Below are 71,809 nucleotides of genomic sequence, written 5' to 3' on the forward strand. Positions count from 1 at the left end.
ATTACTGGCAATGAGCGTTCACAGCCTGGTCTGAAAGAGTGTGCACGCGCAGACCACAAGCAGCAGTTTGGCTGGGGAGGGGGGAAGTTCAACACCTCACCTTACTTCCTCTTCTTTCAGCCTGCGTGCCGCCTGCTTTGACTGTTTAATTTGCAAGTCCAGTCTGTGTAAGAAGTCTTTGGCTGACAGCTCCTCTTGCTGGGGCTGGGGGGGTTTGGAGTCCGCAGGGGGCGGGGAAGGGGGAGGCGAGGGTCCCTCAATATCCTGCGTCACCACACAAGGCGTGTCCGCCTCCTGGCACGCTGCCTCACCCTCCCCATCGGGAGACTCCAGAGACAGTCCATTAAATATGGAGCGCTTCTCCGACACCACGGGGATGTTGAGGCTGTTCCTCAGAAAAATGCAGTCATTGCTGAACAGCTTATTGGCTCTCTTGATTTGCTCCATCTGGCAAAGCAGGGTGACAGAGAACATGACAGGGTTAAAACAGCATCATTTCTATGACTAACCCACCACCTTCCATGTCCACCGCTATAAATAAAGTTTCTTTTATTTTCTCCTCATGACAGTTGGGCTTTATACCTGTTTGATTCTTTGCAAGTGAACAAAGTGAAAGAGAAATGGTCTCAACAGCATTAAAACCATCTTGGGACAAAACCTCATTGAAGCTCACTGAATCTATAGTGAGTTTTATTGTCCATCTTATTATCGCTTCATTTTCTGTCCCTGCTTTATGTCATTCCACCTTTTAATGTGAACTACTTCGTGCATGTGATTTCTTAGTTGTAAAGCACTTTGAGCTGCATTTGTGTGCATGAAAGGTGCTATACAAGTAAAATTCATTATTATTATGATGATCATTATTAGGTTTGTTAGCTGCTGTTTGAGCATGCTACATTCATTGAATGGAAAAACTTCTGCAATTCTGTCTTTAGCTTCTTATCAAACATTAAAGCAGTGTTTAACATCTTTAAAATGTGTACAGACTGCATGTTATTGCTGCGTTCAGGGTGGAATCTCCAACAAATCAGCAGTGAATGACTGACGGCAGGTCAATATGCAATATGTGTTAAAAAAGTAGAGTTAAGCAGAATGTAGAGCATTTCCATTTTGGTTGATTTGATTGATTTTATTAATATGTTCAGGGTTGACAGGGAAAGATTTCTGTTGATGGGCCCCTACTGAATAAAGCAGAATAGATATGGGCGCAAATTAATGTGCATGCAATCAAATTTCAGAGGACCAATTAACACACAGTGGACGTTGGACTTTTGGGGCTAAGAGGAACTGAGGCCTGAGTGGCAGTTGCCACTTTGCCAGGTTGGTAATCCAGCCTTGGCTGTACAAAGTACACATGCAAACTTGACAAACCTTTCACTTTCAATCAGCTGGACCTTGTTTTGACTTTGAATGTTGGAAGTGAAACACAGAAGTAGTCTTAATGTGTTGGATCAAACCCCCCTTCACTATGCCTGTAAGATGCTTCAGCAACACGTTTGAAAAAATCTGGTTAATGCAGCGCCAAAATAATACTGCGTGCTCAAAGGCTCTTCATAAGATATGTCTGAGTACAAGTTTATTTTGCTCCATGAATTGACATTAAAGGGGACAGACCCTTAAAGATGAATCAAGTTAAGTTAACGTGATGTCCACGTTACAGAGAAAACAGGCGTGATCCTCTTATCTGTCAGTGAGGACTGATCAAATGAATTCACACTGATTTCAATGATCCATCAGATCTTGTCCTCAAGGTGAACATCAGAGCACAAACTAACGTTGTGTGGCAACCTTACCGTAACGCCGTATTTGAGAGCAATCCCTTGCAGGGTGTCACTGTCTGTAACCCGATGCTCTATGAATTTCTCCCCCAGAGAGGCCGTCACGCTAGCTGTGCTTCCATACGAGCGGATCTTGGTCCGGGCCAGGCTCTGGGACAGTTCGCTCTCTGACTCGGAACCGGACCTGGACCGAGGGAAGATGGGTTGGCCGAATCGTCCTCCTCCATCCCGCATCGGCAAGACGGGCGAAAACTCCGCCATCTTCTCTTGAATAAATAAAGAGCCCGATTGTCTCTGTTTGTTTTAAAGCTCCAGATGTCTCGCTGCAATACAGTAAATCGCTGATTTAGGCGGCAGGGAGATTCCCATCCCCGGTCATATTCAGCATGTCAAACCAAGGCATAAGCGACATGTTTCGGGACCACTACCTCACGGCTGGCTTCTGTCATAGATCCGTTACGTTGACGTAAAGACGTACATAACGTCTAAACGTCCAACCGGAACACTACTAATGCCATTTCCGGTTACACTTTCAAAATAATTCATAATAACATAAAACAATACGATAATTACGAACATAACTGGAAAAGTTTTAAAAGAACCAAATGGCTATGAAGTGCTAGTATTTTGAATATGCTGGACGAAACTGAAATGTAAATCTTACCTTATCATCGTGTTGTCATGATAAAAGTTCAGTTGCTAATTTCCGGTAACTTCCTGGTAATGTTAGCTGGCTAGCTAAACGTGCTAAATTATATTAGCTATGTTAGCTAGTTTTAAATCTCTCCAATCAACCAACTTCCCCGATTCTGTGGTTGTCGACAAACTTGTGTGTTTCTAATCACAAGGTAATGCAAATTTAAGAATCTACACATTCACTGCCGTAGGTGTGACTAATCCAAACATATCGTCCGAAAACTGACCCTACACCATCTGTCATTTCAGAAAAGTGAGACATTCAGTGCACTGTGAAGATATGACAAAGTGCTTTTCATATGCACAGCAAGTATACAAAGAGATTTGCTGTTGTAGTCACCTTTGTATTTAGTGACACCTATTTAATTAGTCATTAGAAATTCAGTTAATTGCTAAATTCTATATTAATAATATGCACCACTAAATCACAATATTCACTGAAATGGGACCTGAAGGCAACATCTCCATTATTACCCAGTGTTTAAGCTCCATCTTCCAGATAAGATGTATATGTGTGTGTGTGTGCGTGTGTGTGTTAAATTTTCTTTTAAAGGCCTCAGTGTTTCAATATATATTGTTCTTTTACTACATAAAATTGTGCCTAATAAAGTGAGCACAAATTATTTATCACTAACGATTGAAAAGGAGTTTTGCCTTATAGTTATGCCAGTTATCCCTTTAGCCAGATACAGTAGCTACTTTCTGTTAATTACATTGACCTCATAAAAAAGCAGTCCTTCATTAGATGACTGCAATGAATGGTCCTTAGATCCAAGATTGAGCTTGCTAATAGTTAGGCTGACTCACTTTTGCTGTGTGACCCATAATGAAGAAAGACTGGAGAGATCCTTTCACACTGGGTGGAAACATTTAGCAGGTCTCTGTAACCACTAATCACTACATGAGACATCTGGAGCCAGTGCTGTAAACGCAGGATAACTTTGGTTCGTGTCTGTGAGAGGAACCTGGTTAACAGTCTCATGACCAACCATACATAAAAATAGCGTGTTTTTGATTGTCACCACATGGTAAAAGCCATAAAAAAGTATCAGGGATTTCCTAAGCTGGACTATCAGTGTCATAAAGTCAAATGAGGGGCTGACTGTTTGTTCACTAAGCAGAGTTTTTCCATGTATTCCCTATAATCATATTGACATCAGTCACACAAACAAAACAGTTACCTTTTATTTTTAGAATAGAAAGGAAAAAGGAAATGGAGGCCAGTAAAAAGACTCAGATACTCATTTTTATTATGTGTTATGTGAATGTCAGAGTTTCAGTACATTGATGTTTTCATTGTGTGACACTGGCAATGGCAAACATACAATAAAATCCATCTTGTCTTTTTTTTCTAAATAGTGTGATGAAAACCTGAGGATTATGACTATCAGATGTCATCCTACAGCCTGGGAAAGGTCAGTTAATCAAAAAAGAAAATGAACAACAAGATAAATCCTGCTTAAATAAACAATTTACATGACAGCCAATATGGGAACTCAGACAGCACTCCTCTCATTGTTCATTCATTGCTGGATTGTGGCTGGTGGAAATTTGCACTGCCTCCTATCCCTGTTGTCTGTGCACTCAGTATGGTCCATGATTATTCAGAACCCAGAATTGCACTGAGTACCCTGAGGTTGTTTTCTCCTTTTTGAATCTGTTACGATAATAATAACGTTAATGTGATTACTTACTCATAGAAACACAGTTCTGGCAGTGGGAAGCAATGGTTGTGCATACTATATCATTAACATACTATATGTCATTTAATGTACTGTTGGTGAAAGGTAATATGTAACTTAATGGGGACACAAAGGCTGCAGATGCTACTCTGGGATGGACATGATGTACCTCCATGAAATGTAACTCGCTGAGGAACAAATACTGGGAGGCAACAAGTGGATTCATGATCTCTGAATGATTAATTTATTCAATTAGTCTCTCTTGGTTATAGATGATGCTGCAGTAATCTCACTGTCTGGCATTTTCTAATGGAAATCAGGTCATTAAACTTATGAGTACAAAGCGAGACCAGGAGGACGGAGCTCAATTCATTAATTAAACATGATGTTCTCAATGTGAGCTGACACTTTTTTAGATTGAACTGCAAATCAGTTCATCATTCATGTTGGCTTGTCCAGTGCATGTGTGTCTGCTTATGTTAAGAAGATGAGAAGCGAAAAAAAAAAACACTGCCCCCCCCCCCCCCAGTGAGCTCCTGGGATCGACATGTGGGTCAGACCAACAAGAGGAGATTGCACTAGCAGACTGACCTACAGTAGGAATCGGATTACTTCACGTGCATCGCTCCACCCTCTCTTTCTATTATAAAACAAACAAAGGGCACAAAGAGGGAGGACAAGCAACAACACTGTGAGTCATCTAACAACGTTACCATGACAACAATCTCCCGAGCCACTTCCTGGTCCAACTGCACCCACAGGTTGTGGGAGAGAAGATTGCAGTCAGTGCAGCATCACCCTTCTGATCAGTTTGTTGGTCTGGAGGAGGCATTGAGCCATATCTGATAAAGCCTGTAGTACTTCAGGTTTTATGGTATGGTGAGAATTAAAGTTCATTTCAGCCTGTGATTGTTGAAGGAAGATAAACTAGGTTGGCCAATCAATCAGGTATAGTGATTGACAGTTGTCATATCTTGACTGTTGAACTGCTGTCTGCGGGATACAAGAAATGATGCATTTACGTGAACCTTATGAGGTTATCTATTAGCACCCTGTCATAGAAAACATGAGCAACTGAGACACATAGGATCTCTTTCAAAAAGATCCTCTTTAAGGTATCAATCAGTATTTTACTGACCCCTACTGGACATTCTTTGCTATTGCAAATGTGCAAAGCCCCTAATATTTTAAACCACTAGATGGAGCCACTTAATCACCAATCAATCCTGCAACTGTTTGAGACAGAAATGTGCCTTTCTTTGCTTTGGAAAACAAGATTCCATCAGTAATCATAGTGTCTTTAATCTGGATTCTGAGCAGCACAGTGCTACAGGGATGCACTCCTTCATACACTGGAAAGTAAAGGTTTTTCAAGTTGTACACTTTTTATTACAATCAAGCCCATGGAGAAGATTTCAAGAGCCAGCCGTCGTTTCACAGCGCTGCTAATAATTATTTTTCCACTCTGAACAGAGATTGCACTGGCACTTTCACATGGTAGAATGGCTTTGACGTTATGAGGCTGGGATAACTCACTATTTTTAACCCAAAAGGAAGGAAAATTAATACTTGAGTCGCTGCCCTGAAATAGAGATGGCTGTTATTTCTGTTAAAGCTGACACTGAGGACAGGATGCGCCTTTTATACAATAGCGCTATTCAAGGCTCATCATACATCTTCCCTGAAGTGGAATTTGAAAGAAGTAAGTATATCTCCACCATCACTTCTTGTATAAACAGTGATCTGTGGGCTTATGCAGAGAATTAGACCAAAGATAGACTTAGTCAAACAAATAGGTTCAGGCAAAGAAAGTTCAAACACACGCTCACAGATGTTGTTCACTTCTTCTCAAGGTTCAGTGTTTCAGGGTGATTACATAACCCTGTCAGGTATGAGACAGTGCTGGAGGACACCGTCATTGCTCTTTTGGCCCTGAGAACATGTCTGCTCCCACCTTGAGGGGCCTCAGCCATGTGAAGACAGCAGCACAGTGAGTTCAGCAGAACACCGCTGAGGATTTTTGCTTCTTCCTCACTTCAAATGAGGGTGTTAGATTGCTTTCCTCTGAAATGAGCACATCACCAGCGGTGTAGTACTACGTTCAGCGAGTGACTGACTCATACCTTTTTGCTGGGCTGCTTGTGAATGCGGCACAGTACGAGCCGCCTTCCCATTCTCTCCTCTCTCTCTCTCGTAATCCGTCAGCCTTTGTTTACCAAGCGCATGAGGTCATGATAGAGAGGGACTGCCGAGAGCTTTGTTCAGGGCCCGGCAGGCCTGACTCACTGCAGCGTTTGCTCTGGTGGGGAATCAACTGCGAGTGAGCGCACCTGTTTAAGAACAAAGCCCCCGTGTGAAAGCTCGCAGAGGGAGAGGAGAGGGAGGGGAAGGGCTGATGGCAGAGGGGTGAAACACTGATATGTAGCCATGGTAACGTCAAGTGTTGCATGTTGGCACAAACATTTCTTGGAGAAGACACAGAAGAGTTCAACATCTGCTGTTTGATGTTGTGCATAACTAGTCTCAGCTTTGCATTAGCCTGTACAGTTAGCGTGCACATCAGGTTTGAGGTGGCCCATGGATGTCTCCTTTAAGGCTTTGTCTTCATGGGTTACCAAAACTTCCTCTTTTTACTTGAAATTAAATGTAACAGCCCCCTATTTATAACTCTGAATATCAGCCTCGAATAAAGACGTGGACTAGAGGCTGTTATAGTCTATTTTTTCTGCATGCGGGGGAGAAGTGCTTAGCCTATTAATAATCATGCCGTAGTCTGAGGCAACAGTCGTACTGTACTTACATAAGCACACAACTGTATACTCGACTGTCAGATTCTGATTCTACGTTTGAGTTTTTCCTTTGAAATGATGCCTTTTGGGCTAATTAACAGACGTGACATAAACCTGCTGTTCTCATTCTATTCTCACAGAGTGGAAACACTTGAATCATTCACTCACACACACACACACACACACACACACACACACAACCCCCCTCCCGGCCACAGTTCACTGCCAGCAGTGCAGAGTTTTCTCTGACAGCAGCTCACCGCAGCGCTCTGGCACAGGAAACCCAGCGAGGGATGGAGTCATATACATTACATCATCTCTCAGGCATGTGCAAACAATCTGAAAACCTGGATCTGATTAAAGGGTGCACACACGCGCCACCTATGGTAGCTCCCAAATCCAAAAGGGCCCATTTATCTGCCACTAAAAATGCTTTTTGAACTTGAGACATGACCACAACCACCTTTAAATCGCCACTTCAGTAGAAGCTCACAGCTGTAGGTTAGTTAGCTAGGTTAGTTTTCTGAGAGGCTGCTCACTGCAGAGCCTCCCGTAGTCTAGTCCTCTAGGGTCCAGCTGCACCCCCAACCATACCTAACCCTAACCGTATGGTCCAGAGAGGTGAAGCTGGACCACTCAGTGGGCTCTGCAGTGAGCACTACTCGAAGTGTTTTTACCTAATGCCATGAAGGTTTGTGAATTCATGCTATGCAGGAGGTGCAGCCTGCTGATTTTGGTGATCCTCCGACTTTTCTTCTATCGCTATCATTTGTTCATGACCCAAGTCCAGCACAACTCATGGCATCCCTGTCAGCCCAGCTGTACTTTATATTTAGTGCCAATTAGATGTTAGCATACAAACATGCTATACCAAGATAGAAAACATTACACCTGCAAAACAGTGTGTTTGTCATTGTTTGCATGCAGATGTTAGCATTTAGCTGGGCTGCATTCTGAACACCAGTCTTGCTTTAAACTCTTTTCCTCTGAGGGAGATAATTCTGATTTTTTTTGTTTTGCAGACATGCAAAGTGAAAATCTTTTGTAATGAGACACAAAGGGCCAGATTTGCTCAGGCTTTTGAGCTTGATTTTCAGGTGCAGATGTGTCACTTACTGCGCAAACATAGCCTAAGGTGCACCTCTTTCTCACATGCATGTGCAGTTCGAAGAGAACAGCAGACGGATGGTGTGGTTTGCGTTCATCACACTTGAATTTGAACTTCACCATCAATGAACTGCAAAATCACTCCAGACTGCAGCGAAACTATTCTTCATTTTGATGACGTGTTAAAATGTGTGTGTGTTTGGCTGCTCAGTAGTAACATACACCACCTCCACCTGCTCCCTCATTTTAAGAATTAATTTAAAAAGAAGGACAAAATGCAAAGAATAGTACATGGAGAGAGTATGTAAAAACATTTATTGTTGAGGATGTTTTATATTCAGCAGTGCGTTTTGTGGTCGTATAATAGTACATATTCCTTATGTGGAGTATACACCTGGGTTTTGATTTAAGGTACAAAAAAAAAAAATCTCAGCAATGACTTGTGTAGATTTACGCGGCACCCCCATGAAAGAGCGCGTTGGAGTACGTGTGTGCACTTTCAATTTGAGATGGCATCTTACAATTAAAATACATACTTGTGAATTATGAATCACAGAATATTCCCAACAAGCCCAAGCAAAGAAGCAGCTTTCCCGCTTCAGCTGACTGTCCACCAATAAAGCAAAGCAGAGGTTCAAGGAGAAATACCAGCAGATATGATCGTGGCAGAAGTACACAGATATAAAAACGCCAAAGTACTGAACTCAGCCACCCAGCTCTTATCCGAGGAACGTGAGGCTGTTAAGATGAAAGAGCATTTTTGGTCGACAGAAACATGATGTTCACAAGTGACGACTTCATGCCAGTATATTGTTCCTATTACACATAAACAGTATTTACAAGTTTCAAGTAACTCCTGATTTAGTCCTGTTGCACCCATCTCAAGCAGGCTGGTGTACCTATGGAAGTCCAGTTTGAGGCACACGTAGGATTTTGTCAGCTGTTACATAATGAACGACATGCTACCGCCGAGATGCTGCTGAGGGCCGAGTGGAAGCGTGTGAGGGAATGAAGAAAAGTTTTCTAGCAGGGATATGTAGTTCATAGAAACATTTCATGACCAGTCTCAACCTGAGAAGTTTCACACAAACTGTTTACCAGCTCTTCCTCGCGTCTCACTGAACGACTCGCTGAACATTTTGCAATTAACGGCCCAAAAAATGCATTTAAAAAAAAAGCAATGGCATGAGCTAGAAAGGTCTAGATCATTGCTGTTTCGCAGAAGGAAGCTGACAAACAATAACCATTATGTTCATATTGATACTTGAAGCTCTGCATTTGTTAGTCTTTGGCATGGTTAAGCATCAGAGAAACCCAGCATGTTCAGCCCAATTTTACTTCACTTGTGAGAGCAGATCAAAGCCTCTTCTGTCCTGACTGGGGTTCATATCCTGTTCCTTTTACAGTACAATCCCACTTTCACTTGAAACCAAGTTGTAATTTCCTTTTCAGGGATATAAGTGATAAGAATAAGATGAGATTTTGAACAGTAAGAAAACAAGATCTTTAGTTGCCATAAAACAGTAAAGTAACATAAAACATTATGCACTGATGCTTACAGTATTACATTTATATAAAGGGCGTGAGCCAGCATCTGCGCTTAGGCTGACAACAGCATGAGGTCAACACACACTTAACCGTCACACACACCAGCCAGACAGTCCCACTGGCTTTACAAGGCAACTCCAATAAACAACATCTGTAAACCACCATGCAGATGGAATGTAAAACAACGTTAGAACCAAGAGTTAGCTGGTTACAACATGGTGACTATCAGCTATCTTACAGTCAGACAAGTATACATGCCAGGGTTATATCCATTCTGTATGCTATCTCCATCTTTTTCTTTCTAATGACAAATTCTGCTGCTTCAATACAGGAATTCCTCTGGAAGCTTAGACCTCAACTGCAAACTATCACGGTAGAGGATACAGGTGTTTCTCAATGTTAGTTATCGTTTTTACAAAGCTGTTGTTCTTGTTTCTGTTACTTGGTAATGTTCAGTTTTATTTCACAGGATTATAGCATAGTAAAAAAGGGAAAAAAAGCAAGTAAAAAGTCTGGACAGATCATTTAAAGGCTCAAAAAAAACAAAAAGAGGAGCAGCTGAAATGAAACGACTAAAAACTAATCAGATTTACAGCTTCAACAACGACATAATAATAAACATGAGTATCCACATGTGTATGGGAGAGGGCAATTCCAGTTACTTCCCTTCTTCTCAGATGTATGTTCTGGTTGAGCGCGCCTTGCCCCACAGTTTGGCACAAGACTAAAGTTTCCACACAGTGAGATGACACCAGGGCATTGGCTGAAATTATTCCACATGGTGAGATGAAACAACAGGATTGGCTGGGAGTCGCGTCGGGCTCCGTCCCTACAGGTCCCCTTCCACTCGCTTCTTGCGGACTAAAGGAAAAAGACCCAAAAGCATGAATTTTCCCCCCCAAAATCGACTGAACGACAAAGAAAAGAATACAATAACTGTAAACATGCGACGCCACCTTCGGCCTGCACAGGCTTGCGGTTAGTTTATCATGAAAACACAGAGTGAGTCATCTTCATGAGCTGTGTGGTCAAAGTTTAAAACCGTTTCCACAGCATGTGTCAGCGTGTGCAGAAAACAAGACGTGAGATGTCGTCACTCTCAAAGCCGTACAGTCACACCGTGTCAGTCCCCACACTGTTAATGCAGTGAGCGCTCCATTCAAACACTCCAATCAGTGCACTGACACGCTTATAGCCACACCCATGCGTCACACCTGCGCTACCGGGACTCTGACAGGACGAGGAGCTAAAAGACAGGAGAGGTCGTCACTGTGGACTGACGTACTGTGACGTGATTCACTCAGACACGAACCAGACAGAAGGTAACGCGATGGGCAACAACGCTGCCAGCGTTAGCGAGTTTTAACAAATCTCGATGTTGGTGTGTGTGTGTGTGTGTGTGTGTGTGTGTGTGTGTGCGCATATCATACCCAGGTCGTTGTTCTTGGTGATGGCTGCAGCAGCTCTGGAACGAGGTCCTTGATGGGCGAAGTGATAGCCGAACTTCACTATGCTGTTGTTCTCTTCCAACATTTTAGCTATCTCCATCTCTACAGTAGTACCCAGCTGCTGCCTCTGAAACACACACACACACACACACACACAGAAATATGCAGAGGTCAAGATCTAACCATCCCAGTCACTGTGCTTTCACTCTGGTTTGTAGCATAAAAGACTCCGACTTGGACCACAGATAGATGGTTTAGCTTCTTTTCCACTAGTGGGAACTTTCAGTTGCTCTTCTATGTTTTATTCAGGCAGTGGTTTGTGTTGGTTGGCAGTTTCTTCAGCTGCTCGCTGCACAGCACAAACATTTTCTACTACTTCAGGCTGTGTGAAACCACTTTATTTACAAGAGTGCAAAGGCTTCCTCAGCTACATGTTCCCTGTAATCAACTCCAGTGGCCTGAATGATGACAGGATTAAAAAAGTAGGGATACACGATAAATATCAGCTAATAATTATGATTGTGAATTATTCCGATAAAGAAATAATAGCTGGTAAACAGAGCCGATAACACAAAGCCAAATTGCTTTCATTAATTTAATAAGGGCAGCTGAACTTCTTTTTAAAATACAAAAATGTGAAATTATTGGTGATCTTATCAGTATCGGCCATGAGAAGCAGGTAATTATCCGTTATCGGTACTGGAGATAGACAAAGATAGATGACAAAGCACCCGGTACCTGGTTGTCTATCTTGATCTCTGTGAGTGTGTCATTGTCTCGCAGCGCCTCAACCAAAGCCTGCACCCCGGCCCCGGTGATGAAGTTGGACTCCAAGTTCAAACTTCGCAACGTCTTGTTCTCCCGCAACATGTCGCTGAACGCCTGGGAAACGAAGCAAAGATGTGACAACGTGAAGATGCAAGGTGCGAACAAAGCTGCTAAAAAGCCCACAAGCCACTCCCTCTCACCACAGCAACTGGGTCGTTACTCCGTGTCGCTGCCATGCTGAACTTCTTGACGCTGGTGTTCTTCTCCATGGCTTTGGCGAGGTCTTTCAGCGTGGGAATTGGAATGTTCTGGCAAAGCAAAAAAGAGACACCACCGTTGGTCCGCAGATAAACGACACATACGCGCACTACGCTCCATACACACTTATGTTTCTGTGTACCTTAATGTTGTTGAGGTTGACCTCTGTTAAGGAGCCGTCGTTGCTTTTTATCCTCTGCAGAGTTTCTTCTACGTTAGTCGGATTTGGAGGCTCATCAAACACGGGGTTCATCTTCTCCCCTTTGATCACATCTAGAAAAGACACACAGGCAGAAGTCAAGATGTTGATCCTTCTGGGACCCCTGAAAGAACAAACTCAATTCTGTGATCCGACTTACTGTTGTAACCCTCTTTACTTGCAGTCCCATCATATGTCTGACTACTGGTGACCAGCGTGTGAACACCCAGGATCGCTGCAAACGAAAGCAAACCGCAGACTCAGCGGCTGAACCGGTATGAATGCATGTGTTCTCTACCGAGATCGGGCTCAGGCAGACTCGACGTTACTCACAACCACAACGCAGAAACCCTCATACTGAGCAATGTTTTTACAGCCCTTCAGGTTCCTCAAAAGGTGTTTATTCGCTCTTACCTGCTAGATCACACAGTTCTGTATCTGTGGCGCTGGACAGGGCTTCCTCTAATTCTGGATCCAGAGTTGTGACCTCCTCCTGGCACGTTTCTATTGGTTTCTGCTTAGGAACATATACTTTACCTATTGGGACAGAAGGAAAGGACAGTGAGGAAAGGTGGAGGAGGAGATGAATCAGCCCTCATAAAAACAGGCAGGCATGACTTCAACACCAACACAGACAGAAGAAACAGGTACACGCAAGCCGGGTGAGGGTTTTATGAGACGTTACACAACCTCCAATTTCTATAAAAAATGCCCGACTGTTAACTGTTAATGTGGCTCATTATTCTCCTACAGCCATTCCTGTCCTCTTTCCTTGTGTCTCACTCTTAAGACTGCATGACTGCCAAGTGCTCTGTGTGTGTATGTGCCTACAATCAAATGGACACATTCCCAGATTAAAAAAGAAACAACAAAAAAAACGTTTAATTAATATGCACAAATAGTTTTGGAATTAACACCGACTTTTTGTCTTGGATATAAGACAGCACATTTCGCAGCAGGACCTTGAAATGGGCTCTGGAGCTGAAATCTCTCTTTGTCACTGGGCACAGTGTCTTACTTGGCTTGTTTACTTAAATCCATTAAATGTTTCCCGGTGCAAAGGCCACAGAACAAGTTGAAGACATTCAATTCCACTTTTAATGTATTTGTTTTCTGTTAGTTAGTGTTGCACAATCCTAATTACATTGATTGTAAATGAATGTTTTTAACGCTATAAATTGAAATTCTTGTAATCTTGTAATAACAGTAAAGTTTCTGACAAGGGGGTGAAGTCTGAACAATAGAAATGTGCTGCTTCGATAAGTGTGGGCCTCCTGCTATTTTACACCACATTCTCCAACCATCGGTGGTTCAGACAAGCTGAACTCATTCCAGCCGTGACTGTCTGACAACTACAGTATTTCCATGGTAACCGATGTAAAGGAAGAAACGGAAAAAGCAAAGGAAGTCATGGAACAATGACGGGAGTCTAATCTAAACTGCACTGCTGGGGCAACAAGCACTTGCACTGGACAGGGAGACCATCCAGTGGGTGCCACTCGCTGCCTTGCCTTTCTGCATGCCTGTCGCCTTAAACAAAAACACCCCAAAAGCAGACCCTCCCCCTTCCCCTCCTTCTAACTCAGACAAGCCAGTCAAAATTGTTCAAACTGGTCCCTAGTCGGGGGGTTCTGGCACTTCCTGAAAGCCAGTAAACAGTAAATACAGTCATGGGGCAGCATCCTGTGCCAGTCCCTCTGGAGCGACATTTAGCCCCTCAGAAGCAAAAAGAAGGCAGCGCCAAAGTCCTGTCATCTGTATGATCCCACAAGGAGCATATATCATGGACTAAATGAGGAAAACACATTAGGGTACAACACTGTGCAAATGCTGAAGGAGAACAGGCATGCCAATAACGCAGCATCCACCTATGACAGGAGTATCAGACGCAGAAAATGCTTAGTTTCAAGGGCTTAAACTTGACACTCACGCTCTAAAGAGAAGACTGTGGATTCCATCGTATTGATATAAAAATGGCCCATTTTTTCCAGTCAAGGCAACAGATTTTGTCACTCATGACGTGTCATTCATCACCATTTAATTCAAGATTCAAGATTTCTTTATTGTCATTGAGCGTGACATGTCAATGAAATTTGCATTGCAACCCCCATGTTAGAAACAAGATAATAAGAAAGATAAGAAAGATTCTAAAATAAAATTAAGATACTAGAATAAAATAAACCAACATGCAATAAAAATATTCGTAAATGCAATGAAAAATATACCAGAATGAAAATATAATATGCTAAACAATAAACAATAAAATATACCAGAGAAATGTACCAACAGCAGCTGAAATATACTAAAATGTATATAAACAATTTAGATGCATCGTTGTGCATGCTGATAGCAGTCGAGCTGAGTTTTTTCATTTCATTTTTAACAAACAGTATCTGAGTCTAAAAGCATAATAAGCTGATGATTACTCGACAAAGTAATGTCGAGGTCTGGAAATGCTGCGATATCTTTACACCCCGTTCAGATGAGGCAAGAAATACGAGCGTCCAGACAATCAAGACAAAACCGTGTTAATGATTTTTGCACAGGATGACTGTTCACACACAACAGCAGCAGGTGAGTCTGTAAACTGTCGTTGATGTTGACGAGTAACTGTTGGTTTTTGTTGACTCTCACAAACAAGCTTGGCTAACCTGTGGGTTTATGCACCGCATGACCACATCACAGCAAGGACTTGTTGAGGTAATGATAGAAATTATGCCAAAACAATGATGCAATAAGCAAGAAAAAACGTGTAAACTGAACTGATCATTACATCTGGAGCAGTAAAATCGCAGCGCACCTTTATTGCCTCTGCTGCACCAGTTGCCTGTTAAACATGGCTGCTTAATGGCATTCAACAGTGACAGCAATTCACAAGTATGAATGAATAAGATCAGTGTGTGACACAGATCTGGCGTGGGTTACGCGTGTTCATCGGTGCAACAGCCACACCCTCCACTGTAACCTCAGCAAACAAGATGTTTGTCACACTTAAATGGAAGCAAATGCTCCAATTAGTTTAACGCCACATATTCCTTCGCTCTGAAATGCGACCTCTAAGACAACTGTGCCCACTTTAAGCCTCAGCTGACACCCTCTGAACATGCAGGCAGCAATGTGCGCCTCTCAAAATACAATCATAGCACATGTCTGCCTTTTCAGCAGGGAATCAACTTCGACCACCTTCTAGCCACAACGTCTTGATGTTACTAATATGGAGAAACCGTGAAGGAAATCTAGGTAGAACAGAAGGAATGAATAACAGAAAAAGATGGATTATAGAAAAGTAATAAGAAGGACTGACCAATATAGTAACATTTAGGTGGTTAAAAGGCTGCAGTGGTATTTGAGCAGGTTGTTTTCCTCTGAAATCACTTGTGTTATTGAGAGGAGACACACACACACACACACACACACACACACACACACACACACACACACACACACACACACCCATGACCACATTATCTATCAGCGGGGGGTGAGTATAACAAGGGGAAGAGAATCAGCTGCATTCCACAGAACCACCATGGTGATTTGAGTTTTCCATGTTGTCATAGGGCGTGCACACACTCATGCATGCACGTACGCGCGCACGCACACACACACACACACACACACACACACACACAGGGAGCATAATTTCTAACAGGCCAGGGTTGGGTCAGAGGAAAGTTGTCAGCTCCATATTTTCTCTGCAGTGAGGGAACAGCATCCAGATCTCTGGAGTTCCCAACAAAAGGAATTCCTCTGGATAAGAGTTCATACCCAGTAATGTTTCTACTCTACACACTTTTCTATTTTTTTTTTTCCTGTCACGCTGTCACATGAAGCATCTCCCTCTTCGCTCTTCCAGAAAGTGATTATGATAACCACAAGCATGTGGTTCTGTTTGAGCAGAACTGGTTTCTCCCGAGAAGATCAGGTTATTTCAGTTTTCACAGCGACACTGATCCCATCTGGATCAGCAGTGGGTGTTAATTTCATCTTCAAGTGAGAGGTTTCCACAGAAAACTACGGTGTTGTGGCATGAATCTTCTGACATTTTTATTCCCCTCTGGACGACAGACTCCACACAGCCTGTTGTAATGATGATGCATCCCACATTTAATGCCTCAGTGTCTTTTCACTCCTTCAATGCCAATACTACTGGCACAGCCGCTAAAAAAGCCTGATTATATAACTGTGAGTATCACATACAACCACATTCGACTGCTGTAAAATTAAAGATTATTTTTGTGGCATTAAGACTTTTTTTTGTACAGTTACAACATGAGGCAAACACAAACAGCCGGACCCACAGAACGCATCTTCAAACTTGGTCACTGAGATATTTGTTGATTGACATTTCGATCAATGACCAAGGCCAAACAAAAGAATCAATCGCTTCCATTCAAATAAGGTTTTAGCCAGATTTGCAAAGTGTTGTCTGAGAAAACCCTCGGCCTGGGCCTCAGTCTTAAGCACATCGAGGCAAGCTTTACAACAGTGGTTCCCAAAGTGGGTCCACGTCATCGTTCCTGTATTTGCTGTGGGTGTTAATAACGTTTCACTGCATTCAATTATGAGCAAGATTTACATTCACTACCAAAATGGCCGCATTAAAAACTTAATATGCGGTTATGCTGCAGCTATTGGCATGACAACAAGCTGTTGTTGGTAGTCATAGTAACACAGCACGCTTTCCATCTCAGGAGTTTTTCCGGAGCTCAGCAGGCAGAAAAATAGTGAACAGACCTCAAAGAAACGCTGATACATCCAATGCAGCACACTGATCGACATGCAGCCTTTCACTGTGCAAACAGTATTGACCGCTCCGTGTTTCAAATGCTGATACGGCCCCCAACACAGCCTGAGACGACTGAAACCGAGCCCACCGACAAAACCAAAATCAGACACAATACTCCTCGGCTGACGGCTAAACACAGAGGTTTCGGCTGCTTGTGGGAGGCGGATATGCATCAATTGTCCAATAGCGCATTCACTGTGGTATCGCATGTTCCCAACATCACATATGAGTGATGTGGCTCGCTCATCTCTGGTACACATGAAAACAAGACAAGAAACCAGCTGTCGGTGGAATCAGACCTGCGGGCTGAGCCCTGTCTCCCCACACTGACAGCAGGCTCACATGTCCCATTAAAATCCCCAAAACCGTGCTTTGGTTTGTCTGTCTGTCCTTGTTCAACTGAAATAAAAGCTCATTTTAAGTTAGACAATAATGAAAGAAATAGATATTAGCGTGTTCATTGTTTATGCTAAGATAAATATTCATCTGTAAATCTGCAGAGCGCCTGTTGGCTTTTATTCCACTCTTATTCTCGCGTCGCCCTGACAAAAGACTTCCTTTGAAGCGGTCTGAAAAACTTTGGGAGCGGCTGCTTTAGAAACTGAACTGATAAAAAAAAACGATAAATCCACCAACTAACATCAATAAACAAATAGATTCAAGACATTTAATCCAAACCTTGCCTCCCGCTTTGACACTCCCATCCTCCTATCCCCTGGTACAAACACACCTCCCCCTCACTGCTGCATGTTGCATAAGAGCAGACATGCATTAATAATACCTGCAGAGACAGCTGAACGGTAATTACTGCTGTCGGTCTGAACTGCAGACACACCTCTGTTCTTCATCCCCCAAGAAATGCTACTGTTACTGATGAGGCATGGCACGCTATACATGTAACACAATGACATCCATACTGGAATTTGTGTCGCTGTGACAGTACTTGAACCTTAATAGTACTACTACTACTAACCCTAACCCCAGTAAACCCAGGCTATCATCCATTCACTTTCTCTGTTTTGATTCTAAGTCGTGACATGTTTACAGAACAGTTCATATTCATTTTGGAAAGACTCTCTGCTTGGTGAACACTTGCAAACACACACACCTTTTTTCTCCCCAGTGAAGGGCACTACATCCTCTCTGTCCTTGTACTCCATGGCTTCCTTCTCCAGGTATTTGAGGAGGCTGTCCCTGTTGAAAGATCCCGTTGCTTTTTTAGTTGTTTGGTCTTTCTGACGCAAGCCCGCTGGGAGAAGAGCATTCTGAGGAGAGGAGACAGGGAGACACATCAGACCTATCAGCTGATGAAGACTTCAGCACGCTCACTATAGACTCGGATAAAGGGTAAATGCTGAACTATGTTTTTAAACTGTATCTGTAAGGCTGTCATACAGCGAAAAACACAGGTAGAATAGATGTCCGTCTCTCTTTGAAGGCACATGACATCAGTATCACATCTATCTTATCGAAGCAGGCTGTTCTGCTCTGAACTTTTACTCTGAATAATTACTCAGAATTGTGTACTAGGCAGAGACAGATTGCCTGTCTACTACAATTGCCGGCGTGTTCCCAAACTAGTTTAACTTGATGCATGTCAACCAAGACATCAAAGCTTAAAAGACCGAACATTAAAATGCTAGCTACTGCGCACCTGGAGCAGGTGAACGAGCACATGTCGACAGTTTGTCCAGCCTGTGCACCAAATGCAACGCTTCTTTTTGTGAACACACCAAACTCAACTTTATTTAATGACATGAGATCCAGAAATTAATATTTGGCTCACTGCCGCTGCCTGTTTCCTGTGAGCCTTTCCTGTGGGCCACCATGTAGGGTGATTGGTCTCACTCGGTTTGAATGGAATTTGAATAAAATGCCCAGGCGCCTGGGGGGGGGGGGGGGGGGGGGTACACACAAATAAACACACAAACACTTGGCAGCCTGCGGACAGAGTCACTGCAGCTTAGACTTCCCCCTTAAATTATTTCCCCAACCACGGAGGCTGGGGACTGGGAGGTGCGGTTGAAGCGTACAAAGGAAAAATCCACCCTTGGATTTGAATTTGTGACATTCAATGCATTGAAGGAAGTTCAGCTGTGATGACGTGGTATGACATATTTTTTTGGTGGATTCCCTTTCCCTTAATCTTCCTAAACCGTGTCCACTTTCTACAAATCACTAAATTAAACACTGAACTTATTGGTGGCAGGTTAAAAAAGGTGTACTTTTTCTGAAAAGTGTCTAAGATAGTAGTTCTGTCCCTTATTTGATAGAATTAAACATGGCTGCAAAGTTTTTCTGAGCTTTCGTGGGCACATGCGATACAGAAAGTGTCTTATCTTTAAATTGGCCACTTTTCCAATAAATCCCTTTGTCACAGGAACTCCCTCCCACTAAAGAGCCCTGGAGCTCCTCCAACCCTCACTGAGTCCTGACCTCAGGGTCCATCTCCTCGAGGGCTGTCTCCAGCTGTTTGAGTTCCTCCGCCGACAGTTTGTTGAGGATTTCATCTTCGTCGAGATCCTTGTACTTGTCCAGGTCCTTCTTGTACGACAGCGCCATGGTGCCGGCTATAGCTTGCTAAGCAACACTGAACAGCAGACCACAGCCACACTGTTTCTTCTCGGGCTCACTGCTCCAGACCAGGGGGGGGGGCTACCTGAGGACAAACAAGGGCACAAACGCACACAAATAAACATTCACCATGATTGGGCAAAAAAGTTGTTTTTATTTAGCCGACTGAAACAACATAATGTAATTAAATCTAAACTGAGATTCGACATTATCTCATCCCTGTGAAACAATAGTTGATCACAGCTGGCTGGATAATGAGGCCTTGCACTGAAGCATCACACACACACACACACACGCACACACACACAGCTGGAACAAAGGAAGAACTTTCTCAGGCTCAGACAAATCATCTGACCGCTCCCTTGAGGATCACCAACAGCTCTTTGTGAATGCAATGCTTTGTGTTGTTTCTAATGGATATAAAAATGCATGGACACTATTTTCCTTCTAGCGACTAAAAGGCTGACAAAAAAACAAACTGCATCAGCGGCAGGAAACACTGGAACTCCTGAGTAGATGCAGAAGAAAATATCACCACAGTGGCGATTAACTGAAGCTCAGATAAGTGAATGAGTTAGGGAGTGAGTGTGTATCCTGTCAAACTAAATGAAGAGGCCTCAGCCTTCAGTTCCCGCTCCCACGCCACAGTCCGAACGCAAATGACCTCCTGATTTCCAGATTCCCTGCAGGACTCCACAGATGGTCTCAGTCCTAATCACTCACATATACACTCCACTGTACACACACTTGAAATCTACTTTTTTCTGAGTGGCTGTCTTGCGCTATTCTCAAAACGTGTGCATGAAGGACAAAGCTGTGTGTTTTTGTGTAAATACAGAGAAGGCACAAGCACTTACTTTCACGAATATCTATTCAGTCTCACTGATTCGTGTCAGTTGTGAAATACGGCACCATCTCTAAAGTCGGTGACAGCAGGGAAGAAATACTCTGTGCTTTAACTCAATGGTTCAGGATTCTTTAAACATTCAGTGCCTTTTCCCCGGAGCTGCCTGAGTGATTTCTCCAGTTCAGAAGAATTCCCCGAACTCTGTGACAGTGTGTCCCTCACACTGTTCAGTTCTGTCGCTCCACAATTCAGGATCTGTCCTGCACTAATTCTTTCCCTGACCTCCTCCATTAGACCACTACAACAACACACATTTATTTCTGAAATGGTTATGGGAGTCATCGCAGGGGCATTTGCGAGCCTGCGTGCCAGCAGATGAAGCTGGGCTCAAATGTCAGCGCTGACGACTTTAATCAAAGCGTGTGACTATTATGATCTGCAATAATAATGTCAATCTAATGTTCCACTGAGCAGCACTGCCATCAGATCCTGCAGAACAAGAGTCAGCACAGTAAAGTCCAGTTTACTGCTACTGCAGGATATTATCACAGCGAACTGGGAGGAGGGAGATCAGCCATTCAAGCTGCTATGAAGCTAAGCCACTGGTGCTAGACAAGTAAGATGGTGAAACAATACAAACGGGCATTAAAAATCCTGAAAATTACAAGAAGGTGAAATATATTTGTGAGGAATCATGAACACAGCATTAAACTAAAGAACCAACATACATCCACATAAGTTTTAACGTCCACAGCAGCTATCCTCCACGCTGTGATCATGGAACAGAGCCAGGGCCTGTTTCATGAGAAAGGGGAATTTTGTTCATCTTTCATAATCAACACTACGATGTCCAGGGACATGAAAAACATACAGTGGTTTTACTGTGATTACGACTGCAGTCCCCCTTTACAGCTTGCCAGGTTTCCAGAACCTAGAAACACATTTGAAAATGAAGATTGATGTATTCTGGCACAAATATTCACATCTAGGCCTAACTTCTATTTCTTTCACACCAGAAGAATCTGTGCTAGCCTGTGAGGGGACATATAAAGATTGGTCTTGCCTCATATGAAGTTTGATTTATGGCTTTCTTGGTCCTAATTTTGGTTAAATTGCCCACACTAATTCTAGGATGTGAAGGAGGCAACGATGAGATGACATCTCTGGACAGGATCTGGAAAAAGCTGAGACCCCAGCCTGGGATAAGCGTTAAGTCACACATGTGTGTGCACACACACACACACACACACACACACACAAAGACACACACATATAATGCTCTTATGACAAGATCAGCTGAAAATAACACCATTTACCAATCTGCCCTTCTTTCTCAAAAACACATATATATATTTCATATATATAATTCAGCACACTTAAAACGACAGCCACTGTATCCAGTGAAGTCCAGTATATTTGAGTGAACAGGCAGGAGAGTAATGGAGCATGCAGACAGGGATAATGATGGCAATGGGTGGGCTCAGGCCGAGGCAGAGACACTGAGAGGATCCATTAGGCCAATCTGATTGATTCCTTTCTCCTTCTCCTCTCTGCTAATCCTTCAAGACAACAACAGATGGCTCTGAGCCAATAATACTGCAAACCTGTCTGCACTCTACGCTCACCTTACACTTTCCTACGCTGACCCGTGCACTCAGGCTACAGTTGGGCACATAAACATATTACTGAGGACTGCACAAGGACGAAGCCACAAATATCACGGTTTAAGGTCACCTGACTGGGCTAAATGTTCAGTGCTTACTTTATTGCAGTCTGAAAGTACAAGTGACAAATATCTCTCTGATTTAAGCAAGGCTATAAGATGTTTGATCACATTTATCAGCCTGAATAAAAAAGAAAATAATAATAATTTACTGCATGTGTGCATAAAAGACCAGAAAATAGCAAATGCATTCTTCTGAGAGTGCATAACCTCAAAAATTTAATAATAACTACTCTGGTTGCCTGACTAGATATTTTACAAGTAAGTCACAAGAATAATGTAAAATGAGGTCACACTCGCTTGGGTCAAGAACAGCTTTTTATCTTTCATGGGCAGAATACTGACAAACTTATTTTAGCCATTAAGTCATAGAAAAGGGGAAGTGAGAAGTAAGATATCAGTTTCTACCTTTGTCTTTACTGTCTCGGATAATGCTTACCCATGTTTTTAAGCAAAATGCTTGAACATGTTTCAGGTCAAATAGGTAAGGCTTCTCAAAAAGCTATGCAGTTAGATAAAACTGCAAAAAAAACTACTGACTATTTGGGTCATTAAGCATGTGATATGATATCAGACACCTTCCCAGGTATCTCTGGCTTACATTATATAACTCGTAGCAGCTAAAAAAACAAGCTAAGTTTATCTCCATGAAAGCACAACTCATATCCAGCTTGCCTGTGCCATTTCAGATCTCGGACGCAGAAAGTGGAGGAATAATAACTTGCAGCACAGACATGAACAGGAAGCCCTGATGGTTATTACATTATTATAGAGCACCACCCACAAAAAGACTATAGTTAGAATGACCCAGCTCTGCTACCCCATGGGATGAAAGTCTGCACTTCCTCCTCCCACCTACTCTCCTCCACTTTTATTCTCTACCCTTGTGTCTCTCCACCCTGTTGTTACTCAGTTCTCTTTTATCCTTTTTTGTGTTCAGCCTCCCAAAGTGCCAGTAAGTGTCAGAAATGATAGAAAACAGATGGAGGGAGAGAGAGATAGCAACTGAGGGTTTGATCATGCCGTCACTAAGATATGTTCACTATAATATATAAACAAGTTAAAAAAATGGTGTCAGGAGAACGTGTTTAAATGTGTTTAAATAGTTGTGGTACACATGTTTGACTGTGTATCAGCACATGCCAAACAGGCTTTTTGTTTTTTTTTTAATAAAACCATCATCATATTTTCCCATTTAACAGCCAATAAAACTACGTGTCAGAAGAAAAAAACATGTATGTTGTCCGTTCAATCAGATTTTCTGTGCCTCCATTTTCTTGTAAACACCTGGCAAGGGTCAGTCAGGAGGCGGGGTGTGTCTCTAACAAACACGCATGATTTGTGTACCATACTCCCCTGTTTTAGCTGCACACCCCAGACACACACACTCCATTATTATATAATGAGAACTGATTTCAAGGAGTGCCCTTCCTTCCAGCTCAGCAAAGACTTACAAGGGCTACAGCCTGTGTAACACTGGGTCGAGAAAGGCTGCCACTTTCACGCTTTTGTAAAAAGCAAAAAGTAATGTCCCTATTCACCACTGCGACTGCATTATATATATATTATAATAACAGGGGTGAAAGCGGGCCCTCAGAGCCAGGTTTCACTCTCCAGTGAAAGGTATGAAGGTCAAACAAATCCTATCTGAGGAGCCTGTTTACCTGAAACACTGTGCTGCAGAAGGTGGCCCATATCACCAAAAATGCCATGTCAGCGGTCACCACACCACTTTGCTTTCAGTTAAGATACCTGCTTCACCTGCCTTCAGGCTTAAAAAAAACACTCTTCCCTTTAACAGAGGTCCTCCTCAAGGCTTGGACCACACCCTTCAGTCACCATTGAGCCCTGCTGGTCAAACTACCTTTGTCAACACACACATAAACTCTCAGATTAGCTCTTCAACAAGGCGTGTGTCAGTAGACTCACTGACACACGCACACTGGCTTTGCACCTATCTAACAAAGTTACGCTGCTGCTAAAAGCACTGCCTTTCTCTAACTCACCACACTGGGTTGAGTCATCCCACCCGAAGAATGTCCTTAAAAACACTGAAACTCTTGTCTTAGTCAAACAGACAAACACTGACGGGATTTATGGCCTGCTTGTATTGTAATGTCTGGGTATGAGCAGCGGAGATTAAATCAGTCATACATTGTACATAGAAATAAATAGCTTTAATTTACAATAAAACAATCCACCTAACAGATAACGGAATCATTAAAACGTACTTAGTTCGGCCAGACCATGACATATTATATCGCACTACTAGTCTTATGTACATTAAGTACGTTATGTTCATTTGTAGCTGCCCTGACTGAAATAGTTTCATCCATCTCCAGTGGACATAGCGGGCTACGGAACGGCGCTAGCTAACTCGCTCTTGACATGTTTATGATTATCACGCTGACCGTAAACAAGTTGATCGTGACTATCGTCGCCCTGCGAAAGGTACCACACACCAGGGAGGAAATAGTTAAAGGCCGATAAAGCGGTTTACAGGACGCTTACTTTGGTAACTTAGCTACATTTGTCGGATGCAGTAACACCATGCGAAACAGCCCGATGACATGTAGCAGCTAACACGCTAACCTTTGCATTTGAGTGAAGTTGCTAGCCGTTTAGCCAACACATAGGCAAGTGACAGTACGTAAAACAGTAGCGCTGTCGCAAGCACGTTCCCTGAATAATACATTAATTCCAAAAATCTATCTATTTCCTTACCTGAGGCGATTGGGACCTAACTAAGAAACGTCCAAATAATGCCAGTCTTCCCAATGAATGCGATGTCTTCACTGGTTGATTTCTCACTCGGTCCAAGGGCGGTAACACAGGAAGAGAGAGCCAGAGCACTCTCTGAGTGGCGTTTGATTGGACCAATAGACAGAGAGGCTGCCGGGCGTGAACCAATGGTGCAAACTACCCGCCTTTTTTATTTAGAAGAACCAATCAGATGAGTTAAAGGAATGGCAAATAAAATAAAATAAAATAAAATAAAATAAAACCCATCTGAGCATCAAAAGAAACAGCAATATCAATATTCATAGCAATAGCAATAGTGATGTGCTGAGGATTTTAGTCTAAAATATTTTCACTGTCTTACATACGTTTATGTATGATATGCACCATGACTAACAAGCTAATGCCAACAAAAGCAATTTTGTGACTAGGGTTATTAATGCTATTTATTTGGACCTGAATAACTGCAACTCTACAACTTAGTATGTTGACTATGGGTGATCAAACTCCACCTGCTTTCGAGAAAATAAGAAGAATTGAAAGTCCTTGAAAAGTCACTATATACAGTGTGGTGGAAGAAGCATTCAGATGTTTTAGTTGTTTTAGTTAAGAAAAAATAGCAATACCAGAGTGTAAAAATACTCAAAAATCAAAATGCTTCAAAATCTTACCAAAGTAAAAGTATAAATGTTTTAGCATCACAATATACTTAAAGTACCAAAAGAAAAAGTACTCATCATGCACAATGGCCCCTCTCAGAATAATGTGTATCATATTATTGGATTATAATTAGTGATGCCTTAATGTGTTCAATAATTTATTACGTTCCAGCTGGTAAAGATGGGGCTAATCACTTTATATTCTGCCCGGTATCTTGACCAGAAAAAATACTTCACAATTTATGAGTTGATTTCTTTTTGTATCATTAATATGAACCTGCAAAGTAGCTAGTAGCTAATGCTAATCAAATAAATGCATGAGAAATTAAAATATATAAGAAATGGAATGATAGAAATTAGGAATAAAGTAATTAAGTACAGATATAACACTGTTATTGTGAGTAACTGCATTAAGTTTAGGTGTTTCAGACAAAATGTTAAAGTGTTTGTGTCTGTGGGTGAAAGAAAATGTCGAGCAACTTCCAGATGCCACCAAGGAAAATTGAAATTTCTTTCTTTCTGTCTTTTTTCTCTCCCTCTCATGCACACAGATGGTGGAGGCTCCACTACAAACCTTACCTTACTCTGGATTGCAGAGAGAGAGCTCGTCCTCTTTTTACTACAGTGTGTTACACAATAGTCGAGATAGAATTTCATGTACTCTCTCGGTTCACACACCATGTGCGCTGTAACAGGATGCCTTTCATGTAACACAGAAACTTTGGCAAGAGATGTGGGTGCCGAAACATACAGTATGTCAGCAGCCTGTTGCTGAAATCCATGAATGATGGTAATCAGTTAAAGAGGTTGAAATGAACTGGGAGGAAAACTTATTGACTGCCATTTGAAACCATTTTACACCAGAAATAAATCTATGTAGCTTATAGTGGATCTCTATTCATGCGTCAATATATAGTGGTTAAGGGTGAGGCAGGGCTTATTGCAGGGTTACAGAGAACTTGGCAGTCAGCATGGTTTATCTTCTGTGGTGTTGGAAGACAAACCATTCCCCGTGATCCTCAAGGATAAGCGGGTATAATTATTGGATGGATGGGTGGTAGCTGATTCAGGTGGCCGTCCAGAGATGGATGCCCTGTAATATGGCATGCATATTATAGACTTTTACGGCTTAGCCTTCCATGGGTTTGGGAAAACTGAGGTTCACTCTTTCAGTAACTGCCAAGTGAAACACCAGTAAAGGCTGAGCTTACATCAGCAGTCATATGGCTCCCAGCAGTGACACTGGATGAGTGGAAATGATTAAGACTATACCAAGGAAGGACAGGCCAAAAATTACAATGAAATCACAGTTGAAAATGTGGTTTAAAAGACTCAAAAACTACAAAATCACTGCAACATTCCTAGTGGAAATGTTATACTTTGTTAGGCTTTGGTTACTCATTTATTATTTTGATAATCCTCTATAGAATCACACTAAGAATGCAGCAACATTTCTATTGTGAACCATCGTTGAGCATCACACAGCTGCTACTGATACACATCATCATCAAGACACATCATACATGTGCTGATACATAACTGATTGCATTCAAATTTTGCTGAAACAAATAGCCAATAATATGAAATAAAAAAGAGAGCCAGGTTTTAGCTGTAGCCATGATAGTTTCACACATGGGATGTGAGATGTAGAACTTCATTTTAAACTTCATATTACTTTATAAATGTGATGAATTGATGATGATTTTTGCCTGCTTAGTCATTTATTATAAATAGGAAAATACTTAAACGAGAAAAATACTCGTCGTACATGAAATTATTCTATTTATTAGAGTATTTTCCGTCGAGACATCCAGGGCCCAAACCCTGAGTTCACCGTGGTGTATTCCGCCTCCTTGTGGCTGTTAGCGCTCACTATATCAGCATGTCCGCCTCAGCGTGAACCCGGAAACAAAACCGTTAACGCTAACGATCATTTCCTGTGGGTCACGTTTTACTACAGTTTGGAAGAAATGGCGGACATGGATGAATTGTTCGGGAGCGATGGAGACAGCGACAATGACCAGCGAGGTAACTACTTCTCTCAGCCGTTAAAAGTCTTGCTTGTTTACGAAGTTAGCTAAGTTGGTTTATTAGTTTCTCCTGACAGTAGGTTAAAGCAGAAATGGTCTTTGCCCGAACAACGGTCGGGAAAAGTGGAACCTGAATGTTACGCTACACTGATATGTTTAAGTTATATGGATGCTCGGGATGTTTTCTAAACGCCTCCGTCGTCAGAAAGTAGTGCAAGTTTGTTCTATTATTTATTTAGCTAGTCAGTTTTTTTTTTGTTAGCTAGCTAGAAAGTGTTAACAAGCTAGCATAACTAGCATGTTCGTGAAATCGATGAATCTCTGTTTGATTTGGTTAGCTGAGCTGGATGTCGATATAACTAATGATTGCAATAACATTACAGTGTTTCTTAAGCACATGTTCTGATCAGCCACATGTGTAATGTTAGTGTTATCGTGCTTGAAAACACCGCTCAAATTGATTAAATCGTGTTTTAAGGTTTTGTTTTAAATTAGCTGCTAGCTAGCTATATACCAGCCAGTGCATCATTGCCACCGGCATGAAATTACTTTATGCGCAGTCCATGAAGCTAGCGGTTAAAATGCATCTTGTCAGTATCAGAGAGTACACAGACAGTTTGTATTTCATTCTTCATGCCATAAAACTGCTACTTTCAGCTGTAAAACATTTACAACATTATGTTTCTTACTGTGCACATATCCAGTATGTAGCTTATTCACAGTATGTACTGTGGCGGGCAACATGGACAAAATTCTTTACCACAGTATATGTCATTTATTTATATTGATTTACAGTCAGTGGCCACTTTATTAGGTACACCTGTAAAATCTAATGCGATACAATACAACTGCTCAACCTTTACATAGATACCAATGTTGAGTTTGATCAACACTGGCAGAGAGTTACTGATTTAAGTATATGTTTATTTTTGAGGTTGCACTTTGCAAAATCTAAACGTTCTCCGCAGCCATTCAGATCCTGCTGTCTGTTTGGCTCCAGGCTTGTCTGAGATATTCTCCCCTGCAGCAATACACTGCTGGGAAGATATTTTGGCATTATGACAAAGTCAGATTACGTAAATTGATTAAACATTCATTTTTGAAAGGTTCTGGTGGTTGCCTGGAATATTTTGAAAAAGAGGATTTACACAGCAGTAAGTTAATTCAGTCGTAATAATACTGTGCCATTAATGTACTGTGTTGTACATTAATATTACAATATTGATGTATTATAGAGTACATTAATCATGCAGTACAAGCACATTCATAAATTAATCTGATTCATTAGAAAAGCAATCTATTCTTCTTGTCAAGACTTACTCTCTGTGAAAGGAGTGAAATCTATCTGTCCTGTTCTGTGAAAATGGGTTATCAGCAATTCAGCATAGTGGGTCATACAGAGTTTTACGTAAAGTGATTGGCCAAGAACAGCGAGAGAGAGCAATGAAGAAAAACGTGAAAGTGCTTAAATGTGTCTAAATTGTGTTACTTAGCAACCACAACATTCACCCGCTGTGAAGTGCTGAAGTGTACTGCACGCCAGAAGAAAAACGGTCTGTTTTATTGTGTTTCAGAGTCTGTCTCTGGCTCCGGTTCAGACTCAGATCAGGAGAGACCCCGATCTGCCAGCAACGCCTCAGGCAGCGGCAGCGACAGTGAGAGGGAACGGGATGATGATGATGAAGAGGAAGGCCAGGAGGCAGGAAAACCCAGTATAAATAAGGTCTGTACCTGTGTTTGGCTGGTAATAAAACAATGTGGATGTGAGTCTTGCAGTGCCAGAGTGGACAACATTCAAGCATGTTCTGCCCTGTCATTTTTATCATAGTTGCTATTTAACCCCAGTCCAACAACATATGAGTCAAATGCTGCCCCTATAATGACCTCTGGGGAGTAATGGGTGCAAGAATAGAAGAATAGAATGAACATTTCTATTTTCCTTTCTTATTTTATTATGTCTGGGTTTTCATACCTGTGACATTAGACTGTCAGTTACATTAGACTCTGTTTATTCTTGCACAAAGAGGAAACCATGAGTAGATTGTCATCCTGTTAGAAACACCAAATAACTTACAAACATTATCCACAGGCCTCCCTCACAGTCAAGGCGACCTGTCTGTAGTTGTAGAATTGGTGCACGTGCGCACACATGGGAGAGAGGCAGCGTACAGTAATGATGATGATCTGTACATCAGCTAAACTTAACTCACCTTTCTTTCTACGTAATAGGAGCTGTTTGGAGACGATAGCGAGGATGAGCAACACAGTCAACACAGCGGCAGCGACAACCAGTCCGAACGGTCAGGGAACCAGTCGGACGCCAGCATGCACTCAGACCAGGGGGACAACGATCACTCTGACGCGGAGCAGCACAGCGGCTCGGAGCACGGCCATCGAGACGAGGATGAAGACGAGGAGGACGGTGGCCACCGGTCAGACGGAGGAAGCCCGGCCGGAAGCGGGATGTCCGGAGCAGGGAGCCCTCACTCTGAGAGGGGCAGTGTCCGCTCAGACAGAAGGTATGCCAGCACACGCTGTGGAGGTGCTTTAACTGAGATAGCTTGAGATGATCCCAAAGGGGACATGATGTCGGGGCTAATTTAGAGATGTAAAGAGAGTTTTAAATGGCCTGTGTGTAGGATTTAGTGAGAACTATTAGCAGAAACAGAATATAATGTTCATAATTATGTTTTCCATTAGTGTATAGTCACCTGAAACCAAGAATCAGAAGGAGTTCTTTATATCCACAGAGGGAGCAGGTCCTCTTACGCGAAGCCAACCGTGGTTCTATAGTGGCCCAGAACGGACAAACCAAGCACTGGGTCTAGAGAACACCTTTTGTGTTTTTATGTTACCTAAAGGCCCCCATAGATTCTCCTCATAGATAGAGAGGTGAGGGGAGGGGTTTTCAGTTGGTTGCAATCTGCCTTTTCACCTCTAGATGCCACCAAATCCCACAGACTGGACCTTTAAAGATGCAGAGATATGCATCGCTGTCCATACTACCACACTACTGCAGGCATGTCCAAACTATTCCATCGTGGGCCGTGTGGCTGCAGGTTTTTGTTCCAACCAGTCAAGAGGTCACCTAATTATCAGCTGAAGACTGAGATCATCTGATTAAGTGAGTCCAGCCTGTTGTGCTCCTCCTTGGTTGGAATGAAAACCTGCAGCCACATGGCCCTTTATGGACTAGTTCGGACATGCTTGCACTACTGTCATATATTTTAGATTTTTCCTGTCTGTGCCCCAGAGCTCATAAAACAAATAAATATATGTAATCTTTTAGTGAAATCAGTGAAAAGGAAACCTGCTGTTGTACCTGCTGCTGCCATAATTTACTCAGTAGAACACCAAACTTGTAATAATCCATAACTACAGAAGGTCCCCAACAAATACACTATTTATTCCAGGGTAGTATTTGCTAAAACTACAGTATCCAGGTGTTTTATGACATGGATAGATAGATAGGTAGGTAGGTAGGTAGATAGATGTGTTTGTCTTTATTTTTTATCACGTTTAGTCAACCTCATCCTGTTATTTTTTAGTTTTAGTTGACTTACAGTCTGAGCATTTAAGTCTTATTTTTGTCAAAGAGAATTGTAAATATTTTAATCTTCTTTTAGTCAATGAAATCTGTTCACATTGAAGTAAAGCAAGAAAAGCTTTATTTATATGGCACTTTTTATAATACACAGTTACACACTCAAAGATACAAATCTTATAAATGTATAAGCTAAAAAATACATTACAATATAAAACACAGCACAATTGTCAGTTAGTCTTTTTCTGTATCAGATTATATTGAACAATTCAGTCAGTCTAGTGAACCAGAACCTTTAATTTTTTTGTACTTTGTCAGACTTCGTTCTCATAAGATTTGATCTCATTATTACCTGATGCAAACCACAGGCTCAATGACTCAGAATGCAGCTTTGCAGAAAGTGTCAGCGCAGGTGTTTGGTGCGTACCAGACTGCTTTTGTCATTGCGAGACGTTCAGCTTTTAGCTAGTTTTAGACTGAAGCTCCGATTGCTGCTTTAAATAAACCTGCAATCTCGCTGAAACATCAGCGTTCCCCATACATTACATATGTGCCCCGCTACAGTTTCATGTCGCCATCCCCCCTGCATATAACCGACACTGCTGTGCTCAGACGCACATACAAGCACACACACACACTCATAGACCAAGTCCTGCCTTTGCTGTGCCAGTGTGGTCCTGATATTGTACGGCAAAAGACACTGAACTGGTGCACTGGGGAAAAAAAGTCAAAAATATTTGGTCTCCTCTGAGAGATTTTAGTCATTTTGATCTCTTAAACTACATTTTAATCCTGCCTTTACTCATCAACAGTATTGCATGTTCATACAGTCACAGTTAGTGTTTAATTATGTTTGTGCGTTTTCGTCATCAACTCGTCTCACTCACTCGTCTGGATGAACATAATTAGTCATAGTTTTGGTTATTTAAATTAACACTAATGTGACTGCACAATAAATTAGTTGTAATATCAATTAATATTCCACTGATCGACCCATCGTCCGATTGACTTACTGTTGTGTTTCTTCATCTTGGAAGAGAAAAATCACAGCAACAACCTGTTATTTAGTTAATATGAGACTCTTTACGTTGTGGTCAATTCTGTTTGTTTTAAACCAGTGTGCACAGTGATCCCGGCACGCCGCAGTCGGGGCCGGGCACCCCTCACTCTGACGGAGAAGCTTCAGGCAGGGAGAACCAGTCAGATGACGAGAAGTGGGACGGAGGGGCGAAGAGCGACCAGTCAGAGGATGAGGAGGAGAAACGTCACTACTCTGATGAAGAAAGAGAGAACTCGGACGACGAGGGGCCGAGGAACAGGAAGTCAGGTACTCCCAGGGTCTGGTGTTAAAGATGGAGGACATGTTGCACACAACCCGTATCATGAGCCAGTCGTCTGTGTTAATCTTGACACGTTAGATTTTGTGGAAGAGGATTAGGGCCATATGTGAAAATTTTATCTCTGAGCTCTGAGGTTAATCTCAGAACTCTGAGATTAATACGAGCTTTATTTCTCTCGTAGGCTTTTTGCACGTGGTAATGATCCCTTTTCATTTGCTGTAAGGTGGCTTCATGTGAACTAGCTTATGCTAGTGGTATAGGGCACACGATTATGCTAATGCTGCCACGTGGAAATTATACTGTTCTCATCTCCTGTTGTGATTTTATTTTTTCAGAGTCCGCAAAGGGCAGCGACAGTGAAGATGATTTCCTCAGACAGAAAACCAAAGCAAAAGACGCCTCTGATTCAGATTCAGACAGTGATATTGGAAGAAAGAAAAGTAAGAAACCACAATATTTCTACTGCAAGCCTGACCTTGTTGTTTTATAGTAGCATCTGCAATTCAAGTCTGAGTTTTGATTTTGATTAAATGCAGATGATTGTTGCATTTTCATTGGCCTGTAAAGTAGCCCCTCTTCTCTACTGTTTCACAGCAAAGGCAGCAGCAGATGACCTGTTTGGAGAGGCTGACGACATCTCTTCAGACAGCGATGCAGAGAAGCCACCGACCCCGGGCCAGCCCCTGGTATCTGTTTGACCCGTCGCTCTCTGTCTCTTTCCTCCACTGATCATCCAGCCTCTTTAATTGTGCCGAGTCCTTTTTACAAGAGTTCCCAAATCTCTTTTTCTCAGAGCCTCTCGCTAAGCCTCTCTGAGCTGATCCCTGTTATCATGGGTCATTGAATCATACAGTGTTTTTTGAAATGTTCTCTTCCTCTCTGTGTGTGTGTGTGTGTGTGTGTGTGTGTGTGTGTGTGTGTGTGTGTGTGTGTGTGTGTGTGTGTGTCCAGGATACAGAGGATGGGATGGAGGGTGAGCAGGCAGAAGAGGAGCCTGCACCCGAAACTCGCATTGAAGTAGAAATCCCAAAAGTCAGCACAGACCTCGGATCTGACCTTTATTTTGTAAAGCTGCCCAACTTCCTGTCTGTGGAGCCCAGGTCAGAACCTTGGCACTGTCAATAAAAACAGTATACACACATTATTGTTCTTGGAAGTCCTGTTACAGTGTATACAAAGATCAAAAAATTGCAAAAAAGAGCACTTTGTTGGAGGATTGCAAGAGCTTGTTGGGACGTAATGACCAGAAAAACCTGTGTGTAACTTAAAGGTGTATTTATTTAGATTTTCATTCAATCTCCTTTTATAGACCCTTTGATCCTCAGTACTATGAGGATGAATTTGAGGATGAAGAAATGCTGGACGAAGAGGGGCGGACCAGGCTCAAGCTGAAGGTATGTAGTTCAGGGTGTGTGTGTGTGTTTATGTGGAGAAAACAGGAAAAAACTGAAATGGAAATAAATTCAAAGCATCATCAGCTTCTAAAAAATCTTCTATACAATGCTCGTCAGTACATTCGGAGGTGATTTTGTTCTCGAGAGTTTATGCTTTCTGTCCCACAGGTTGAAAATACGATTCGATGGAGAGCCAAGAGAGACGAGGAGGGAAATGAAACACGAGAGAGCAACGCACGCATCGTGAAGTGGTCGGATGGCAGGTGTGTATTACGTCAAGCTGGATGTTGTGGTTTTTAGGCCGTGAACAGGACGTGCTTTTAAATGCCTTTTTTTTTTCTTGCCGCAGCATGTCCCTCCACCTGGGGAACGAAGTGTTTGATGTTTACAAAGCGCCTCTCCAGGGAGACCACAACCACTTGTTCATCCGACAGGGCACTGGACTGCAGGGACAGGCTGTGTTCAAAACCAAGCTCACATTCAGGTAGTACAGTGACATGCCATTGTTGTACTGGTGACAGGCTGCTATTAAGACCCGAGTCTCACACAGACTGGGTTGCCAGGGATACTCCTCCTCTGTCTGGCTCTCTGACAGCCGTACATGCACTGAATAAGCCCCGGGCTGCCTCTTAGTTCCAAACAACAACAATAGCAGCCTTCATTCAAGCTCCATTCAGAAATGTACTCTATGCTGTAAGTCCCTAGATCACCTTGTACAAGCTGCCCAGGTTTCTCCCAATAAGAAATGTGTAAGCCTCTTAGCACCCCCAAGTCCACCTGGATGTTCTGTCTTCTCAGACCACATGGGTCTAGTAGGACACTGGCCAAAGCTGCTTGAGTTCACAACAGCCCTCCACGCTCCCAGACAGGACATTAACATGAGTTTGGATTGAGTATTATCATCAGTGCAGAGTTTTGATTAGGATTAGGGCCGAAGCCGCTCAGGGTACAAACGGTCAGGACTCATTGTTTTTGTTTTAAAGAGGAGCTTTAGGCAAGATGGATTCAGAGTTTAGGCTTAGTCTGGTAATCCTCCACAACAAAAATATTTTGAAAATGAGAGACATATGTATGCTCTCATTCACTGCAATGTTTTCATGCTTCCATAGGCTTCAAGTCGGCTCAGGGCAGGATCATGAATTAGATGTGAATCAGTGTGTTTTAATAAATATGTTATAAATATCTCCAATGTGAGAGAGAGCCTCAAGAGTACATAATACGAAATTCCTTGTCGTGTTGTTGAAATCGGGCCATTTTTATTTGAAAATGACTAAGCTGAGGCAGCAATAAATTTTGGTGTCTATGCAGGCAAAAAACAGTAGAATGCTGATTCCACTGAAACCGCTGTGGTACCAAAACATTAAACAGGCCGTTTCATAAAAACAGTGGTGAGGTTGAGGATCGTCTGGGTGGGCTCAGTGTGGAAAACAGTAGTATTCTCTGCGTCTGCTGCCAGATACAAGCTATAGACGAGATGTCCGAGATGTCTGATGCTGAAAGGTGCCCTGTGGAGTTTTTCAAGCTGCTAAGACACTGCTTTCATTGTTTTCTTGGTATGCTAACTGTCACCAACTGTCAATCACTGGAAGAGCATAAAACAATTGGCAGGAATAAGCATCACGTGACCTGCGTGCATGAGATGGAAACGCAACACACACCCCACATAAAAACATTGTCCCACTGTGCTACTAGTGGTTAAAATCTCCTCAGTGTACCATTTAATGAGTGTGAAAACAGGTTTGGCAGCAAATTTCAGAAAATGCAAGAAAGGAATTATTTAGTAAAAGGCACTGACGTGGTGGTCTTGTGTATTGTATCATGTATGTATCCTCATGTATCCTCATGTGGGGGCCTCCACACTGGGGTGTATGCCCGGTCTGCCCACGGGGGCCGTTGCTTGGAGGCCGCCTGGGCCCGAGGGACTTGGATGGCTCTGCATTAAGTGCGGAGTCTGCCCCTGTCCATCGGCGTCTGGGTGGTCTCTGTGGCGGCGCTCCCGGTGGCCGCAGGCTGTGGCGCTTCCCAGTGTGGATGGCTCCCATAGGTGTTTCCTCACATGGTTCCTCAGTGCCCTGCCATGTCTCAGCACTGTGTGTGTGTGTGTGTGTGTGTGTGTGTGTGTGTGTGTGTGTGTGTGTGTGTGTGTGTGTGTGTGTGTGTGTGTGTGTGTGTGTGTGTGTGTGTGTGTTTTTGTGAGTGTTTGTGTGAGCGCATGTGTGTATATCTGGAAGTGGGATATTGTCTGTCATATTATGCTTTTATTCTCTCTGTTGTTGTATTCTTTTATCTTGTGAAGCACTTTGTGTTGCATTTTAAATGGATGAAAAGTGCTATATAAATAAAGTTTGATTTGATTTATTTCCAGACCCCACTCCACAGACAGCGCCACCCACAGGAAGATGACCCTGTCTCTGGCCGACCGCTGCTCCAAGACGCAGAAGATCAGAATCCTCCCCATGGCGGGGCGAGATCCCGAGTCGCATCGCAACGAAATGATCAAGGTAGCGCACTCCGTCCGTCTGTGCTGTTGTGTTTGTCTTTCTTCAGCCCTGTATGAGAATACTTCTGTCACCACAGGGATCCAAGAAGTGGGAGGGGAGGGGTCACATGAGGCCAGTTGTTGACAAGCATCACGCCCGGTTACATAAATACATAACCTGACATGCTTACATAATGAGGTCACATAGTGGCCTGTGGAATGGAAACAGTGTCAGCAAGTCTGGGGAGGGGGGGCTGGCTGTGTATCAACTGTCAACCCAAACATTTACTGCTGAGGGCGTAGTTTATGGTTTCACTGTGCTCAGCGCTCACCTGAGCCGCTGTGACTACCTGCTGAAGATGTGCGGCGGCTGCGAGCTTCTTAGAAACGCAATTTTGAACCTAAGTGTTTTCACACACCAGATTTCCTCATACCCTTAATGTTCACATGCTTTACAGTCATCACTATAAGTGTCAGCGTAGTCTAACTTAAGCATGATCTGTAACTTAACGTAGTGTAGGAGCTAGTGATGTATTTAAAAAAAAAAAAAAAAAAAGCTACACGTGCTTTCCTCATCATTTGCAGTTGTACTTGCCAGTCGCATTTGTACTGGCATTAAACTACAACAGAAGGTTAAGCAATTTGTTGTTTTTTGTTTGTTTTTCATCGGACGTCTTAATTAGGATTGGAAAGAGCCAATAAAGCAGCTTTTGCTTCAGAAGTACAGCTTATTCAGCTGGTGGATGACTTGAAACAGTTTTTGCTAGCTAGCACTTGCTAATTGGAAGCCAAAATTGACAGATGGAGAAGGGCAAACGCTTTAAAAAACTTAACAAAATTTGTAGTCTTTGACAATGGATTATTGTACTCTAAGATTTTATTGCTCCTGTCAGACCAGGGCGACATGCTGCTCGTACTTTGACTCAGAACCTCTTGACTTGCAGTGTATTTTCAGAATTAGGTGCATCCCATGTGCTTCCAACATCTTGAGCGTGCCTGTAGCCTCTAACCCCTCTCTCCCTCTTCTGTCCTCTCTCAGCCGTGAGCCGTCTGTTTGAGATAGAGTACTTCAGTAATCCCAGTAGGAAATTGCTTTGTTACAGCAGTCATGTTACATCGGTCACAAAACAATGAGCAGGATGAGAGCACTCAGGGAGGTAGATGTGAAACAAACTACAGTAAAAACCATAAATAATAGACCAACCTCTGAGAAAAGGAACAGAATGGCTTGTTCCCAAATTTTAGATACAATCTGAATATATTACTGTACAGCGAAGCAGTGTTTAGTTAATGTTGATTAATATTTAAACTATAGCTGCCCTGTAATAATTAATCTTTTGTGTAAAGAAAAACAAAAACGCTGTTGTTGATAATGAATGAAAAAACTTAAATGCAGCCCAGAAAATGAGAAAAAAATTGAAATAACTGACCAAACCTGTTGACCTGGTCTCAGACGGCTGACTGCGTCCTGCCTCGTCAAACTGAAGTGCAATTATTAAATATGTAAAAATGTCCTCAGAACAACTTACAGCTTATGCTAAGAGAAATGATTAAATCCACCCTCACCAACACCTATCATCGAATGACCATACAGTGAATTTTAAAATGAACCAGCGGGGAAACGAAATGTCAAACATGAAGCCGGTGCTCAACATAATTCCCACCGGCGTCTCTCCTGGCAGAAAGAGGAGGAGCGGCTGCGAGCTTCTATCCGCAGAGAGTCCCAGCAGAGGAGGATGAGGGAGAAGCAGCACCAGAGAGGCCTGAGCAGCAGTTACCTGGAGCCCGACCGCTACGATGACGAGGAGGAGGGCGAGGAGGCCATCAGCCTGGCAGCCATCAAGAGCAAATACAAGGGTGGAGGAGGCCTGAGAGGTGAGGACGACTGGATGTTATATTTGATAAGTTTGACTGCTTTTGTGACATCACTGAGGTCTAATGAACATCTTTTTTTCCCTGCTCCTTCTCCACCCAATCCAGAGGAGCGAGCGAGGATCTACTCGTCAGACAGCGATGAAGGCTCTGACGATGACAAGGCCCAGAGGCTAATGAAGGCCAAGAAGCTCGACAGCGATGAGGTAGGTGTAGTACCCTACTGGAGCGACAGGGGGCAGTGTGATGCAGGACACCGTGGTGGTTAAAAAGCCAAACTTGTCACATTACCCTCATGTGAACTGAGCAGGACAAGAGAAGCTGCATGTCCTTTTAAAGAACAAACATACTGTTGTGCTGCCGCCAGAAATAAAGATGCAACTGTAACATGACAAACTGGAAGTACTGAGAAGCTGTACAGAATGTCTGCTGCTGTCAGCATGGCCGACACTTCACATCAGAGCGTCATCTCTCCTCATCTGTCTGTTCTGTGCAGGAGGGCGAGGGATCGGGCAAGAGAAAGGCAGAGGACGACGAGGAAATGGCCACCAAGAAGGCCAAGAAATATGTCATCAGCGATGAAGAGGAGGAGGAAGACGATGACGAATAATTCACTTTTCCTTTAATCATTCCACTGTATTATCAGTGCACAGCCCACATGGCATATAAACAGCCATATTTTGGTTTTGTAGATTTTCTTAAGGTGTGTGTGTGTGAGATTGTGTGTGTGATTGTGTTTTTGATTGTTTGTTTATGTTGTGTACAGCAGAGGTGAGGAATAAAGAAATGGTTGTCTTATGTAACCAGAGCTTCCCAAGGCCCCGTTATCTTTTTAAACATTCTGATTCATATGCATGAATCACACTGTTGTGAGATTATGAAACGTTCTGCCTGGTCCAGTTTCCAAACAACGAAGGAGGTTAATGGGATACGTGTTGTAGGTTGATTTGAGATTAAAGTGGGTACGTGGCGGGACGCCTGCCCTTTACTCTTTCCTTCGCTCACATAAGAAAACACAGCATTGACCAATGTTTCATCAGCGTGCCAGTTTGGCTTTGAAGTTCATGCAGTTCATGTGGATGAAAACGTGCCCTCGGGGAAAGAACTGGAGAGCGTCGCGTTGAAAGAACCAACTAAACCCACCTGACAGAGGCAAGAGATTAGGGGATTTGGGAATCGAGACAAAGGAGGTGTAGGACTGCGGGAGGTCCAGCCCAGAGGAAAGGGAAGGAGCAGGAGCAAAGCTAGGAGTCTTTAACAAGTTGACATTGTTACCCACACCATCACCACACCTCTGCCAAACATCCACAACTTGAGGACTGCTTCATGATGATGATTGGCCCGTTGTCACACTCATGTTTTACTTGATTTAACAGGGTTCTGACAATAGCTTGTTGGCTTTCCAACAAGGGCCACGATGGAGATAAATAAATAGCTTAACTGTGTTTTTATCCTCAACTGCTTTAATTATAGTCCTGAACTGGTGTTTTTTGCCTCAGGAATGAAGATGAGGGTTCACAGCTCTCGAGAATTTCACAAAATCCCCAACCGGACGTACACAGAGCCATGTTTTTAAAACAGAGATTTTAAAAAAAAAAGGTTTTTGTGGATTACATTAAATCCAAACACAAAATGCACTCAAACAAGACTACGGCCACACAAGCAGCTCTGTGAGGCTGTGTGTGTGTGACAGGGGCACTGTGTTACTACTGCTAAATGCTAATGTTAGCATGCTAATGTGGAAGTTCGGATAAAGTGTTCGCCATCTTGGTTTACTGTGTTAGCATGCTAGCATGAGCTAATTAGCGCGTACCATAAATGTCTGCATAAAATAGCTATGCGGCGTTAAAAATGGCTTTTCATGGTAACACATTGAATATTATTTCGGACTGGATCAAAGCGGTGGGCTGGACGTCGCAACCTGTGTGTCCACACTGCTAGTGCTAAAAATGGATGATGAGAGCACATTGATTACAGGAAAAGCAAAGAAACTACTTTTTTTTTTTTATCTTGCCAGTACAGCTTCTGTTTTTCTACATGTTTCAACCTGATAAAAACCACAATAACCTGTGCTGCTGGAATAATTTCTGATTTCCTCAACAGTTTGAGCATTATATTATTTTTCAAAGTAAATGTTATCATTGGGCCCTTGATGTAGTTCAGCTAAACGTTTGAATTCCAGCAGAACTGTGAACAACACACTGTGTGATATGATGTTGGAGAAGCCTCAAAAAGCACTTCAGTCCGGTTGGGGGTGTCAATCCTCCAGATGTTGCAGAGCGAGTGAGGCTGGTGAGTTTGTGTGATTGGAGTCACAGAGTGAGGGGGGGGGGGGGGCGGAGGGAACAACGGTCCTGGTTACTGATACAAGTTCATCAGCCAGAATGACGCACAGTGTTGCACACTACACACACACACACACACACACACAGAAGCATTGAGCTCGGTTCCCAGAGATAGATAACAACCCTCGAATCCGACCTCTCCCCCAGCCCTGTCCAGACAGAACTGGCTGAAGCCTGAATACAAAACTGGTAAAACACTAACCAAGTGATTAAGTAAGAGTTACATAAATCGGCTGCATTCTCTCTCTTGGAAACGGCCTCTCTGTGACACACACACACACACACACACACATGCTGCTTTGACATGGCCACAGACTGCTGTCAGTACAGTGAGAAGTATCAAAGACCTCCTACATGGTGTTCACACGGGTGTGAGAGAGGTTCTGTCGGGACAGAGAGGCGTTTTAAAAGAGACATTTCTAGAAAAGTGCTTGGAATCGTGGGCCGGTTCCCTGAAATCTCCTAATGAAGCTGCTCGGTTAAAATGAGGTTATTGTGCGACCAACCCACTGATCGCCGAGGGCGACTCCTACCCAGCAGCCTTTGCTCAGAGCTGGCCTGTGTGTTTGTGCAGACGCTTGTACGCAGAACGTAGCAGTGAGTAGAAACTGTGCCTCCCTTGTATGGCACATGCTAAGCTATATATAGTGCATACTATTAATGTTTAATGCTGCTTCATGCAAATGTTGTTGCGCTGAAAGAGAACGTGTCGTCAGTAGTGGTGTGCTGCGTTATCTCAGACTGCAGTGGGTTATGTAAACCCAATTCCACACAGTAAGGAGTGGGGAGGGAAGGGAGGGGAGGAGAGAGGAGAGAGGAGAGGGGGAGGCACTGCTACACACCGTCAGCACTCAGTGAAGGGGGATGAGACGGAGGGGAGGGCTGCAGCATTTCACCCTTCCTTTTTTTTTTGTTATCCCCTCCCCCCTACATCTCCTCTTTCTCTCTGTCTCGCTCGTTTGTCCCAGGTACCCCGACTTCCCACCGTCCGGCCTGAACCTGGTTGCTGCGGCGTCACATTTTCAGTACAGAAAGCACAGAAGCAGAGCAGAGACGGCGCGTTTTCTATTCCTGGAGCCGTGCAGGCACACACGCCGAGACCCTTTGGTGCCATTCAGGGGTGACTTGGCCACCGTTCTGCCAATTAGGCCCGAGGGGAGGCAGCGGCCGGGCCAGTATTAGGCCAGGTGCTTCTTGAAGGAAACGGAGGTGTGCTTTCATTAGTCTCAGCCTCCTGTTTCTTTGCCAGCACCGATACCCTGGTCGACCTGGGTGTGTGCCTATCCAGATACTACACGTGTATACCTGTTGTGACCGGATGTGCAGGTAATATGTTCGATGCTGGAGTGGTGTTAGTCCTGCGCACCACTTTGAGACTCACCTCGTCACAGTCTGGGTACAGAAAACGTGCTGACCCTCTATATGTTTGTTAATAAAGTTTATTCATGCTCTTTTTCTTCTCCCTTCTCTCTTTGGATTGACAATATTTGCTTAATTTTGTGCTTTGTACAATAAAAAATTGTGCTCTAACAAAGTTTCTTCAGGGAGGAAGTGGTGTAGACTGAAAATGGACACCGTATTATGATTGGAAAGTTTTTATTCAGCCCTTTTGTTTTGCTTTTTCTTTGCTGGAAACCCTCACAAACCTTCTGCACTAAACTTACAATATATTATTGTTCCTGGAGTTTCTTACATGCAGTTTCCGTTTAATTTCACAGATTTTGTCAAAGCATTTCCAGATGATGCAGATTTTAGGAGGAATCATTTCTGTGAAATATATTGTTTTTTCTGTCTGCTGTCTCTTCAGTTCTGTTAATTTTACAAACTACCTCAATAGCCCTGGCTGTATTTGATAGCTCGGTGCCCTTTAGCCCTGTCTCAGTACGGCCCTTCCCCTGCTGCTGCTTATATAAGAGGCTAATAAATAAAATAGAAACACAATACTCTACTCACACCACGGGAAGCTCAAACACTCCCACATGACACTGGCCTAGAGGCCGAGGGTCTTAGCAGGAACATTTTCCCTTACGCACAAGCAGGTGCGCATTATTCACACACACACACGAACACGACTGTAACAGTTCAGGTTTTTATTTTCTTCTGACGATTTGGGTCAGCCTGTTCTGCCGAAGGACCGGGACTTAATCTGTAAACAACGGGTTACCTTCAGCTGTAAGCTGCTCTGCACACAGATTACACTTTTCCAAAAACAGACAAAAAAAAAAAAGAAAATCACACACACACACACACACAAGCAAGGTGACACTCTGTGGCACAGCTTCTCCAGAGCCGGGGTCACTCTTCTACCTCATTAAACACAAGACGTACTTTGTCCCCCAAATGTGCTATTAATAACTGTGATTACCTACAGTATCTCTCTACCTACTGCAGTGGTTCTCAAAGTGGGGTCTGTGGACCCCAAGGGGTCATTGAGGGGTTTCTGGGAGTCCTCAGCAAACAGGGGGCTAATTTTCACTGTAGTGCTATCCATAACAAACACGATGACAGAACTGTTTCAGTCATGGATTTCACATACTTTCTGTGATAAAACATCTAAAAGCAAAGTTCTCATCAGATGGAGGACCCTGTGATAAAATCTTATGAAATGAGGGTCCGTAGTCGAATTTATGTCAGTTTAAGAGTTCTTGATATGAAAAAATTTGAGAACTATCAACACTGTGCTATATGTGATATTTCATTTCACAATTTCATTCCATTACAATGCAAAAGTAAAAAGACAAGTAGTCTCAGAAGGCCGGACCGCGTTGAGCTGCAGTGAGTAAAGGATGGTAATTGCAGGCTTGGTGGTTTGGTGTCCTCTTAAAAGGGTTGACCTGTGCTCAGTGTGCAACAATGTCACCATGTATTGTACTTAAGTAAAAACAAAAACAAAACAAAACTTTAAAAATATTTGTACTTTAACTAAGTATTTCCATTTCATGCTACTTTATACTTCTACTCCACTATACTTCAGCTGGAAATGTTAGACTTTCCCAACCTCTTTGGCTCGTGAAGCAGTCTCTTCTTGTTGGGGCCCCTCGTCATGTCTCAGATGTTTACATGTCCTTCTCAAATGGTTTCATTTAAACAGTTTTAGGTCTGTGGAGGGAAAATTATCCAAAAAATGAATACAAGTTTTGTTTTTTGTTTGTTTGTTTTCTCCATTCCATTTCCACCTCATGTCCTCTCAGATTTATCTTCTGATGAACGGATGGGGGTTGCTTATAGTTAGAAGCTAACACACTAAAATATTGCTCGTACATTTATACAGAATGAACATCATATGCTCTGAATTAATATATCAATCATCAGTCATTCTTCAGCAGAACAAATACTTTTACTTTGATATTTGATGTACAGTTGGCTGATAATACTTTTACTGCAGTGAAGAATCTCAGCACTTCCTCCATCCCCTCGGTGAGAAATGGTTAACACAGGACGTGCGATTACACACACAGACTAAAGAATGATGTGACACAGATTCTGACCCAGGCGTCATGCCTGCATCTTGTGTAAACAGCTTCACATGGGGGATATCATGGGACATCAGGCTTGGCATAAAAGGGTCCCAAATGGGTCAGCTCCACGTTAGCAAGAGGAGCATGAGTAAAGGGCTGTAAAGGGGGCAGGATTGTAAAATGTTTCCACTTCGCATTAAGCCATGCAGTAATGTGGGTAATGTGCCTGGAGGAGGCTTCCTCCAGAGGGCAAGAGGTCAAAAACTGTCTGATTAGCAGGCCTGATTAACATACAGGTTTCCCCCGTTTTCCCCTTAAGCAGTTTCAGGTTGTTGAAACGATGCCATTTAACAATGTCTGACAGCATCGTGTATATTCTGTATCAGCCTGCAGCACCTGTTTATCGAAACAATCTTATTTTCCACTGAGTGAAAATATTCACAGGCAGGACTCCATGTTTTCTACGGCTGCGCTGTTCCTTTAGACAGAGATATTATCAGTGTCTTGCTTGCAGAATCTTATGCATTTAATTTTTTTCAAGTTTGAGGCTGTAAATTGACTGAAATTGGCTGAAAATTTGGATGGGAACCCCACAATAAAGTTATATGGGTTTGAACTGTGCAGCCATAAATGCTGCTTTCAAGAACAGCCCATAGTATTATAATAGTGTCAGTATATCTGGAACCACATAGTCAGGTCTACAAGGGAACAAAAAAGGCCAACTAGTCTATAGGCTTTTAAATGACTTTGCACACTTGATTTTGCACCTGTTACTATTGTTTTATGCATAATACTTTGTTTTTAATTTGTGCATCTCTGAAAAGCAGAATTGATACTGAGTGCATTATTCTGGTGAAATCAATGTTCAGTTTGCTGACTGGACTGTCGGCCGGTCAGTGAGGTTTAAGGGTTTTAAATGAGAAAGCAGAGGATACGCACAAAACCATAGGTTACATGTGCTGGATTGAGGGAGAAGGGGGACGACCAGGAGGCAAAGAAATGGCTCCCAAAGAGAAAGCAGAGAAGAAGAAGAGAGCGGGGGATGGGGACAAGGTGTCGAGGTCAGGTGTGGGCCGAGAGCTCGCCCGGTTTCCTCGGGCCTGTGGTATTTCAGAGCCCGGTGCGACTCACAGCACATTACACCCTACTTCTGACCTTCAGTTATCTAACCAGCCTACCAGCAGCAAGCCAAGCAATCTCTCCCTCTCTCTCTCTCTCTCATTCGTGTGTCATCTTCCTCCTGTCTCTCCACCCCGCTTAGATCAGGCAAAGTATTTGGAGCAGGATAATGCATGAGTAATATACCGTCTTTGCATTTGCACATACTTTGGTTGAGTGATCATTTCAGTGTAATTGATTGCTGCCTGGAAACCAGCGGCAGATTTCTGCATGATTTGGGAAACAGATTTACGGACGTTTCCTCTATTGCACCTGAACCAGTTTCCATAACTGTCACAATTACACACATTTAAAGTCCTAAAGTCCTAAAGAGATGTGAAGTAATGACTCTGTCACACAGTATGTATTGCAAATGAGGTAAGAAGCTGTTAGCATTTGATTTGTTGCTAATTTGATGCTACATATGCATCGTGTCCCTCGCTCCTCTGGAACAAATTTGAAACTATGAAGTCTCACATCAAACCATGACGGGGTTTTTTCCATCATCCCTGGTCACACAGCACCACAGGGGAACATTGCATGCCCTCGGGGACACTTTTATTTAGATGGCTGTTTTGATTGGATGATGATTGATTACCTAGCCTCTGTTGTCTTTATCTTCTCTGGAGTCTGCAGTTATGAAATCACCCTGCAGTGGACTGCTGAGAGTGCTGCTGCAGAGAGAGAGAGAGAGAGAGCGAGGGAGAGAGCTGGTTTCTGCTGGAGCTAACACCTTTCCCCTGCTCAAAACAGGACCCAGACGGAGTGGGAATTATAAAATCTGGTTATGATTTTAAGTGTGTGTGGACATGTATTTCACACATTGTGGGCACATAAATCTGTTTGCAGTCACATTGTGAGGACTCTTCTTCCTTATGGGGACAAATCGCAAGTCCCCATAATTTAAATAATTAAATTTTAGGGTCAAGATTTGGGTTAAGGTTAGAATAATGGTCAGGGTTAGACAAGTAGTGTTTATAGTGGTGATCGGAGTAAGTCTCCAGGAAATGGATGTAAGTCTGTGTAATGTTCCCAAAAGGGATGGAAGCACCCAATCCCATCTGCAGTCTCCAGGTAACAGTGTGATAGCTGCTTTCAGCTTATTACCTGTTTAGCCCACCCTGACCTCATTCCCCCCTTACTCTCTCAGAGATATGTCCGCTGCAGCCGTGGATTTGTGCAGCGTGTTTATGGTGTGCAGGCTCTCTTCACTATAAATGTTTCGTAAACAGCATCTTAATGCCGGAAGCTGCTGGTTATGTAACGCCCCATACTGTACTGCGCTGCAAAAGCAGAGCGCAGCAGCTTTGGTCATGTTGGGAATGTACAGCGACGTGTCTCATTGCAAATGCGAATTACCCCTGGGGCCCGACTGCAGCTCTGCTCAGCCCTTTGGTTTTGTCATTCACTCCCAGAACTCTCTGTACTTCCTTTTCCCTTCTTTCCTTTTCTGTGGTTTTCTGGAACTTTTTACCCATCCTTACCCTCATAACCCCTATCCCTGTCTGACCCCCCCACTCTGCTTTGAGTAGGTAAACAGACTGGCAGGGAGAGCACAGATCTCATCCATGTGTGCCAAATAGACACATCCACTTGTCCATCCGCCCCTTTTCCATGACTGCAAATCATTATCACCATGGATACTTCCACAAATAGAGCATCAGTTGAATGAGAACACCCAGTGCATTAGAGAGAGGCCAAAGGCAAAAATACACACACACACACACACACACACACACACACACACACACACACACACACGTCATACTTGGACTGAGGGGACAATGGTCTATCCTGCTGGGCAGACTCTTTTCAAGGCCCCACACAAGTTCAGTCTGACCCACTTTCAGTCTCCTTAACTGTGACACAGCAGATAAGTGCACACACAGAGGAAAATATACTTGAATGACTGAAGTGTCCAAACTGGGTCAAGACTGAAGTCGAATTTGGCGAAAACAATAAAAGTTGTTCAAAGTCCACATTTCCTGCTAGAAGTGAATGGACCTTGGAAAAGAACCAGTGACATCAGATTACAGTCGCTCAGAGTAACGCACTATCACGCTAACATAGCCGAATGCCAAGAATCCATTTAGCTTCTTAGAGCTCAACATGCAATCAAAATAATCTATTGTTTGCACAGTGCTTAATATTCAATGTGATATTGTCGGTTTCTTTTGCTTAACTTTACTACTTTTTAAGAGCAGTTGTCCCAATAAATCCAGTTTGTTCCGTAACAGCAGGCAGCTGACCTGTAGATGGCTGCAGGGAGTGCAACCACTGGTAAAGCTTTAATCAGTTAAGAGGATTGATCTGTGAGGTTACATACCTTTGTGGAGGGATTTTCTCTTTCAACATCATATTAACAATCACAGCTCAGCCCATTAAGATGCACACACACACACACGCACACACACACACATGCTGCAGACGTATTGGCTGAGAGGGAGCCAGAAATCCACATCCATGAAATCATGTAAAGGCATCATGAGAAAAAGAGTGGTTAAATCATCTTTACCTGAGACAGGTAGGCAGGGTCTAAGGATAGCAGCAGCATATTGTAAAGCCCCTGGAGGTAAATGTGTAATATTGGGCTTTATACTTAAAACTGGCTTGACGTGACGCATCTAATTGTTCTCCACTACTAATACACTGATTTTATAACTTTAGTCACTAGTAACTTTACACATTGTAAAAGATAATCAATACATTCTCATGGAAATTATAAATTTAGGTAAACCTTTATTGGAAGCTGATCAGATAAAGTGTATAAAGTAATTATGATCAGCAGCAACATTAAAGTGATGAACACATTAATGCATCTATAACGATAATCCAATAATACAGTAAAATATACATTAGTGTTTTTTTTTTTTTTTGGCACTTTAAGGATATTTTGATGCCAGTACTTTTTGTAAACATTTGAATGCATTACTTTTACTAGTAACTGAGTATTTCTGGTATTGCCACTTCATGTAATTAGAGGATCTGAGTACTTTGTCCGCCATTGCTGAAAGCTCCTTGTTTTAGCTGTATGAAAACTGCACTTTAACACCATCTACAAAGTTTTGGAAACACAGAGTTGAAGAAATATTCTCAAACTGTAGAAGATTATGTAATTCGACCAATCTAAAAGTGTGAAGTCCTGCAAATTAGAGATAAAAGGTTTTCACCCAGCAGCAACAATATGATGCAGTGCTGTGGATGAATTATTGCTACTGTATTAATAAACTCTGAAAGGAAGCTTTCATCACCCTTAGTCCTTTTTAGATTTTATTGCAAAGACATGTTTGGCGTCGCTTTTTCATGCAGTGTCGAATGCAGGACTCGTAAAAGTGGCCGACAGACTGACTGAATTAACAAATGTCAGCAGGCTCTGTTGCATGCTGGGAGGTCTAGTCCCAGTCTTAGCGAGGAATCCCCACAGCAAGCCTGCAGGGGAAGAGCAGCACATTCTGTCGAGGACTCAGAATCCACAGCGGAGCCAAAGACTCCCTCACTCTCTAAACTTAAACCCACTGAACTAAACCTACTGCCTCAAGTTAATTCGCAGCACATCAGAAAATAGCTCACTGCCGTGTTTACTATCTCGTTTATGGCTGTTAAGAGCATCTGCAACAGATGGACACACCAGACCAGGATCGGGTCTATGAGCCTTTTTGTCCTGAAATCACTCTCACTTTGGCCGCGATCTGTGAGGGGCGATCCCTTCATGGTCATGCAGACAACATGATGTGCTGCAGGTCACCACCCTACGCTGCCAGCATGATGCACATGGAGAGACGTTAAAAATAGGCCGCTCCGTACGGGTGGGCTTGGTTTCCAGAAAAGATGTAAAAAAAAAATAAACAGCACCACCATTCATATCCCAAAGAGTCCTTTTCGTGCCCTCCCCCCTCCTCTGGATGATAAATCTTTCCCTCACTCATCTCTCTGAAAAGGCTCTGTTGTATGTTTCGTGCCTGTTGTCTTGTTGCTGTAGCACACGGTGTTATGTCACCTTGAGATTGAAACTCAGAAAACCCAACACCTCCTCTCCTTGGCCCGCTACCAGATTAATCAGATAGACCACATTCCTGTTGGCCGTGACATGTTTCCGTGGTTAAAAACCTCCTCCTCCCCCATGAAAACCTCTCATTAGTTTCCCCAGGCCTTTCTTCCTCTTTTGTGTCGACCTGTCTGACGAGCGGTCGGTAATTCTGCTGCACTTTATTTCTCAGAATAACCTGATTCTCCCAGTTCCTGCGGTATGTGGGCTAAAGGTTCTCAAGTGCTGAGTCTGGCAGGGGAGTAAAGCAGCGCTGTAGTAGACCATAGGAGCTGGGGGGCCACATAGCTGTGGGAGATGAAAGTGTCTGCTGTATCAGCACATGTGGGGACATGTGCGCTCATAGGAGAGAAAGAAGTGAGTTTCACAGATTGACGCCACATTTCGCTGCCCCTGTCGCACGCTCTGTTGTTTTATTGTTGGTCAGACGGAGCTGAGAGGATTAAAGGAGATATACGGTTTGGCACATTAGAAGAAGGCTGTTGGCCACATAGTGAGAATAATAAAGCGTGTAGGTGTGTTGCAGAATGATTTCTTTTTAAACTTTTTGCCTCTGCTTTAACGTTTCATCGCTGTCCTGTGAAAAACACGGATCTCCAAATGGTTTACGAGTGGTGGGAGAAGTATTCAGATCATATACTTAAGTGCTTATAGCACACAGTTAAAAGTCAACTTTTAACGAGCTCAGAAAAACAACCTGTTTTCATCCTTGTAACTGTGCACTTTCAAGTTAATCCAAGAGGATTTTAAATAGTTTACTTAATCTAAGAATAAGGAGAGGTTTCTTAACTCACAAAGGAACAGTCAGTCATTCAGTTGATCAGAACATTGACAGGAAAGATGTAAAAAACAGTGTAATCTAAAAGTAAGGGGTGACTGAGGCTGTCAGACAAATGTGATGGAGTGAAAAGTACAATATTTGTCTCTGAGATGAAGTGGAATAGAAGTACAAAGCTGCATAAAATACCTTAAAGTTGTACTTCAGTACCATACTTGAGTAAATGCACTTAGCTCCATTCCACACGGGATAAGAAAAACAACTCAGTTTTCAGCTTTGTGACAATGAATTATCAGGTTTTAAAGGGCTGAATTAATCCTTCAGTTTAAACATTCATCATCAAAAATCAGCAAATTTGGAGATACATGGCTCTTACTGGACAGCAGTGATTTATTCTGTGTAATGAATGTGTGTCTCCCTTTCTCGGCTAATTCTCCTCCTAATTTGCTTTGATTTTAATTAAACACAAATTCAGTTTTAACTACTGGATACAGTTTAACGTAGTGATGTTGTGTTAATGAAACCACACCAGGCTCACTGTTTGTTTTTAAAGGAAGAATTGTTTTTAGGGGCGATACTGTTCAGACATTTGTTTTTGTAAAACTTCAACATCTTCTTTAAACTTGAACAGGATCCAAACCACACAGCAGACGCCACTGACAGCTGAATCCCGGTGTATCACTGCCTTGGCATGAAAGGTTTCTGCCGGGGGGGTGGAATGGAGGGAGGGTGAGGAGGAATCAGGGAACATTGGTACAAAAACAGTATGTCCTGAAATTTGATGTGTTCAGCTCATTTTTAGCAGCGACAGTTTTACAGCTGCGAGCTCCTCGGTCGGGGGTTTGGGGGTTGAGTGCCTTGCTCAGAGGCTTTATAGTAGTAGCCGTTGGCACTTTTGTTGTTTTGCTCATTTTGACGAGATTGCGTAAGACGTCAAGTACAGCGCCGCGCCACTAAAACGAACGACTCCATCAAAAATGGTTGGCCTCATGAGCAGAGGCAGGAAAAACTGACAAAGGCCTACTTGTGGAAGTGATCAAACAGACCATTCTTAGAAACTACATTTATTTCAGTACGATAATCTCCTGCAGAGATCAAATTTCTTGTTTAAGCTGTTTGGTCTCATGCAAACCACATTTTCCCTGGATTCAAGTGGCTCTGTGAGATGAGCGTTGTGTAATATCTTAGCTGTACATCAAGGCAAAATCATTAGTAGAATACTTAAAATATTACATTTAATGACTCAAGATGTACGTTCAATTATCAAGACACGCTCAACGCTGGAAAATGATGATGATGCCATGGGAAACGCAGAGAGATGTTCAGAAAAGCCACCAAAGCCCATCATATTGAGTGATACATTTAAGCCCTGTACGTACATGAAAGGTTTAAAGGTTATGGGTGTGATACTTGTGTCTGTATATGTAAAATGAAAGCCATAAACCAGCACAGCGTGGTCACGGAGCCATTTCGCTTCAAGAAACAAGATGCTGTGCTGTCTGTTCTGATACTGTTGCCTTATGTAACTGACCTCTGAAGCCTTCGGTGCAGCTTCACGACATCACTATAGGTTTGTCTGCATTGCGTTGAGGGCAGAGTGTGTACGCCAACGCGTGTGTGCCGCGCCTGATTGTCTTTCGTCGCGTTCAGTCTGTCATGTATGCGGCACGCTTCGCTGTGTGTGTGGGTAACACGTGGGAGATGTTCTGCTCGGGCGCACACACAAACCTGATGGGCAGAGAGGATGGCGGAGGGCTCAGCAGCAGATGTTGGACCGCCGCTGCGCACTTTGCGGCTCTGCTCCCTTATCTGCAAAGACCCAAGTCTCACAGCAGAAAGCAAAGCGGCGCACGGGTCGGCCTGGAGGGAAGACTCCTGTTTGTCTGCGTCTGCGCAGAAAGAGCAGACCTGTTGTACTCAGTCCTCAGTCTCTTCCCATGTCTGGCCCTCAGGTCCTCATTAGCACTCCTGAGGATGAGTTGCCATAACACACTAGTACATGTTGCTACATTGCATGGACTGTATTCATGTTATAGCTGAATGTAGTATGTTAAAGCACTGCTGTATAATCCCTCTATGTCTAGTGTTAGGGTTATAGTGCAAAAACAAAGGCTCTCTTTCATTTTCTTTCATTTAAATGCCAACATTATTTTCCTGTTTCCTCTTTTCACTTATCACAATATCAAAATCTATGATTTTAGCAAACATGTCTGGACAAACACAGACAGCTTGCAGACAGAAAAGACAACTTGAACCACATTTATAGACTGAACTATATCTAAACATGTCTTTTGCACAAGTATTTTCAGTGGTGAGGGGTACATATTTTGATGTCTCACAATAGTGAGAAGTGTCTGGACAGTTTGCATTTACACATATATATAGTCAATGACCAGTACTCAGAAACAGAGAGTGTGGGTATTCTAGTACTAAACCCGCAATAACTGTTTTTTTAAGCCATTTGGGGCAGCGCAATCGAGCTGTGAACACGACAGTGATGTGTCGTCGCTTTTTAAGTTGACATGAAGTGTGTGTTGGCAAGCATTTACCCATTGCAGCAGAAACACCGTTCACTTGAAACTGTCGGTCTGTTTGTCGCTGGTGCTGAGCAGGTAGCGTGCAGAAGGTTTCCTGAGCTTTTCTGTGGAAAACAGCTGCTTGATGCTCTCAAAAACAACTATGAGAGCGGTGAGAGTGAACCAAAACGGCAACGTTGCAACTCGGAAAATCAAAGAAATAAAGAGGAAGAGCGGAGCTGTGTGATGGCCCATCCTCCCTGACTCAGCGCCACCATATGTGCACTGCTTGTACCGACACTGCAAGCTATTTTTATAGCTGTTTTTTATAGTGTTCCAACCTCACCTGTGGGCTACACACCCACTGCCCAAAGGTTGCAGCCCAGAAACGTCCCACTCACTGCAAAATAATGAGTCTCCACGTTGTTTTTTTGAGGAAAATCCTGCATAGTACACCTTTAATGCTCATAAATATTTATATTATTTATCAAAATTCATGATTGCTGTTTTGCAGAGATGCTCCTCTGCTGTTGTCTAGATGCTACAACATGTCCGTGGACATGAGGACACAGGACGTTTTTTTTTTTTTTTTTTGCATCTTCCTTTTCACTCCTAGTTTCTTTCCACATTAAATGCATCCATTAAACTTGTCTCGAGGCGACAGGCGCTCCCTTCTCCCATGAAAGTGATTATTGCGAGGTAATATTTGTTCATGCACGGCCTGTGAGAACAGTGCACACACGGAAGCAGCAGGCTTGCTAACAAAGCCTCAGGCCCCGACCCAGAAAAAAAAAAAGCTAAATGGAGTTTTCTTGTTCACCTTTCAAATTTGATAGCATACCAATACAAGCAAACATACAGCAGTCATTTCCCTCCGCAGAGTTTGACAATGCCATAAGCAGCTGACAATTTGGGTGGGACGTGTACCTATTATCCTGCGATGTCAACATTCAAAACAGATTAGAGAGACAGAAGGCGCAAAGAGAGAAAGAGGCTGCAGTTAGTCTAACAGCGAAACACTGAATCCGAAAGTGTCATTCTTGGCAATTTGCATGTGGTACCTGAAGGAATCATCATTCTGGACGTGGAATTTCCCTCCGTCTGTTTGTGCTTTCTGCATTAAACTCAGCTGCCACTCCACATCAGACGCTGCCGCTGCTCTGCTCTCCTCTGCAGTTTGAAAGGGAACACAGCCTACAGAGTTCAGCTGCTCACGCATGACTAAGACCAGTTATGCAATTAAACTAAAACAGCCATTGATTTCACTCTTATCTGGCCTGATGCACTAAAACTATTGGATTCTGATGACCTAATCAAGTCTGTTGTTCCTGTCATAGGAATCAATGTTGCATCGTATTCTTACTCAACCCCGTTTTGTAGAAATGAAGTTACTGCTACCCAGCCTATGTTTTTTTATTCACCAACCTGGATTCTGTGCTTGCAAGGTAAAGAGAGGAATCCAAAAGGCCACTGTGCCTGCTTAAGAAGGACCCCCTGTAAAGCCACAAATTGTGTTTTTAGACAGATTCCACAGATTAAACAAATGATATATAGCATGTTAATTAGTGAGTTTCAGAGGTGAAAGTCAGATTTTATTACCTTAGGACAGAGCCTAGCTGTTTGCCCCCTTTCTAGTCTTCATGCTAAGCTAAAGTGCTGGCTGTAGCCTTATACCGAAAGGACAATTAAGTGAGTGGTATCGATCTACTTATCCGACTCTCTGAAAAGATAAAGAGTTAAGAAAGGCAAATTCTTGGACGACATGCAAGAAAGAGGCAGAGTGTTCGTGATCATTCTCATCGAGATGCAGACGTTACATTGCTGAGTGTCTGAGGTGTAAAAAACAGTCCTGGCTTGTCGCCTTGGCCTGTCTGTGGCCCTGGATTTATCTGAAGGCACACGGTCATCCATTCATTACCAGCTATAATTAGAACACATCCATGGAAGCTTGTCCTCACACACACACACACACACACACACACACACACACACACACACACAAACCCAGTGCATTGATCTGTCTCATCGTTACCGGAGCATTTACGCTATGACATCACAGGAGGTGTGTCCATTTCGACAGAGAGAGAAATGGTTCAGCAGGATATATGGGGGTGGGCGGAGTAGGGGCTCCTCCGCCGTCTACCCTTATGTAACCGCCTGAGTATGATACAATCCCTCTATCCTAAATTCTGATGATCCCTTAAAGGGATTTTTGGGGGTAACTCTGCACCAGCCAATCTCCCAATCTAATCCTTCCTGATAGGAGTTATGCAGGCTGCAAAGAAGTGTTCAACAGATGCAAAGACTCCCATTTAATTTTTTTTTTTTTTTTTGAATTATGCAATATATGCCTCAGCAGTGCAGAGGAGAAGAGACGAACTGAACTGCAATGACCCATCCACCGAAAAACTGCTCCAACCTATCATCCCACACAAGGGTGTACTGTGGAGCATGTAGTGCAGCTGGGAAAACAAGTACGCACACAAACACACACTCACACAAGTCTCCGGATTACCCAATGAACACACACCTCAGTTGGTCTGAGAGCTGTAGCACTCCTTGGTACAGGATTACATGTTATTGCAAAACAAACCTGAGTTCAGTGTCCCCCGGCAGAGGAAGGATGCAGTGCAGTCGGCCTGCAACAACAGCAATGTGTTTTTCCACGTCCCTTCCTATCGCACCATGTCATTGGAGTGCGGGTTAATGATTGATACTTTACACAGGCCAAGACTGTCACAGATCTTTCGAAGCCATATTATAGAGCGGAAGCCATATTGACTTTCAAACCCTAACATGTCTTTAAAGGATTTGTCTCAGATAAGGACTCTTGGCATTTTTGCGGCAGGTGGCCGGTGATGTCAGCCCAGAGATGTGTAGATAGCCAATCCAAGCAGAGCACTGTGAGACCCTTTTGCCCAATAATTTGTATGCAGGGGTGGGAAGATCGCAGTGACAGCTTGGCTAAGTCGGGCCAAGATTGGCCGGACGGGCTCCCCATTAGACCTGCCACTCTGAAGATAGAATTGAACATTGTGTGCTTTTCTGCTGCTCTCGTGCTGCATCGATCCGCAGTGGCAGAGCTAAAGCATGGAGGCAAAGGAGGCAGGGCCGTGACAGCAGCTGCAGCGCTATTCACTGGCTGCTGCCACGACTGAAGGACAGGCCTGTGTTCCCATGCTGGTAATCTTAATACTGTTGGCTGGCTGTGTGCTCCACAGGCTCACTATTGCTATACATCAAGGCACCCTCCACCTCGTAGCCCTCCTGAGTTTAGCTGATGGGAAACTGAAAAGGGATGGAGGCCGACACGCTGGGCAATTTGCTTGAGTTTCAGGTTCAGCTGTGATCAGTGTGTGATTAATGGCGAGTGCTGCTGTTCAGCCCCTGAACAGACACACAGTCTGAGAGAAGAGGGCAATCAATCCTATACGCACCGCTGCTGCGACCCAATGTGAGATAAGGGACCTGATGCTGCGGCGGTTTGGGACCGGAGATAGCTGCTAAAAGTCGACGAATGGAAATGTGGAAATGCATGAGAGGGGAGATAAAAGGAATATTACGCAATTGTGGAAAATTAAGTCACAGGTGGGGACAGCATCGTTACCTCGACACACAATCGCAGATAAACTCTTACAAAAAAATACCAGTGTTTACATGCAAACATGCAATTAGTCATTCGCTGACACAACACACATGTCCATAATTAACAGGGAAAACACCTGATACAGACCCACAACATGCATAAAGCAGCCTGAGGGAGAAAAACACAGGAGTTATGAAATATGTTCAGACAGCAGAGTGCTGATAATGATAACACAGGATGTCCTTGATCTTATTTGAAACCCAAATATTATGAGAAATGAGACCTTGTAGACAGTGAAAAGAGAGTGAGAGGGCAGAGAGGTGCTGAGATAATATTAGCGCACATCTCGATAGCACATAGCAGAGACGGCAGTTTAAATTGCAGCCCCCTCATATCACTCAGCCTCGCCCTCGCTCCATTGTAATGCTGTGGACGGATTGTTCTTGGTGTAATTACCAAAATTTTATGATCTCCTTCAAACATTGAACAGCGAGCTCCTCCAGGATTATCGAACAAGAAAAAAAGCAGCCAGCTTCTAACTTTGACCTTGTTTCTTAATCTTTATGGTGTTATTGCCGCAAGAAGGAAATCAAAAGTTTCCACTTGAGTGTGACATCTTTTTAGAGGTGACTCACCAACAACTGGAGGAATTTCTCATCAGATTTGTTATCTATTCAGAATTTTAGGTAATTTAAAGGATTTATTTCATTCCCTTACAAAAGGGCAACGTCCTGCTTGAGACAATCAAAGATTTCTTCTTGGTAATACATGAAGAGGATAAAGTTTATGAATCGTGTATATAAGGCTTGCCGCCATGCACAGGTAACATTTATAGATCGTGAACTAGAAGCAAGCACTGTAAGATTATTCCAGTTGTCTAAATGTGTGCTGGCAGGCTTCCCCGGACTAATTAAGACTACATCTAAAATTAAACCAGCTTAATTCACAGTTATGGCATCCAAAAACGCCCTGCCAAGATCTACAAAATGTGGCCAGGATCGTGACTTTGATAACATGTTTGTTATCTGACGCTGTTGAGCAGTATTAAACTCACAGGCACCTTTAAGGGTGGAAGGTTTCTGCATAAGTCCTGTTAAGAAACCTCCAGATTCCAAAGCTTCTGATCCTCTTACATCACCACCAAACATCCAGGTTTTATCTCTGACCCCACACAAACAAATTCAATCACATCAAACACACAGTACACAAACACAATACACACATTATCCCTGCCAGATCACGTAATCATTTCTCTGCAGAATATCCAGAGAATTGTCTCTCTTTTTTTTTTTAGCCTTCGTCTGAGGGCGAGGAGCAGGCGAAACGGGTTACATCACATCATAGAAAGGATGGCTCACACCCCAAACACACACACACACACACACACACACACACACACACATGAAGATACACAAACAGAGCCCTGTAGGTCCGAGGCTCCACTCGCAGATGGTGAGAGGACAGCGAAGCAAAGGCAGATGGTCCTCTCTTCTCTCTTCTCGCTTTCCCCTGCTCTCAAAAGAGCCATTATGCGTGCTGGACGCTGGTAAAAACAGGTCAAAGATTTGAGATCTGTGGCCATGCTGATAACTGGATTCTTGGCATCCTTCAAAATCAGCCTTTAATGCAATGACATTTAATCCTGACCCATTCTTTGGTTATATATGAAAGGGCAATGCGCAGCCCTTCTTTAGCCTGTTAATTTAGAATACAAATTTGCTATCAAGCACCATTCAGCAATATTTACAGATGATTTGAAAGTGATTCCTGCACGGAGGAAGACTTGTTGCTGCTCCAACAACTGTTCTTTGCATCATTATGTTGATAAGCCTGTTGGCACTGCAGACCCTCTACAGGAATCCTCACCCTAAAGAGAAAAAAAGGCTAATTCCAGGCCAGTGGTGGCACTGTTGTGCGTGACATAACACTGTCATGTCCCACTAACACTGTTCCCTCAAAGTAAATCATTCAAACAACTGAGTGAGATCCCATCAGTTCTGTACAGGGGAATCATTGTCATGCAGGAATGTGTGATTTGCTTCTTTGAACACTGATCTCGCCTTAACTTTGAGCAGCGGTGCGGGGAGGACAGGAACATCCTGCAACAGACAGCGGCACCATGAGACGGCCGGTTCACTCTGAGTTAATGGGTTTCATGGGTTAAATTTCAGGCGAGGACAAGAGAGCTTTCCAAATGAATCAATCAGAACACAAAAAGGTTATCTGAGCCGTTCAGGAGAGCACTGTGAGTTATCACCTGCACTGTAGATCAAACCACAAACGGATGTCATTATGCAAACATGTTTCCCCCCGGCACTGGGGACACAATCACGGTGGGGAAAATGCGCCAACACTTTCTCTGTGCAGGCCTCTTTCACAACACTGTGAAATACCCGAGGTGCGTGGTAGGCAGGGTCTGCATGGATAACACAGCTCCTGTTAGGGTCAAATGGACACTGATATTACCAGGGTTGCAAGAATTTATCCCCTGTCTTGAGCCGTTCTGCACCTTGGCTTCAGGACCGGTGAGACTGTTATATAACAGCACACACTGTATGGAAGATAGCAAAAGCATCAGACATCAGTATTGTTCAGTCTTGCTGCCATATTGCCTCTCTAAGTTGTGTTATGTAATGGTCACTAACTGTACTCATTCAGGGTAATCAGTGATTAATTAATTAATGGTGTTTATCAGTGGAGTACAGGCTATCCTTTGAGTGTTAGTTTCATGGTAGATTCATAAAGTGGCAAGCCCACACAAATGTACGCTGAAGGCATCACACATCATTAATTAATTAGTCTTTTGGACAGAATTCACGAGGAGCGAGCAGTCAGACGACACAAAACCCACAGCCGTGATTTCCTCATACGTCCATTCAGGTATTTTGATAACACACACAAGGTCCAGACCCTGCAGCAGGCTGGTTTAAATATCAAACAAATACGCACGCACACATTTCCTTACAGTCCAAACATGCCAGTCTGTCGGGATACCAGCAACCTGCCGCATGACGGGCACATGGTAGATCCACCATGTGGATAAGAGAGCAGATACGGGTTCCAGGAAAAAAATGTGGATTTGTGGGGCAGGAGGAGAACAGGTTCTTCCGAGGGGCTCTGCTCTACTGACCATTACAGCAAGCAATGAAACCCAAAGACCTGCAAACACACGAAAGTGTCTTAATGTGCCGACATATATTGCAGGATTCTTTTTTATGATAATATATGACCTTGACACCTAACGTGCCTTGTTTATAGCTAGATGAGCTGTTGTATCATTTCATTCAGATGTGCTGCGGAGGGGTTTGTTTTTCTAAAGAAATGCATTCACAACCCATTAGGACTGCGTCGTCTTTTGATTTAAGCTGACGGATGAAAATCATGAATCACCAAAACCGGATTGGCAAAGGTCTCACCCAGGAAAAGGAATATATTTCAGTGCAGGCTTCGGAAGAGAAGTTCTGTTTCTGCCAAAAAAACATGAAGAAATATATGATTCAGAGGCAGATCTGAAGGGGGGGGGGGGGTTAGAAAGTAGAGTGACAGAGCGAAGTGGTGGCAGTGGACTCTACTGGTGGTGGGTCTGACACACTGACAGGCCATGCCATACACAGAGCAGTCTCCTCCCCTCTCCGGCCTGGCCTATATTAACTGTCCATGGAGCTCCACCTCACAAGCAGAGGCACATGGAGTAGGATAACACAACGCCAAAGCTCTGAGAATACATTCACATACCCACACACACACAGGGAGATACTGCAGGGTTGGATGTACAGTATAAATTCACCTGGTTGGACTATTAACTTCTTTACCATGTTGCTCCGGACTTCTCAGGAGATTTTCAGCATCGGTAAGTGACAACAAGATTTCCTTATTCCACAAAGACCAAGTAGATATGAATGTGATTTTTTTTTTTTTTTAGTGATGTTGAGGATATTTATCTTTATGCTCAGAACATTAAACAAGAAGAACAGGTAAAGCACTAAAAAGCAGGTGAAATGTCTTGCGTTATAGTGACCTAGGGGATGTTAATGGTGCTGAGACGCACTCAGATGCTCCATATAGGTGAAAGTTTATGTGTGTGCATCTGTGTAGAAGTGTAAGAGTCATACCAGTAACTGGACATGGGTAAACATGATGTGCAGGAGTTAGTTCGTCACACGAGAAACTCAACAAACAAAACCCCTGGATTGCAACAGTGTGTGTTTGTTTTGGACCACAGAGCGTTACAGTAACACAGCACCGGCAGGAATAGATGCCACTTCTCTCTCAGCTTAAATTACATGGTAAAATGTGTTTTAAAAACTGTTTGTCTCATGATGTAACAAAGGAGGCCTGCAGCAGAGGCTACTCCGGTGGAGACACATTGTTAGTGACTGGAATACAAATAACAGAAAGGGGCAGATTTCTTTTGATCCGTTTTGATTCGTCTTACCCAGAACAATCAAAATGTGACTTAATTATCTTATTACTCCGACAGGTAGGGTGAGATACGGTCATTCACCCTTTGCCCTCCATTCATTCATGTACAGCAGGGGGCAAAGTCCACTCGTGGGGCAAGCAAGTGCCAATACGTTATCTATAAAAACTGATTTTCAGTCATTAATGTTAGCTTTAATCTTGTGTCTCGTCTTGTGAAAGGGGCCCAGAGGCCAGTGAGGGGGAATCATCATGTATAATGTAGTCTAATGACAGGAACTTTTAGGTCGGAGACTGTGTGGAGATCAGTTTGAACTATCGTGACCCCCACCTCAGAGTAGAGGAGGGGGACCAAAACATGGATGAATGAGGTATCATTTTAGCATGATTTACTGAAGATTCTTTGTAAACCTGCAATGAATAAATGAAATTCTTCTTGAAGTAGTTTCATTCATGTATTTTTTTTTTTGCTTTGTAAATATCAGAGTACATTAAATGCAGTAGCCTAGCCCATACTATATCTCAGCAAAATTTATTTAATTTATTATACTGCACTAATGCCCTCTTTTCTATGTGTCTATAATTATATGAGATGTATTATATGTCGTTGGGATTGGTGCAGGAGAAAAACAGCTTATTTAAATACAACGCCACTCTCACCTTCAAGTAAGAGTTTATATGAAAGCTTTAGCTCATGCCCCAGCATCTCTCTCCCCCCGGCCAACAATGGCCCAAATCGTCCCCCGAGTCTGTCGCATCCCGCTCAGTCCGCATGCGGGTCCTGTTCTCCATCGCAGAGCCCATCCCGGCCCGTGAGAGGCATCTGCATTCTCGGGCACATGGGCTCTCACATGGTCTGCCTGCGGATGCTGATGTAGACCGCTGCGGCTGTGATGCTGCTGCCCGCCCGCCCATCCGCCCCTTCCTCCATTCACAGCATCCAGACTGCTGGAGAGAGAGGACGCCGACCGCAGTCTGAATGACGGATATAAACAGAGAGAACGGTGCCTTCGCGTTAATCTCGGCTTTGTTTTTGCTCGGGGTGCGTAAGCCTCATGGGGATCAGCTGAGAGGGCGGACCGGTAGCAGAGGAACACCCTGCGCATCTCTGTGCCAGATGGACTTTCTTTAAATCCGCAAGCCGCAGTGAGTGAGCCGTCCGAGCGATTCTTCTCACTGACACGACTAATGCAGCTCCTGCGTCCCATAAGCTGAAAACAGCATTAAATCCCACCAAAGGCATAAAAACAAAAACAAAAAAACAAAGGGGGACAACAAAACGTGCAGCGATCAGCAAAACAACAGCATTTTTGCAAGGAGGACACGAAAAGCAAAGAAACAGACAAACGCATAGATTAAAAAAAATAGGAGAAAGCAAGTATCTTCACTTTGCAGGCAGATAAGCCTACATTTTCTGTTGGCTTGACTCATGTGTGGGTGAAATAGCGTAATAAAGAGCAAATAGAGGGAAGGAAGCGTTGGGCTCTCTTATTCAGGTAAGATATAAGTCACAGCGCCTGGTCTTCAGCATTTTTTTGGATGCTCTCACCTTTCTTTGGACAGGCAAAAATAATGTATGTTCTTTTCCCCATCCTTTATCATAGGCCAGATCATTATGTTTATATGTTAAGAGGCAGCAAACATAATTCAAGCAAAAATCTTTCTGTCTTTCTTTACGTGTTTCTTCTTTTTAATTTGTGACTGTGGCTGAACTTTGTTTTGATGGTTTTATATGGCCACACATGAAGACGACCCGTAGCATTCTTGTTTACTGCAAGCATTGCTGGTATTTGTGCAGCGCCGTTAACGTTTCATCCATAAAACTGTAATTACTGAGCTGGATTTTGAAATTGCCGCTGACACGTGATCTCCGACTGCGAGCACATATTTTCAATGACTCCTGCTGCATTCAAGTACTGCTCGAAGTCCCCCCTTCTGGTCCTAGCAGAGCCTACAATATCTGATATATATACAGTATGCAGACGCCCATAAATCTGCACTGTACCTGCACAAAAAAACTTTGTTTGTAGCTTTTGTTTTAGTTATTTAGTCAACTATATATATTTGCGTACATTTTACATAAAATTAAAACTTCATTATTGATTTGTTGACATACCACGAGAAACAAATCCACGCAAACAAGGTTGTCCACCAAATATTTGTATTGCATTTTTAAGAATATTTGAAATAATAACAAAAGAACTGACAAAGAGGAGTATATAACGTTTCTGGGATCACAAAAAAAGTAAAATATAAACATATCAATTAATGCATGATATGCCTTAAATTTGCTGATAACAATAATCTTACAAAATCGTAGTAATAACAACAATACAAACAATAATAGCTTTAATAATGGTAATAATGATGACGAGAGCAACAGCATTAATATTAGTATCGATAATAGCAATAATAATAATGCAACGTGTCTCTAGTAGCACCATTTCCTACATATTTGAAATTCTTTTTGTGGTTTGCACAGTTGTAATTTATTGCTCCGTTTGTTCTTATTTGCACCTTTAGTGCTCTTGTTCTTCCTATTGTTCTTATTTGCACCTCCATTTGCTGCCCCCCCCCATGTGTGTTCTGAAGAGCTTCTGTAAGAGTGAATTACTCTATTGTGAGATTAATAAAGTTTTATCTAATCTAATCAAATTTTAGCTCCAGTGTAAACTCTCACCGTAGTCGGGTAATTTCCGACAGTAATTGAAGGCAGCCTTGTGACGTCAAAGCTCCCTCTCATAGCGCTGCCCAGCCTCAATGGCGATTGCAACAGATTGGAAGAGCTCGGCGGCGGAGCGCAGTCAAACCTCGTCCAGGTTTGATTGACCGTATAAAGAAACTAATGCGACGAATAAGGACTGTAAGTTAATTCTTATATTACGACTGTGACAGTGCTCCATCATGTATCGCGTTGCTGTAGACTGGCGATCGTTTTTTAGCGGTTTAACCGACGTCGGCTTTGTGCTGCCGTAGCGCGAGGAGAGCCGTTACCACGTAGTCAGAAGCCTCCGCCAACAACGACTCCTTTGTTCGCCATCGGCGGGTTTCACACTAACGTTATGTTTGATATTCACGAACAACGCATCGTATCGGTATCTTCGTCTTTCATTTATAATCTGATTTATGTGTGTGTAACCGGGGGGGCCATGGTTATCCGGTGAATTAAAAGCTAGTCGACGGAGGTCTGTCAGTAGCGTGTCATCTCGCCGTCTCGCTTCCATTCGTGGCTCTTTTCCGCCAGCCACTCAGACTCGGTGAAGGCCAAAAATAGGCGGTGTGAGCATGTAGCTAAAACTCTGAACAGCCGCTGGGTTTTGGCTTAAATGTTTGATATGTGAGCATCCTGTCGGGTGTTAGTATTAGCCGAATATGTTTGTGTCACCGCAAAATGTGATCGATACCCAGAAACCGGACTAGCAAGCACTGAAACCGGGCGGAGGAGGGTTGGTTTCCATTATTGACGCCACATTTAAACTAAAGCTGGTCAATGAGACGTGTTTGTTGTTGCTTGTCTATTACTTTTGTGAAATCCCCATTACATCTTAACCGGAACAACGGTGAGATGTGACTAAAAATTTCCTGGAACGGTTGGTTATTTTGTGGAATTGTCCTCCCGTTAAAGGACAGACTCTAATCTCCTTCCTTTTCCGGCACCGCATCTGTTTTTCTTATCTTTTTTTTTTTGTTCTGTTTTTCTCTTGTCTTCCAGGTTATACCCAAGTAAGATGGAGGATAGTTTTGATTGCGACTGTGGCGAGCTTGAGCCACCTGATCATTGAGGGTGAAAGATTACTTTGAAGACTTCAAGGCCAGACTCATTTCAATTTTATAGATCAGGTGACTTGACAGGTAATATTTAAAAAAAAAGACAAAAAAAACAAAACAGTGCATTAAGGCACATTTCATATGAAGCTGCTCAGGACCAGTCATACACTGAATGTATCTGCACTGTAAGGATGCAACTACATGCTTTTATAGTTTAACATAGTCTCAGTGCTTTTTAATTGGCCCCATTCCAGTCCATTCCATCGCAGCCCATAAACACTAGTCTACTAAGAATTGTTTAGTTAAACATATCCACACACCCAGGATTGGAAGAGGAGTTAAATGTTAACATTTTCTCTCCTTGTTCAAAATGGAAAGAAAGTTTGACTACACATTAGTGCCCCGCATCTGACAGTGACGGCTAGACGGCGGGGGGTGGGGGACTGGGTAGCCATCTGTACAGGGGTTCGTTTGCTCAGCCTCTGAAGCAGTGGGGGAATTCCTCTGTTGGTGTTAAAGTTGGACTTGAGACAGGCCAGAGACCAAACGTCGGAGACACAAGAAGCCCCACATAGTCGTCATGGCAGAGAAGTTTGAGTCCCTGATGAACATCCACGGCTTCGACCTGGGTTCTCGCTACATGGACTTAAAGCCTCTTGGCTACGGAGGGAACGGGCTCGTGTTCTCTGCAGTTGACACTGACTGTGACAAGCGTGTTGCTGTTAAGAAAATTATCTTGACCGACCCGCAGAGTGTGAAGCACGCCCTGCGGGAAATCAAGATTATCAGACGCCTCGACCACGACAACATTGTCAAGGTAATCGCAGGGACTGCGCCCCAAGTGGCAAAGAGTATTTCTCTGATTTTCTAAAGCTGACAGGAAACAGGAAGAATTAATTTCCAATTTCGCCCTTCTTTCTATGTCACCAGGTGTTTGAGACATTGGGCCCCAACGGTCGCAGGCTAACAGAGGACGTGGTGTCCCTGACAGAGGTCAACTCGGTCTACATTGTGCAGGAGTACATGGAGACAGACCTGTGTCAGCTGCTGGAGAGGGGTCTTCTGTCTGAGGGCCATGCCCGGCTCTTCATGTACCAGCTCCTCAGGGGCCTTAAGTACATCCACTCTGCCAATGTGCTGCACCGCGACCTCAAGCCCGCCAACCTGTTTGTCAACACGGAGGACCTGGTTCTGAAGATCGGGGACTTTGGGCTGGCCCGCATCATGGACCCCCACTACTCTCACAAGGTAGGACTAGTCTCTTGAGTAATTTTTCCAGTTGGTCTTGTCTTGGAAAATTTGCACCATGAATTTTATGGGGTTTTTATGATGAGCTCATGCTGCACAGACTGGAGTTGTAAGAGGAGCAATCTTAACCGTGTTGGCACGTTTTCGCCCTGTAGATAAGTGGTTTGTTGCTGTGACATGTGATGTTTAGGTTATGGCCCAGCAATGCTGTGTTCCCCAGGGTGACACAGCTCCACAGCAGGAAGTAAACAAGACGGGATGTGGTTCCTTGAGGTAACGCCTCTGTTTCCCCTGTGAGGCTGTGGAAAACATAACCCTGGGAACCATTCTTTTTCCATTTACACGCATATACAATTAGATGTGAAAACAGGCTCTGCTCCAAGCCTAAATATACAAATGAGTGGGTTCATGATAATGTGGCTTAACAAAGATGAAGGTAATCCACATTCCCAGGTGGGAAAAAAAAAAGGCAAATGTTTGAATACATGTGCAGTTCAGCCTTAAGCCTTCGTCAGCTTCTGCAGCGGATCCGTTATGGACATGCTGCATTATAATATGTAAGGATTTATTTATATCTGTGAGGGCATGTTTGCCCCTCTGTTCCATTTGCAGGAGGTCGTTACTCCATTCAAGAAAATCAGGTGTCAGAAGGCTGTTTTTCTTTGTGTTACAGGTTTTTTCCTTGTGTCTCATCAAATGCTGGCATAATTTAAGCCTGGACATTAAAAGCCAGATGTTAACAAGCCAAATGTTGAGCGTACACAGTTTAATGTTCTCTATAAACCTGCATTTTGTTTTGCAAAGTAGTGTAATGGTAGCAATAAAGTAGGTTGCTTTTATGTTTAGTATGAGAGGAGTATAGATCACCCTGGCTGATTGTAGCCAGGTGGAAGGCCTCTATTGCCCTTGTGTGTTTCTGTCACCTTATAAAGGGATGAGGGAATTCCAGTTGAAGGCCATATGGCGAGGTGATGCGAGGAAATCTAGGTTGGGAAGTGTCTCCCTCCCTCTCTCTCTGTAGCTGCTGGATCTCCACAGAGCACCGAGGCAGTCAGATGCTTACACGTGTCTCAGATTAGTCATCGGTGGGTCTGAAGTGGGCTCACGTGATGTGATCCCTCTGGCTGGCACAGCCTCATTCATATCCTTTACACAAGTCAGGATCTTGCCACATCACACACCACTCTGAGACAGTCTTACACACACACTTGTTTACCCGAACTGCTCATTTCCAGCTCACCAGCACTACTATGCTTTAGTAGTTCTACATTCTCATGAGTCATATCTACAGTGGAGACAATAGGTCTTTCTGCAGAAGGAAGAGGAAGGCAAGGGCTAATGTTTGCATGGAAGAAGTGAGCATTTCTCACGCAGTTCCCTCACTGCAGCCACCCACCCAAAGTTACCACACTCCTCCCTTTCGACAGGGTTTGCCATGTGGGCTTTTTTCCCCTCTACCTAAGCGGTTTTTCCTGATGGGAAACATGCAGGCAAGAGGGTATTGAAAAGCTGCTTGACTGGGGTCAGCTCTCTTGTGCTTGACTATTGTCAGCTGTAGCACTGCAGCAGACTACTGCTGCCGGGTTTTTGTCAAGGATACAGATGCTATAGTCATTTTGTCAGACTGACTTTTAGTAGGCTGTGACCCCGCTCCCCTTTCTAAACAGCATTGCTGTGTTTTGTCTGTCTCTCCTAAGATAACAATAGTGGTGTGGTGGGGGGAGGGAGAACACTGATACCTCAACCAGCCACTTTTTCATGGCACCTATAGCCATCTGATTGAGCGTGTGTGCACGCACATGTCTGGCGTCTCAGGCCAAATGAGGCTTGTTGTTGAACCCATCTCCCTCACACGACACTGTGGTGCCCAGTGGAGTGTGGAGGCGTTAAAAAAAACAGTTGGTTTCAGTGTTGGCCAGACATTAGGGTAGAATCACTGGGGGGAAATTTGCTTTCACAACCACGCTGTACTTCTAGTAGACAGGGCGAGTCGGAGCAGCTGGGTGACTGAGTGCATGTTATTTGAATAGCGTTGTTTCTAAATAAAGAAGCGCTCTTCGCCAGTGATCTTCAGTTTCTGGCGCAGTTTCAGCAAATGAGGCATCTAGATTCATGCATGGTGTAGGCACAGTGCGTTTGTTTCACCTTTTTCTCCCACAGTCCTGCTTTTTTCGCTTTGGTTGTGTTAATAAAAACATAACTCCTCATGATTCCCTTCAGGCGTTTCTGAATCCAGCATGGCTGTGTTTTTAAGAATGCTGTATAATGCTCACCAAGAGCACCCGTGCTTCTGTGCTTATCTCTCCATTGTTGTGAGAAAGCGAGTCGTTTCTGCCCGTGTGAACCTAAAGGCCGGCCCTCGTGGTGGCCCTGGATCAAGAATGACAAGAATTCACGTGCACTCATCCAACTTCTCCAACCCGGATTCCCCTCCTTTTCCCTGCCAGCTCTTTGTCTTGTTGTGGGAGCCTTGCTCCGGGCCTTATTGGAAGCTGATCTAAAGCCTGTGTTCATTTCCAGTTGCAGCTCACGATTTTAACAAGACAAAGAAGGAATGCTGTGAATATAGCACCCACCCATTTTTTTGTTTAGCAATGGCTGTGCTTAAGCAAGCTGTTTTTTTGGCTTAAAACTACACTGGCTGAAGCTGTAAACTACCCCAGGATAGTGTAACACATTTAATGTGTGCCTTAACTAAGTAATTTCACATCTGCTCAGTGTGGCAACACATGTCCTTTAGTGGTGAAATCCAGACTAGTTTCACATCATCTGATTAATAAATAATTTTCTAGATCTTGTCCTAAATAAAGAGTAGAAGTGCAAGAGAAACCTGATGTAGAAAACGGTCTGCTTGAATTGCACTCGAAGTCACTGTAAACTTGGAAAACCCTGGAATGCAGGGTCTTGTGCCTGCTTGTGGCTGAACATAAAGCTGAGTAATTTTTGATGTTACAGAGATAATAACTGGGACGTTTTCAGGAATGTTATAAGAAGAGGGTGGGCGTGAAGGGTTCACAGAGGTCCTTTCTCCCCACACATGCAACGCACAGCTCCAAACCACAACTGCAAGAACACACACACACACATCTGACCCAATTATTCAGCCAGCAACAGCCCTGTCTGGCACCAGACTTCGCAGGATCTAACAAGAAAAATGCAGGGGAGTCAACTTAAGGCTTAATGAATTTCAGAGAGGTGGTTTGCGGTTCCCAAGCCTAAAAAGATCTGCAGTCTCTTGCGTGTAATAGTAGTTTTATCATGGTCTTCGAGCACCAAAAAGGAGCAGAAATGATGGTGATCAACCATAAACCATATTGAAATAAATTGTTTATTCATTAATGATGTTCGTATATCAAATGTGTTGTGAGACTGCAGTGAAGCTCCCCTTATTCCGCTTTTTACAGTCCCATGGTTTGCCAGTGAAATGACTTGCGGTTGTGTTTTACAACTGAAACATATTCAGCAGTAGCAAAGAAATCTGTCATTTCAGTCATCAGCTCGTGTGAAGCAGCATCAGCCACCTTTTACTGACATGTGGTCGGACCTGCTAAAGGTCGCTGTGACTAACCGCAGCCAGACTCACGGAGGGAGCCTGTTATGAATCATTAAATGTCAGGCTGGTCTGATCTGGTTCAGGTGGTTAGGTTATTCACTCACTGGTGCCAGAGGTATTGAGATGGCTGATGCTTCGATGCCTGTGTGTCTGCCTTTGTGACGAGTGGCTCACTTAGAGATCAGTAATAGTCGAGAGGCGAGCCGGAGAGTTCACCTAATGCACTTCATGTCCTCAGCTGGTAGGCAAACTCTAATCTGCTCCTTTTAGTTCAGAGTCCATCGGACACAGAATTGTCCTTACGCAATGACCCGAAACTCTTCAGAGCCAGCCTGATCTGCATCTCTGTTGCAGTGCTAAACAGGTTGCATTTTTATCTTTACTGTATCTGTATTTAAATAGGTCAGACAATTTACTGGCTGTTTCTCAGAGAGGGTGCTGGACAACCTTGCACGTTTCAGTCAGTCGCTGTGACCTGGTAGTGTGCATTGTTGCCTGGTATTTCCCCTTAACTTCTTAACAAGCTTCCTGGTGAAAGCCACTGCCAGACTGGTTACCTGCAGGAACTAACGATCATTTTTAATAAATCATATTGTGATAATGACAAACTTATTTCACCACCACAAGCAGTAGCCCCCAGTTGAGGACGAGGGCGTCCAAAAAATCCCACAAGAAGAGCTCAGCACCGGTTCAAAACCAAAAATACTTTCCAGTCTTTTTCATATCTTCAAGAATGTCATTATCACAGAAGTACCTTGAAATATGCTGATAGTATTTTAGGGTCATGTTGCCGACCCCTGTGTCTACATGGTGTTTCATTTATAGGCCCATCAAAACAAGGGTGCGCAGAGACAGTGATACACCCCAGGACAGAGTGACATCAAGTATATGTGGCCAACTTAGGGCAGAAACAGGAGCCTGGCTCAGTGGCCAGCCAACCATTTTGGTCTCGCCACAAACTACCACTGCATGTGGGGGAGTGGGAGGACAGCAAGGGTGTTGTTTTACCACCTCCCCTCCCCCAATGCCCCAGTATGTGTGGGTGTACACACACACACACACACAGGTCTGTTTCCTTTTTGTTCAGTGTCCTCCTGCCCCTGGTAGTAGTCCGGCCCTGCGTGAGAGCAGAGTGCAGATTGGTGTCAGTGGTTTGTCACTGGTGAGTGGAGTGTGTGGCAGCAGGGGATTATCCCGCTCTCTCAGACTGCTGACAGGGCCTGCACGTGGCTGATCTCCTCTCTTTCATCTGTCTTTTCTCTCTGGGTTCTTTGTCTCCGTGCTGTGTCGCATACGTGACCGGCACAGAGTAGGTCCATCAAGGAGACGGCCCAGGGTTGGGAGGTTTATCATGGACCAGCAGGCATGGTTAGCTCTGGGACACGTGTTAACAGGGGTGTTGTATGGCAAACGTGGATGTTAATCACATTTATTACTGAGGGAACCAGCAGATTTGAGGGCCTTCTTATCTAAATTAACCAAACATGAGGACACAACAGTTCATAAACATGTGTAGTATTTGGGAAAATGTGGTTGTGAGTCATAGTTTCTTGTACCTTTTTTTGAATCTTTTTTTTTCCAGATTCCCACTAAACATGTCTTGTCTCCTAACACAGGGCCATCTCTCTGAAGGCCTGGTCACCAAATGGTACAGATCTCCTCGCCTGCTGCTCTCTCCAAACAATTACACCAAAGCCATTGACATGTGGGCTGCTGGCTGCATCTTTGCTGAGATGCTCACAGGGAAAACCCTCTTTGCTGGTAAATGTTGACTCAGTTTCATATGTGTGACTAACTGTACCCTCTCATATGCAAACACAAGCAGCCTTTGAAGCCTGTTAGGTGACTCTGATGAGATAAAAATGGAGCAGAGGTGCAGTGAGATATTTTCATCCTGCTAGTCAACATGTTTTTGTTCAGAATAGACAGGAGAGTCAGTCAGCTTTCACTATCCTTATTGCTCTACTTTGCAAATCCAGCTGGAGCTGGGAGAGCCCAACTGTTCTTGTTGAAACTGCCTTGAGCTGAACACAAGGCAAATAACATCCCTGTTCTCATGATCTGCCGCCTTCAGTCTCGCTCAAAACAAACTCACTCGGTCATGCAGAGGCTGAATGTTGTGTAAGGCTCCCAGGAAAGCGCCTGATGTTTGTCTGCCCGGTCTTTCAGGAGCCCACGAACTGGAGCAGATGCAGCTGATCCTGGAGTCCATCCCCGTACTGCGAGAGGAAGACCGCCAAGAGCTCCACAGCGTCATCCCCGTCTTCATCCGCAACGACATGTCCAAGCCTCACACACCATTGGCCAAGCTGCTGCCTGACGTCAGTCCCCAGGGTGAGTACCACTTGTGTATTCATTCAGAAGCCCTCGCATGCACACAGACAAAATACGGGGGTCAGGGTCATATCTCTCATACGTCAAGTGTCATGTCTTTATCCTCTGTCCCTGCTTTGCGCAGCCCTGGATTTCCTGGAGAAGATCCTGACCTTTAACCCCATGGATCGTCTGACTGCGGAGGAGGCTCTGGCCCACCCCTACATGGCTGACTACTCCTTCCCCCTCGACGAGCCTGTCTCTCTGCACCCCTTCCACATTGAGGACGAAGTCGATGATATCCTGCTCATGGACCAGAGCCACAGCCACACCTGGGACAGGTATGCTTGCTCACTTAT

General features: G+C 43.5%; 4 protein-coding genes across 5 annotated transcripts in view; 2 read left to right on the forward strand and 2 right to left on the reverse strand.

Annotated features, from left to right (window-relative positions):
- lysmd2 (LysM, putative peptidoglycan-binding, domain containing 2) overlaps window positions 1-2,217 on the reverse strand; it is a 6,240-nt gene extending 4,023 nt beyond the window's left edge. Inside the window, exons 1-2 of the mRNA XM_041938999.1 lie at window positions 1,794-2,217; window positions 101-447 (exon numbers count right to left, since the gene is read on the reverse strand). Of these exons, the coding sequence (XP_041794933.1) occupies window positions 101-447; window positions 1,794-2,039 (593 nt within the window). The 5' untranslated portion in view covers window positions 2,040-2,217. The remainder of the gene's footprint in view (window positions 1-100; window positions 448-1,793) is intronic.
- Window positions 2,218-8,347: 6,130 nt separating this feature from the next.
- tmod2 (tropomodulin 2) lies at window positions 8,348-25,038 on the reverse strand. The gene is made up of 10 exons (XM_041966771.1): window positions 24,931-25,038; window positions 19,499-19,721; window positions 18,171-18,327; window positions 12,688-12,810; window positions 12,434-12,508; window positions 12,217-12,347; window positions 12,017-12,124; window positions 11,787-11,930; window positions 11,031-11,175; window positions 8,348-10,461 (listed from the first exon to the last, which is right to left on the reverse strand). The coding sequence occupies exons 2-10, from the start codon at window positions 19,622-19,624 to the stop codon at window positions 10,430-10,432; spliced, it is 1,041 nt and encodes a 346-aa protein (XP_041822705.1). The 5' UTR covers window positions 19,625-19,721; window positions 24,931-25,038; the 3' UTR covers window positions 8,348-10,429.
- A 2,513-nt stretch (window positions 25,039-27,551) lies between these two features.
- Window positions 27,552-39,077, forward strand: leo1 (LEO1 homolog, Paf1/RNA polymerase II complex component). The gene is made up of 14 exons (XM_041938465.1): window positions 27,552-27,632; window positions 29,209-29,357; window positions 29,864-30,153; window positions 32,297-32,505; window positions 32,854-32,958; window positions 33,113-33,204; window positions 33,470-33,618; window positions 33,828-33,912; window positions 34,081-34,175; window positions 34,262-34,396; window positions 36,278-36,413; window positions 38,074-38,266; window positions 38,372-38,469; window positions 38,760-39,077. Exons 1-14 carry the CDS (start codon window positions 27,575-27,577, stop codon window positions 38,871-38,873), a joined length of 1,908 nt encoding a protein of 635 aa, XP_041794399.1. The 5' UTR covers window positions 27,552-27,574; the 3' UTR covers window positions 38,874-39,077.
- Window positions 39,078-59,845: 20,768 nt separating this feature from the next.
- mapk6 (mitogen-activated protein kinase 6) overlaps window positions 59,846-71,809 on the forward strand; it is a 14,972-nt gene continuing 3,008 nt past the window's right edge. The window contains exons 1-6 of one of the 2 annotated variants that reach the window (XM_041959912.1): window positions 59,846-59,999; window positions 64,281-65,153; window positions 65,267-65,584; window positions 70,754-70,898; window positions 71,307-71,471; window positions 71,596-71,791. In XM_041959912.1, coding sequence (XP_041815846.1) covers window positions 64,917-65,153; window positions 65,267-65,584; window positions 70,754-70,898; window positions 71,307-71,471; window positions 71,596-71,791 — 1,061 coding nt within the window. In that variant the 5' untranslated portion in view covers window positions 59,846-59,999; window positions 64,281-64,916. Of the gene's footprint in view, window positions 60,000-63,323; window positions 63,432-64,280; window positions 65,154-65,266; window positions 65,585-70,753; window positions 70,899-71,306; window positions 71,472-71,595; window positions 71,792-71,809 lie in introns of those variants that run through there. The other variant, XM_041959828.1, reaches the window with a different exon arrangement.

This window comes from Chelmon rostratus, chromosome 1 (genome assembly GCF_017976325.1).
Source record: "Chelmon rostratus isolate fCheRos1 chromosome 1, fCheRos1.pri, whole genome shotgun sequence".
Lineage (NCBI taxonomy): Eukaryota > Metazoa > Chordata > Actinopteri > Chaetodontiformes > Chaetodontidae > Chelmon > Chelmon rostratus.

Excerpts from the sequence above, each read along its gene's own strand:
- tmod2 (XM_041966771.1), bottom strand. The coding sequence starts at position 19,624 with ATGGCGCTGTCGTACAAGAAGGACCTGGACAAGTACAAGGATCTCGAC. Across the intron at positions 12,509-12,687 it reads AGAACTGTGTGATCTAGCAG|CGATCCTGGGTGTTCACACG; the intron begins GTAAGAGCGAAT and ends TTTCGTTTGCAG. Across the intron at positions 12,125-12,216 it reads TCAACCTCAACAACATTAAG|AACATTCCAATTCCCACGCT; the intron begins GTACACAGAAAC and ends TTGCTTTGCCAG.
- leo1 (XM_041938465.1), top strand. The coding sequence starts at position 27,575 with ATGGCGGACATGGATGAATTGTTCGGGAGCGATGGAGACAGCGACAAT. Across the intron at positions 33,205-33,469 it reads CGACCCCGGGCCAGCCCCTG|GATACAGAGGATGGGATGGA; the intron begins GTATCTGTTTGA and ends GTGTGTGTCCAG. Across the intron at positions 34,397-36,277 it reads AAAACCAAGCTCACATTCAG|ACCCCACTCCACAGACAGCG; the intron begins GTAGTACAGTGA and ends ATTTATTTCCAG.